Source organism: Vigna unguiculata, chromosome 4 (genome assembly GCF_004118075.2).
Source record: "Vigna unguiculata cultivar IT97K-499-35 chromosome 4, ASM411807v1, whole genome shotgun sequence".
Classification (NCBI taxonomy): Eukaryota; Viridiplantae; Streptophyta; class Magnoliopsida; order Fabales; family Fabaceae; genus Vigna; species Vigna unguiculata.
The window spans coordinates 26,425,046-26,484,740 of NC_040282.1; the positions used below are offsets into that span (position 1 = coordinate 26,425,046).

Sequence of the window (59,695 nt, forward strand, 5' to 3'; positions counted from 1 at the left end):
GTTTCTGTTTGTACGTGGACCTTTGATTTTGGGTAGTTTTATGCATGATGGATGAACTTTTGCTAAACTCTGCATGTTTGAGTGCCTTTAGATTGACCAATGTAGGTGTAATTACGCTGTTTCTTATATTTTACGCATAACAGGTACCGTCGGGCGGTGGTTTCCTATCGAATGGCGCCAAGTCTCTGGTTTTGTTTCACTGGGCGACAAAATCTAGTCGTTAGGCGACTATATTTTTCTAGTCTGCACAATTTTTGTAAAACTGCATTTCCCGATTCATAACATGTTGTTCTTTAGTTTGAACGGTGTGATCTTAGTTTGCATGCCTATAGTTGGAGATATATGATACACATGATTGGTTGTGTGGAAGTCTCTAAAGTGCATGATCATGTAGTGATGATAAATTGTGGGCTTGGCATAATGCATTTGGAATGAGTAGAATGTTTCAGAAACTGTTTTGGAGTCAAGTACAATGTGCATGAATTGTATGCAGAATAAGGGTTTTGGATTAAGGAGTTATCTTTCGTAATGTGTAAGACTTAATATTAAGTAGACTTAATGAAAATATTGTGAAGCCAATGTGTGAAAATATGATTAAGTGTGGGTGTTAAAGTTGGGTTATATGAGTGATGGGTTGAAAGAAGCTTTCATAGCTATTGCTTGAGAGGAATTTTGAATTTGGTGTGAATAAACGCATGAAACCATGTTTATATGTAAATGTTAAGTGAGTTGGCATGATGGATTGGTTTAAAGTGATTGATTGCAAGTGTTGTTGTGAGATAAATTGCATGTCTTGGCATGAGATAGATGCACTGGTTGGTTGTCGGTTTAACTTCCATAGAATATGATCAAGACTTGTTAAATTCAAGTATTAACATAGTTTAAATTGGTGAATACATGTGCATGAACTTGATATTGTGGCATGTTGATGTGTGGTAGTGCAATTGAGTCTTACTGAATTATATGAACATGCATTTTGTATTCCAAAATTATTGGCATTGAGTACTAGGTTCCTTAAAACCTGTTTTGGGGTGTGAAAATCCGTAAATGTGCAGGCACTGGTGTGGCGCCTGGCGGTTAAAGGTGCTAGGAAAATTCTCGAGAGCTGGCGCTTGGCAGTGTAGGGTGTTCTGCCAGGCGATAGGGGAAAAATTGGCTCATGACCCAATTCTAAAGAGTTAGTGCCTGACGACAACAATTCACCCACCAAGCGATGGCGTGATGCCAGGGTTTTTGGGAAAACCCAAGAGTTGGTGCCTGGCAGTAGGATGAGCTCCGCCAGGAATTGTGCAATATAATTGATATTTACTAATAATACAATTTATTAATTAATATTAATCCACAATAATAATAAAATAGAAAATAATAATTTTATATAATAAAATTATATAAAATACAACGATAAATTGTTATCGGACTATTCATTTATATAATCTTGTACTTGATAGGTCTACATTAATTTTATCTGGTGATGCTGGAGTTGTGCTTGGTGATACTCTGTGTAGTGATGGATTGCGTGGGAAGATTTTTACACAACTTTAGATGGATGCCTTGAGGAGATGACTTGTTGGGGGCCCATTTACGAGTTGTAGCTTGTTATGGGGAGTTAAGCACGTGGCCATTCCAAGTTATAGCCTAATGGTGATTGGAATTCCGATGTAAGTGTGCGAGTTGTGGCTCGAACAAATTGGTTTCACTTGATTGCTCTTCACGGGGAATGGTTGGTGAGGTTGGTAGTCATGTGATAAATATGGATTGTGGTTCGTATTGGGGAGCTTCACTTGATCTTGCAGATTGTACTTCGTAATAAGATAATTCTTGCCTGTGATCTATAAGTGGTGGCCGATAGATGGTGGAACCACGAGTTGGAGCTTGTGGCAACAATAATCATCTTAAGGATATCATCAAAGTGTGTAGAATCGGGATGCGCACGGTGGTGGCTATGATTGCTAGTGTCTAAGGATGGTAGTCCTCAGAAGGGTCGTTGGTTTAACTTAATAACAAGGGTTTGGGTTACATGTATTGTTTATTATTTCTCTTATTTTGAGCTCACCCTTTCTGTGTGTTTGGCGATGATTGTGTAACTTGTTACACTAGAGCAGATGATATTTTAGGTGGTGTTGTTGATGTTTAGAGCCAGAGTGGGGGTTAGCGATTGGGGTTCCTTAAGGAACTATTTTTACTATTTTGGAGTTTATTATTTAAACAATATTGGTACATGTTTTGCAATAAATTACTTTCGGATGTTGAAATTATGGTGCGATTAATAAAGGTTTTAAATTTGCCCGCAATTTGGGAAAGACTTTTAAAGCTTGAGTTATTATTTATATTATTTCTTTTATTTAAATTAGTAAAAATTCGGTTAGTATGTTATAATGTCACATGGCATATTTCGGTTGGCCAAATTGGTGGACACATGAAAGCTTGTAATTGGGGCTTAAGAGCGAAGTGTATAAGTTGATTAGAGAATATAGGATAGATGTTTTCGAAATATGCTGATTTTTTCGTAATGTTTTAGGTGTTTTATAGCTTTAATTAATTTATTTTCACATCTTGAATGAGTTTAAACTTAAAAATAATATTTTATGCAACTAAAAAAGTTATTTTTTAAACGCTTTTATTTTACAAGCTCAATAAGCCTAATTTTCAAAATTCCTAATTAAATCATTTTTAAAGCACAAAAAAATTATTAAGAATCCAAGATTAAATATTAAATAAAAGCATAAATATGCACTCGTCATACTAGATCAAAGGATCCAAGATTGATAATATGCACTTGGGAAAAATTGAGTAATTTCAAAACTTTGTTCTAGGTTATTTTTATTCCTTACATTGGATCAAAGGAATGATCATCACTAGAAATAAATCAATCTTCTAGAAATCAAGTTACTGTTCACATAGAAATGAAAAAAAAAATATTTTTTACCCATGAGTAATTTTTTTAATTACAAGAAAGTCAAATATCAAAGAGATCACGCAAGTAAAAATGTATATTTTTTAGAGTTGTCAAAACGGGTAACATGGTCTGTCCCGGCTCGACCCACCACGGGTTGATCATTTAGTGAGTCAACCCAACCCGACTCACTTATTAGGAGCCAAAAAAATTCAAACCCGGCCTGCCCCACCACGGTTTGGTGGGTTAAACGGGTTGGCTCACATATTCAATTAATTAAAAAAAATACAATTTTTTATTTTTTTCAGTCAAAACTAAATTATAATTCTAATTAAAATTTAAATAAACTTTAATACAATCCAAATACAATCCAAAATCACAAAAATACAAATTATTTATGTATTGGCTAAAAAAAATAACCTAACATGACCCAAATGCAAAGCCTAACTTAATAAAAACCACTTCTGTGACCCTTCATTTGTGGGTTGGTGAGCCAATCCGGCTCACCACGAGTAACTCATGGGGAGCCAGATTCTAGGTGAGTCGGGTTAAAAATCAACTCGTATTGAAATTTGTAAAAAAAAATTAATCCAACCCGGTCCGAACCTGTGGAGAACCAGGTTGGCTCGCGAGTTCCAACTCATTTTGACAGCTCTAATATTTTCTCACCAAAATTCGTTCAGTGTTTCAACTTTTTATTTCATTCAAAATACTTATGTAAGTAGAAAACACTCATGGTATTTAAAAAGACTATAATATTCACAAACTTTTGAAAAACATGCATTCAAATATCTTGAGGACTGTCCAAAAGTTGTAATGGGGCGAAGGCAAAGGTAGAAAAAGTTTTTAGGATTTTTGGCATTTTAAAAAATATAGAAATAATAAAGGAGCTTAATTTCAACAACTATTTGTCATTTCTCTCTTTTTTTCTTTTCTTTTTTCCTTTTTTTTTTCCGAGAAAGCAATATTTTTCACTTTTCTATTTTTCTTTTTCTGTTTTGTTTATCAAAACTCTTTCATCATTTTTTCTCTTTCCTTTTTCCATTTTTTTTATTTTTTATGTTCATCCCTACAGTTTATTCATTACCCATTCCTAACACAATCCATTAGCTCCTTCTTTCTTCCTAAAGTAATTGAGAATGATTTGTTTTCTTTTAAGGGTTTTCATTGGGTTTAGAAACAAAAGTAAGTTACAAGCTTAAAAGGGCTATCAACGACTGAATATCAAGGTGGGTTTATTTGCCTAAGTAACGAGAAATAAGAATGTCTCAATCATATCAAATCATTGATAAATGACATTATCATGTATTTATTTTATTTATTTTTATATCTTATTGTTATTTTATTGCTTAATTTTATTTGATATTTTAGCTTTTATTCAATAAAAGTGGAAAAGATAAATGTGTGGAATATATTTTGCAAATAAGTGGAAATCTCAAAGATTTAGGAAGATTATCAACAAAATGAGCGGAATATTGAATACTCAAAGATTATCAACAATATCAGGTATCCACAATGTTGGTTACTCAAATTATAATTTAGAATAAATGAAGAATAATTCAAAGATATAGAAAATCCAAAGATTAAAAGATATATATCAAGGATTATCTCTTACAATTTATTCAAGTACAAAATCAAGTTCAAATCTTAGGTTCAGTCCAATTATGAAAGTCTATAAATTGAGGGCCTAGCATAGGCCAAAAACACACTTGGAGAGAAACAAACTTGATATCTCTACACTTGAAGGTAAAAGGGCATTCTGAAGGATGGTAGCATTCAATTTAAACAACAGTCTAGTATTCAATATGCCTAGGAGTAGCTAACTCTCTCATTCACGGGGTTGGGTGTAATATATTCTTCATTCTCTAAGAATTCTTCATTCAATATAATTCTTTTCCATAATCTTTTATGATTTATTCTTGTTTTAACTGAATAGTTTATGAATTTTGCACATCGGGTGTCCATACTAATTCGGTAGATAGTTTCGAAACCCATTTTGTGATCTTTAATTGCATGTTCTAGATATGGTGCATATGTGGGAGTATTGGCTAATCCAAAAGATAGCTTGGGAAATCTAAGTAGGATAAAACAACTTTTGATATCACATGCTAGATATAGATGTGGTCATTTGTAATTCTTAAGCATCAACGTATTGGTCATTAGTCATTAATGCAAACGTAATAATAAAAATTACTAGAAATAGAGTTTTTTTATTATTTTAGTTTAGGCTTGTCTGCTACGAAATCGAGGCATGTTAAAAACAATGTGAGTATGAGAGACAAAAATTGAATTATATTGTTTGTTAAGTTTTCCTTTGAATGGAATCGTGAAACTCAATCCTAGTGAAGCTTTTATCTAATATTTTTCTAAATCAAGCTCTTTGTTTCCATTGTGTCAATTCCCATTATATTTTATATTTTATATTTATTTTTCCTTTAACCCACAAATGTTTTGTTATTCTCACCCTTTATTAGTAACTAACCAATAAATTTAGACCACATTAGTCCCTGTGGGATGCAATATTTGGACTTGTCCACTATATTACTTGTTCGATTTGGTACACTTGCCAACATGTAACAATCATGCATATTTACCTAAGTTGCAAAATAAAAAGAATCAAACTAAATATTTGAATACAAACAAAACATGAGCATGTGACTCGAGAAAAATAGGAATGGCACATGACGATCCATCCTTTACATTAAGGCTCAAAACTCACAAGGTTAAAACTCTTTCACAAAAGATTTAATCAAGAAATTCTTAAATCAACTCAATTAGAAAATAAAAAAAAATTCACTCATATCAACATGACTTCTATTTTTTATATAATTATAATCGTCCCAGTTATTGATCAAAATCCTAAAATCCAATACAAATATGTTTTATTGAAAATAGGAAGATATTTTTTGGTGGATTTCTTCTGAAACTTACTATTTAAAAGTTTGTGTTCTTACGAAACTGAAGTAAATCCTTGCAAAGACATCAAATCATTCAATATGTTCTTCTTTGAGGAGTACTGATTCTCTTTCAAGTTCTAGTCCTTCCTAGAGCGAATGAGGAATGTACCTACAAAAGGCACTCTAACACCTAAGTCAACAAGATGCTCTAGTTAATAGTCAAATCTGAGATTTTATGATTAATGAGAAAAACATACTTAATTGCCTTGAGCCACGTGTATTTATAATAATCTTAAGGGTCATTAGCTGGTACATTACCTGGAATAAGGGGCCTACTTACCTATAAGGACATGGTCTCGGAAGCCCACTCATCTATAGATGATTGGCAATTTTGGCTAAGGTACCTTCGCTCTTGTGTATACAATGTGGGGTCGAGTACTTACCGTTTTGGCAACAAGTGTCCGACGGTGTTTGGCTGAGTCCATGGGTTATATTTTTGGGACTAGGCGTGAACCTATTCTGAAAGGGGCTGGTAATCAGCCCCCTAGTCTTTGGCATGATTTGTGTTGAAGACTATAGAGTTATATTGTAGCATGAATCATGATATTTTCTTAATGTTGTTGTTTATGAATTTTGCAAGTTTGGGTAGTTGGTGGCCCTCGATTGTCTGCCTTTTTGCAAAGAAATTTTCGTTATTCTTTAGTCTATTTTTCTATAAGCATAATAGAACCCAACCTCGAAAAATGTAACAACGGAGAGGTTGTATAAGAAATGGTTGATTTGACAGGATGGTAAGGGAAGGTGAAGAGGTGCAAAGGTGAAGATAGGTTGCTATTTATGGTATAAGAAACAAGGGGGTTGAGAAGATGCAGAGTTGCAACCTTCCATTAACCATTTGATCTTTGCAAAGATCAGATGGTTGGATTGTGAGGGTGGGAAGACGAAAGGTTACCAAATTTTTGCTATACAATGGGGATCATCTACACTAGTTTCTTGTCAAGTGTCTGTGTTTTGTTTTAGTTAGCCAGATATTTGTGAGAAGAGTATTTTGGAAGGGCCTCCATCTAAAAGGTATGTTTCGTAGTGGTTCGAATATGGGGACAAGGAAGGGGCCGATAGTAGGGGTAACCGGTCGTCATCGTCTAAGGATTCGATGTCTAAAGCAATGTGATTAGTGATGGAGATGGTGGCTGACACTAGAGAGGATCCATATGAAGAGCATGTTGAGATTAGGGATGGCAACGGGGCGGGGCGGGGACGGGTTTCGCTATCCCATACCCATCCCCGCATAAAAAATTCATCCCCATCCCCATACCCAAACCCAACGGGTATCAAACTTTTTTCCCATCCCCATCCTCACCGGGTAACGGGTATAATCTCGTACCCATACCCGTACCCGTGTTCTAACTACTTCAATATTAATTTTTATAAAAGAAAAAAAATTACGGTAAAGAAAACATAATATTATGAAATATTCAATATTAGGAGGATTTTCTTCGATGTCAAATACCTTAAAATAAATTATAATTGTTTACATTTTATATTAGAATACCAAATAAAATTTCATGTGAACCAAAACATTTATTAAATTTGCAAACTACAACATTGATGAACTTAGTTGATAAAATTAAAAAATATTTCAAAAAAATATAAAAGGAAAACAAATATTCAAATTAAAATATATTTTAAATGTTTGTTTACTTCAATTTTTTAAATTCTAATGAATCTCTTTTTTATACACTAATAAAAGTTATAATATATCACTTGATCAAAATGACACAAAGAACAAATAATAAACATAATAATAAAAGGAAAAAAAATATTCAAATTAAAATATATTTTAAATGTTTGTTTACTTCAATTTTTTAAATTATAATAAATCTCTTTTTATACACTAATAAAAGTTATAATACATCACTTGATCAAAATGACACAAAGAACAAATAATAAACATAATAATAAAATTTTGACATAGATTTTGTATCTTTTGAACTTCAATATATGTTGGATAGTGACAAAAAAATATTCATAGCAATTACATTAAATTTTTATATTGTAGTAAATAAAAGTTATTTATACAATTAAAGTGAAAAAAATTACAGTATGATTAATAGTGAGTTATAAAATAACAAATAATTAGATAGAATATATTGAAATATTATTCTACATGATGAAAATAAACAATAAATAAAAATATTAAAAAACTAACAAATGTGTGTTTTAGAAATAATTTGAGAGACTATCGAAAGAAATCGCACAAAGGAAATCAAATGTATAATTAAGGTATGATAAAATGAAAAATACATTAGAGAACTAATTATTAAATTACGTTTGAAGTGGTTAAAATTAAATAGAAATATCATTAGTGACAAAAAAATTTGTCATTAAATTACAAATAAATTAGTAATTAAATTGGTCACTAAATCAAGTATCGATTCGATCATTGAATCAGTCACTAATTTAGTCATTGATTCAGACAATAAATCAACTACTACCACCAATGACGAAAAATAGTGACTGATATGGGTTACTAACTAAATCAGTCACCATTTCATGTTTTTCTTGTAGTGAATTATCATATACTATTCCTAAATATCATTATATATATATATATATATATATATATAAAATTTTAACCACTTCAAACAGAATTGAAAGTGAAAAAATTACATTATGATTAACAATGAGTTATAAAATAAAAAATAATTAGATAGAATATATCGAAATATTATTCTACATGATAAAAATAAAAACAATAAATAAAAATATTAAAAAACTAACAAATGTGTGTTTTAGAAATAATTTGAGAGACTATCGAAAAAAATCACACAAAGGAAATCAAATGTATAACTAAGGTATGATAAGATGAAAAATATCTTAGAGAACTAAGAAAACTTTTCAAATATCAACATATATACTTAATGGTTGAAAAATAACGAAAATTATTTCAATGAAACAAAAGAGTTCTTCAAATTAAACAAAAATTAATAATAATAATAATAATAATAATAAGTAAAGAATTTTTTTTATATTATCTTAAATTGAGAATATAAACATTCTCATGTGAAAGGAAAATTTATAATAAATAAAAATATTAAAAAATAATATAAATATTCAAATGTGAGGCATAATATTTTTTTTTTATTAACATACATCATTTTAACATAATTACATAAAGGTTATGATAAGATAAAAAATATATTGGAGATGAGAATGAGTTTCATGACAAATGAAATAATTAAAAGAAAAAAAAATAGAAAAAAAAATATATATATATATATATATAGGAGTTACTTAATTAATTGTGAATATTTTAATAATTTAAACGAGAATGAAGATATGGCGGGGACGGGTATTATGGCGGGTATATGTACATCCCCATACCCATCCCCATACCCAACTGAAAAAGTCGGGGATTCCCCATACCCATACCCATACCCAGTCAATGCGGGGATTCCCCGTCAAAACGGGGACGGGTTCGGGCAATACCCACGGGGACGGGTTTATTTGCCATCTCTAGTTGAGATTAATTACCTTGTAAGGGTGGGTATTAGTGGGTAGACCCTCTAGTCCGAGGTCAGTTCTTTTTGTATAGGTGGTCTAGGATATTGAAATCTTGGTTATAAAGTATTTATATTTTTGAGAGGGGTGTTTCACCAAATATTGTGTCGTCAAAGAGGGTTTGTGTCATGGACAATGTTTGTCATGGCCAAGAAGGGTATGAAGAGGAGTTATTTTACATATATATGTCACTTTGTGTAGCTACACGTCTGATTACCATTTTTACAAATTCACCATGGGTGTTCTTTGTCTTTAAACTTTGGCGCCAATATAGTTGCATTCGAATAGTTAGGTTTCGTACAAGCGTTTAGATTGCTTTGTCGCGCTTTTTATTTTTGTCTCTCACCTGAGTGTTTTATGTATTTCTATGCAAACCGTCCCTGGGTGTCAATGTACTTAATGCCTACTCATAATCTTTTAAAAAATTCAAAGATGGATTATGTAGGGTAGTTGTGAAGCTTGCTGGCCAAAAAAACTTTTATAGGGACGACGACAAGCCAAAATTTTCATTTTATTGGACAAATAACCATTGGAGATATAAGGATATGACTAAGGATATATTGTCAGAGGAATATAAGAGGATTGTAGGGATTTTGAAGAAATTACCTCCCATGTTGCCTACAAAAAATATAGGGTGTATTTGTCCATCTAACTAGTTATTGAAATACAAGGTAATTTAAAAGTTGCATTTTTTTATGTTATTTAGCTAATATGAACACTTCTTTATACATGCAGGAAACATGACTCAACATGCTAAGAGAGTTGGTGCCGAGGAGAATTTATTTTGAAGCTTAAGGAACAAATTAACCAAGGAGGCAAAAAAGTCTTGAGAGGTTGATGTGATCCCACCAAGCATACATGATCCTTCAAGCCCAACATCTAGTGGAAGCCCATTGAGAGGCCGAACAATAAGGTCTAGGATGAAAAAGATTCAAATAGGTATTCCTCTAAATGACCATCAAAACCAAAGCTTCCACACATTATTCACATGGGCTAAGGAAATCACCAAGATATGAAGGATTACATGTAATTGCAATAGAATAGAATTTATTTTTGGCTAATGTTTAGGCCTTGCTTTCCAATAATACATAAGACGTGAAAGGAACATAGGATGGGGTTCAAATTGGGCTCAATCCATTTCTCTTCATGCTTGGCCGAGACTACCAATGCAAGGCAAGGAGGTTCCTTTGCTTCATGGTTTGACTAAGGTTGGTCATCACATCCAAAGGCCAAGAACACTTCTTGTTCTTCAAGCCAAGATCCAAGGGGCGTGACATTGCCTCCTTCTCCAAGCTTCCACCAACGGCGAAGATCAAGGCCCACACCATCCAATGACTCTCCTTTCTCATGTGTAAATGGCTTCAAATAAAAGACAAAAATTCACTCATTTGTATCACTCTTGAATTTTTGTGCAATAGACACATTGAGTTGAAAATACTCCTCACTATTGCCACTTGAGAGTCGTCGTTTAGAGAGCTTACTCTCTTTACCTCTAGCCCCTTTCCTAAGCTAGAGCTACTTCTAAATCACTCACCCTTTCACCTATCCATTGCAAGCAAGAGCCTACAAACTTGTCTTCCACTCTTCCATGCTTCCTCCATCATTTTCGCTGCACTTGGAGCTCCATGTCTCGACCAAGCTCCATCAGAGGTAGACATTACGAATTTGAAGGAAGCTATTGTAGACACTCATCGTCCTTAAAGTAGTAAAAAGAAAATTGTGTCAACAACTCAAAGGGGTATCAACAATGAAAGAAAGAGGCTGAGAGCTTAACTTCTTTGTCTAGGTAGTAGTTTGGTATCTTGGAGCAAAGTGTAGGATTTGAGATAGAGAGACTGGATATGGCCATGCGCAATGGGATTGAGGTCACCCTTAATAAGTTCGTATTGAAGGTGTTGGAAGAAATTGACCCTACTACTATGATTCACGCTATGCTGGAGTTTAATAGTAAGTCTCTTGTTTTAAGTCGAAGGGCTGCTAACTTGCTACAAAAAGAGCCGAAAGGATAGGGATAAGGCCAAGCTTGTAGAGGACTTATCCTTGTTGCAGGCGAAATATTATGAGGACAAGGCGACATGATGACTAACAGTTAAAGAAGAAAGTTCAAGCATAATAAAAGGCCCAATAACTAGAAGTATGGTGAGAAAGATTCAAGAGGGCTTACATCAAGATGGCAATAATCTTCAAGGGATTCAAATGCTTTTCTCATGGGCTAAAGAGGACATCAAAATATGATGGGTTTCATGTAAAAACATAAACACATTCTTTTAATTTGGGCCACTTGTTAGGCTTTACTTTCTTGAAATAATTGTCCAAATTACATTGATGATTAGCTTAGAAATTAGGCCAATTCAAGCCCAATTGGAAGCTTGGCCGAGAATGGTCTCAATGCACATGTTACCTATGGTGCCAAGGCATGACACTTGTGAAGGACACTTGGCACATGATCCTTGCATCAATGCATCCGAGAGGGTGATGAATGGAAAACCGCTTTTAAGACCAAATTTAGCCTTTATGAATGGTTAGTCATGCCCTTTGGCCTAACCAATGCTCTGAGAACTTTCATGTGCTTAATGAAACATGTCTTGAGGGATTGTATTTGTAAGTTTGTTGTAGTGTATTTTGATGATATCTTAGTGTTTAGTAAGAGTATTAGTGGTCATGTAGGTCACCTTAGGGATGTTCTTTCAATTCTTAGGGTAAATCAACTTTTTGCAAAGATAGAAAAATGCAATTTTTGTGTAGATAGTGTAGTCTTCCTATGTTTTGTAGTCAACAAAAATGGGGTCCATGTTGTAAGTTTTGAAACGGTTGAAATGCCAAGAGGGGAGGGGGGGGTGAATTGACTAGTTAAAAAATAGGATGACTTTTAAAAGCCTAAAATTCTTTTTAATTGAATCAATTCAATAACCAAGTATGGATGCAAACACTCCTGGACTGGACACTTTCAATCGATCAAAAATAGAGTTAGCCGATTGATTTAACTAAATAGATGCAGTATTGATATAATTAATCGATTCAATCACAAAAATAATCGACTAAAATACTGAGAAAATGCAGAAATGCGAATTTGTGATTTAAAGCAAGATCAATGTGAAAGATTAATCAAGATAGCTTCCAATGAGTTATACAAACATGATCAATGTTGTAGAGACACCAAATCTCACAAGAATGTAAAAAAAGATGGTTTAGATAACAATTCTTTAAACTTTAAATTGTAATGCAAGAGAGAAAGGTTAGAGAAAAGAGCAATGCACAAGATTTTTATATTGGTTCACTCAAACCTGAGCTACATCTAGTTAGTTAAGGCAACCCAAGACTGACTTTGAACTATTTCAAAAGATTTAAAAAGTTTACACCCTTACACTTTCAAAATATGCAAAAACACACACAAAAGACTCTTGAATGACAAAAGAATCAAACCATCACAAAAGACACCTCCTGTAGACCTGGAAAACCACCAGGCACAACCAAAAAGCTAGAGAAAGATCAAACCTCAGTGGTAGCACAACCCTGCCTACAATAACCATCTTCTCCAAGCTTTAAACACCAAGTAAAATACGCCAAGAATGATTTAAGATCAATATTCAGCAACTGTAATCTGTATGATCACGAAAAAGAGAGAATTCATAGTTTTCAGAATGATTTCGCGCTAAAAAAAGGTCTTGCTACCTCTCTATCAAAAAATACAACTCTTATAGTCAAATTATTACGAAATTCAACAGGTTGATTTTCAAATCAATCGATTGATTTAACTTAACTTAAGTGAACTCAGTCGATTACAAAATAAATTGACTAACAGAATAAGTCCTAGTTAAGACTACTGCATCTAAGATTTTAATATGTTAAAAATCCAATGAACAATTTTAAAGACATCATTTAACCCGTTGAAAAATATTTCAACAGATTAAAATACATAACAAAGACCCTATACATCTAATTAATGCTAAATGGTCTATAAAAAAATAACAATCTCCAAGCTTGTTTTTCCCATGATTGATCCAGATAGAGGGCATGCATACAAGCCTTGATCAACACAAGTAGCATCAAATCTCCATAACTTCATTAATATAAGCATGGTTCCAAGGCAATATCTTCAAGTATCTTCATCAAAGCTTCATCAAATCTTCAAGTATCAAATCATCTAGGCTATGTATGTCAACATTCTTCCCCTGATTTGATGAAGCAAACCTGTAGCCACCTCTAAGGAAGCTCCATGGGGGATCACATCAACCTCTATTGCCAATTTCTTTCATTTGGTTAGATGCCATTCAATTAATGAAGTGCCATCTAAGCTTGAGCTTGTGAAAATTATTTGCAAGAGCAGTACACAGAAGATAAGCACACACAAATGCAAATGTTATCCTTATCAATAATATGGGTTCAATTCCAAATTTGTTTATCAATTCCACTTGTAATTCTTCTAATTTTGTCCAGTTTTAGTTTGTTCAAATTTTCTCTCCCTTTTAAGGTTTATCAAATAGAAGTAGTAAATTAAGAACACAAGTAGAGGATAACCTTTCATTGATAATAGAACACGATACAACCAACAGGAAACTGAAACATAAAACTGATACCTTCAACCGATTGAAATTAAAATCATTGACTAAAATTGACAAAACTCAAACTGAAATATCACAAACACATGAATGCAATGAATGATCCTAAAGGATAACACACTCAGTCATCCTAAGGATTATTTCTGGTCTAGAATGAAGTCAGCAGATCATAAATGCCATGGATTTAGCCATCCAAATCATTGAACCTCTCATTGTAAAAGTTGTGATGTGCATGTTGAGACACATTGAGTTCATGAAGTTTGTCAACACCCAATTTCGTCCGGGCAAATAATGTTGTTTTAAAAATAAAAAATATATATAAAATATAAAAATAAAAAAAATAAAATAAAAAATATATAAATTAAAATAACAATAATAATAATAAAATAAAAATAAAATAATATATATATATATATATATATATATTTATATATATATATATATATTCAAAAATAAGTGTTACATAAAAAAAAGAAGATAAAAAATAAAAAATTGTTAAAAAAATAATAATAAATAAAAGTTAAATAATAAAAGTTTTTAATTTATGTTTTTAAGTGTTAAGTAAAATAATCTTATATATATATATATAATTAAAAAATATTTTTTCGTTTTTTATTAATTAATAAATTCAAAAATTAAAAATTAAAAATAAAAATTGTGGATTGGAGGGAACAGTTTTTTTCTTCTATCCCAACTTCTTCCAACTGTTGCCCACTCCATCTGCTAATGAAGTTAACACAAGAACCAAGGGGTTACCACACACACACGTTAATTTCACCATAAAAATATTCTCTACATTTTTTTGGCACCATGGCTATGCAACTTTTTTATTGAAATCATTGAATTCGGAATTGCAACAAAAGAGAACCAATTGGTAAACCAACAATTTTTTGGAATCAAAAGCAGAATTGCAAAAGAGGTACGCACTTTCTATCTTCAAACCTTTTGAATGTTGTATGATGTTCTGAGTTGAGGCTTTTGATTGATTGATTATATGCTGGTAAAAATAATTGAAATAGTTTTCATATCACAAAAATACTTCTCATTTTTTTTTTACAATGCAAATCAATTAAATAATGAAATAGAAAGAAGTAGAAAGGAGTGGATTTGTCACTGGAAAACAAAATTCAGCGGTGAACATTTGTCATTCTGGGAAGTGTAATGTTGGTGTCGGCTTTAGTAAGTGTTGGTTCACGGTGGTCACCGGCGTTGCTGTGGTGGTCACGGCAAGAGAGATAGCGAGCCACGGTTGAACCAGTGTTGGATTCTGGGGTGATGCGATGTGAGAAGGTGTTGGAGTTGGTAACGTCGTTTTGATGGCATTAGGGGTTGCCGCCGTTGTTGGCCGTTCGCCGCCGTTGTTGACCGTTCGCCGCCGGTGGTGGTCCGCTTGTGGGTCTAAAAAACGGACGGTCATGGTGTTTGGGTGGTGGCCGCGGGAGGTAGGAGACGAAGTAACAGTTGCGTTTTTAATATATGGCTTTAGGGTTTGTTTAAGTTTTTACTTCTTGCATCACCATAGTTCATTCACGCACCCCCTCTTCTTTTATTAAAGTTAGCAGGTTTAAGTTTTTACTTCAGGCACCACTATAGTTCATTCACGCACCCCCTCTTCTTTTATTAAAGTTAGTAGATTTAAGTTTTTACTTCATGCACCACTATAATTCATTCACGCACCACCTCTGTTTTAATTAAGGTTAGCATATTTAAGTTGTTTCTTCACGCACTTCCAGATTTCAGTTTATGCACGCTTGCTTTTATTTGCTTCATGCACTCCCCAATGTAATAACGCCACACCCCTTTCATTAAGTTTTAGTTTACTTTACGTACATGCGTTTTCACTAAGCACACACCCATTTCCTTTATTTTTCTTCTTAAATATAATGTGTTTACTTTACTTTATGCACCCTGCGCTTTACTTTATGCACCCCGTGTTTTACTTTAATGCACCCTGCGTTTACTTTATGCACCCCACGTTTTTCTTTATGTATCACATTTCCGCGTTTTTTAAGTAAATTTCACATTTCAATCACGTCATTTTCAAAATAAAAATAAAAATATTTTAAATTGAAATAAAAATTAAAATAATTTTCAAAAATAAGAATAAATAAAAATTTAAAATTATTTTCTTTATTCTTTGTTTTGGTGTTTAATCGGCCGCTCGCGTCGTACGACACTTTCTTTTCAAATGTAAAAATATAAAAATTATTTTAGTGTCTAACTGACCGTTCACGTCACATGACACTTCTTTTAAAAATATAAAAATATAAAAATTATTTTGGTGTCTAATCGGCCGCTAGCGTCGTACGACCCTTTCTTTAAAAATGCAAAAATATTAAAAATGTTTTTGGTGTCTAATTGACCGTTCGCGTCACATGACACTCTCTTTCTTATCAATAAATAAGTTATAAAGAGGTGTTTGATGTTTAATCAACCGCTCGCGTCGCACGACATTTCTTTTCAAATATGTCAAAAGACAACTTTCAAAAATTAAATCATTTAATCAAAAAATTTTATAAAGAACTACATAGCCCTGATTTCTCATTTTTAATGAGAATACGTAGGACCAAGGTTAATCCTTGTCGGGTCCTTTTCACTCAAAAATAATTATGTTCTTACTTTTGGGAAAAATAAATATTTAAAATAAACACATCTCTTTTGCAAATTTAATTAAAGGTACCGCCTTTGGGGCGGGCACGATGTATTAAATTTAGATGTTTTTGTTTTTCCCTTTCTCAATTTATGTATATATTCCTGTTGGTGTATGACATATTTGTGGATATTGAACCTTAGGGTAGAAAATATGTTTTTGTATGGATCTCTTTTGCAGGTAGGGGTTTAGGTTTGCATGTTTTCTCTCCCTTCACACACTCACCTTATATTTTGTACATGACATGAGTGTGACCCTATACCCGGGTTTGAGTAGCTTAGAATTAGAAGGAGATTGTGTAGCAGTGCCATAGTGGATGTACTTCCCAAGTGGTCATTGTGAGAACCCCAGCTAGAGTCTGTTTGTTTCATTTGATACTCTCACATCGTGTTGTTTACCAGCTATTGTTAGAAATGTCGTGAAGTGGGCCATAATTCTAGTGACTTTTTATCCTTAGGACATAGGCGACTATCCTAGTGAGCACATATACATACCTTAATCCTATGATGCGCTTGAACCCTATAAGGCACGAAAGGGAGATGTGTATTCCTATAATTCCTTCTCTGTTTATTTATTTTTTATTTTTTATTTTTTATTTTTTTATTTGTATTTCTTGGTTTGTGTTCTTTTCTTTGGGTTGTAATAAGTTATGTAAATTATTCATAGCATCATGTAGTCTGTAATTTTTTTTTCTTTTTTCTTTTACATTTTCATTGTATCCATTCTAGGTAGAAAATTATAAAGCTGTGTCATTTTCTTGGAGAAGAAATGGAAATTAATAGGGAATCTGGAGTTGGAGAGCATTCTGGTTCAGAGTTACTAAAAAAGAAGCAGTCAATTAGAGCAAAGGAAGGAAACTTGACTTATCTTCAAGAGTTGGTGGGGAAGATGAAGACTATCCAGAGGAACAGTTTTCGAAGGAAGTATGGGAATTTACTGAATCTTCTAGAGATTGATACTCAGGTTCCAGCTGTTACTGCTTTGGTCCAATACTATGATCCGCCGCTCCGGTGCTTCACCTTCAAGGATTTTCAATTAGTGCCGACAGTGGAGGAATTTGGGGATATTCTAGATCTACCATTAGAAGGCAAGATTCCTTACAAGCATGCAACACAAAATACATCTGTTTCAACACTAGCAGGAATCTTGAAGATACACTCTGCAGAGTTAGAAAGCAAAATGATTACGAAGGGAACCATCAAAGGCATTCCTCAAGGGTTTCTAGAGGGACATCTACGTCAAGTGGCTGATAACTTTGTTGATCTCTCAGCCATCAATGTTTTCATAGCATATAAGATCAATGCAGAAAACCCAGTCACAACAATTTTAGCTGATGTTTATGGAAATTTGAATATGTGTTATGAATCTAAGAAGAAGAAGTTGTCATGTTGCTTGCCAGTATTATATAAATGGTTTACTTCTCATATTAGTCCAAATTACAAGCCAACAGCTAAAGGAGCGCAAGAATGGGTGTGTTTTTTTGCTAAGTTACATAATGGAATGATCAAACGAGAGGTATCCTGGCAGCAGAGATCACATATCATACACTGTGGGGAGTACCCAAATGTACCTCTTATAGGAACCAAATATTGTGTTAATTATAATCCGATATTAGCACAAAGACAATTTGGATATCCTATACGGGGTGCACCAAATCCAGAATCTTTAGTTGTAGTGTGGAATTGCTATGAAGAAGGGACTTCTAATGATTTACTCCGGCGAATTAGAAGTGCTTGGGGCAGTGTGGTGCGTGCAGAGAAAGACTCTAGGCCATGGGTAGTAAATGAGAAGACGTCTTATCAGCAATGGGTAATGAATAGGGTTAAAGTGGTGAAGCTACCGTTCAAACCAGTTGCCTTCATGCCAGAACAACAAGATATGGAGAGTGAGGAAGTCAAAACCCTTAAGGAAGAAATAGAAAAGATGAAGCATAAAAATGTTAAGCTTGTTAATGATCTTCAGAAAGCTCACCATGAATATATAGATCTCAAACATGACAATGAAGCCAGGATCAGAACTTGTGATGTATTAATAAAGAAGCAGAGAGAGGAAAGAAACCATCACTTTAGAGTACAACAAGATCTCGAGGCAGCTAACAAAGAGTTAGCTTTGAGATGCAAAGAGAAGAAAGCAGTGGCATTGTCTGAACGTGAGAAAATTGCATTATGTGAAGAATTGGCGAGAGATAAAAGGGAGGCAATAAACAAGCTGCGAAATGCACAGGTTAGGATTAAGAAGATGGAGCAACAGACAGAAAAAAATGACAGCAGCTTATGAGGCAAAGCTAGAAGAAGAACGGTGGTATAAAGCAGAGTTAGAAAATGACATACAGTACAGGAACAGAGAGTTTGAGAGACAGATGAAGGATACAGTATCGGCTTATGAAGCAAAAATGGCTGAGGAGAGTTGGTACCGGGTAGAGTCGAAGGAGGAAAATCAGAGATTGATAACTGAATGTGCTGAGTTAAAAGGAACTGTAGAGTATTGGAGAGGATGTTTCTCAAAGTTAGCAGCTATAGCTAACAGAGCAATTAAAGATGTACCTAGCATGTTAACTGATGCTGAGATTGCAATGCCTATATTCAATCCACCAAAAGCAATCGAAGATTTCCTCGGTTACTGCAGAGAGCTAGTAGGGGAAATGAAGAATATAGTGGCTAGAGCTCGCAGTTGATGTTTATGCTTTCTTTCTTTTTCATTGTTATGAACTTCTGAACATTGTGGATTTTTGTTTGAATCGACTACTTTATTCCGCGTTAATTTCCATTATTACTCGCAGTATTATTCGCACAACTTTATAATTTCTAGCCAGAATGTTTGCATTTGCATTTTGTCTTTTCTTTTCCTTTTTCGCACTTCTCATTTCATTTGAAATTAAATAGAAGAGTGACAGTAAGTGAATACGGCAAAGTTTCCGAGACACCCTTATAGAACTCGGGCAAATTCCAAAACAATGGGGGATTGGGAAAATGCACACGAGGAAGTGAAAGAAGAAATTAGCCAAGTGAAGGGTGAAATCAGCCAAATAAAGGATCAAATGGGTTAGATCTTGGAGGCATTGAGGACTATGAAGAGTTCAGGAGAAAGTTCAGCAGTTGACGGTGGTACTTCCTACCCTCCAGGCTTTCATCCTCATGTATCAAGTGGACCTCCAGTTTACGCATCACATCATCTAGTGAGTCAAGGGACATCATCTCAAGCTTTTCCACCTTATGGCTTACCCCCGGGTGTCACACCTCCAATGGCAGAGTATGTAGAGCAAGTTAAGATTCCGTTCTCTGGTGGTAATACAAGCATACCTGTTTCATTACCTAATGAGCAGTTCCAAGTGTCAACTGGGATGGTTGATTTTAGGAACTAGATACGCCCAGGAGAAAGTGTGGTTGGAATCACAACCTACACAGATCCTAATGTATCGATTCCACCACATGTTTCGACTGTAGGTGTGGGTTTACAAGAAAAGACATTAGCTCAAGTGATTTCATCGACTGAGAATAACAAGGGAAAGTTAGAGATATTGGAGGAAAGACTACGGGCTATTGAAGGGAATAAAAGTTATGGATTCGGTGATGCTGTAGGCTTATCTTTGGTCCCTGACGTGGTGATACCCCCTAAGTTCAAAGTGCCTGAGTTCGAGAAATATAGGGGGACTACGTGTCCAAAAAGCCATATAACAATGTACTGTCGAAAGATAGCCTAGTTGGGGCAGCGTTGAATTGGTACATGCATCTTGAGCCGACTCATATTCATTCTTGGGTGGATCTAGCTGATGCTTTCATAAAGCAATATAAATTTAATATGGATACAACACCAGACAGAATACAATTACAAAATATGACAATGAAGAAAAATGAAACTTTCAAAGAGTGTGCCCAGCGTTGGAGAGAGATAGCTGCCCAGGTTGAGCCACCACTATATGATAAGGAGATGGTTACAATGTTTGTGAATACATTACAACCGCCATTTTATGAGCATATGATTGGGAATTGGAATATATCTTCTAATTTTGCGGACATCATCATCATTGGTGAAAGGATTGAGACTGGGATAAAAAATGGTAAAATTGCATATGGCCCGCCCGCGGCTGCAAATACCAAAAAACCAGGTTTCAATCAAAGTAAGAAAAAAGAAGTTGAAGTTCATGCCGCATCCGCATGGGATAACCGTGCACCTGTTAATTACCAAATACAGCCTGTTTCAAACAATCAGTTGCAACCTCAGAAAGCGACTGCTAGTGATAGTGAGAACCCAAGTCAAAGTACTAATACAAGAAGGGAGAGGAAGTTTATTCATTTTACTCCTATTCCTATGACATACACAGAGTTGTTACCGATGCTTCTTCGTAAATCTTTTGTTGCAATTTGCCCAATGAAGCCACAACAACCTCCTTTTTCCAAGAGTTATGATCCAAATGCTTCATGTGACTACCATGGAGGGGTAAAGGGGCATTCGACAGAAAGGTGTTTTCCTCTCAAATATAAGGTACAATCTTGTTGAGTTCAAGCTAGAGTTGCAAAATCTAGTTGATAAGCATTTCCTGCAAGTTTTTTATGGAAAGAAGGATGAGGAGCTATTGGCCCAAACTGATGAACAATCCAATTTAACCACGCCAGAACCTTTAGTGATTCATTTCACTAGACCTGCCCCTTCTTTCATGGAACAAGGAAGGTAATCCATAGTGATTAAAATGCCCTCCTCTTTTCCTTATGAAAGTGATAGAGCTGTTCCATGGAAGTATGGAGTACATGAATTAGGTGAGGGACAACAAGTTGAAAACACTTTTGTGCATGAAGGTCCAAATGTTGAAAATATATCAGGTCTTGGTGGGATAACAAGGAGTGGTCATTTCTTTACACCACCAGATTTAAGGAAGGAAGCATGCCATAGAAGTAAAGTAAATGATGGAATTGAAAAACCAAAAGAGATATTAAGAGAAAAGACGATACAAGATGAGGAAGAATGTAGAAAAGATAAACAAAAAGAAATATCAGATGAAGAGGTCAGTAAACTTTTGAAATTCATACAACAAAGCGAATACAAGGTGGTGGAGCAGTTGAATCGTATACCAGCTCGTATTTCGCTTTTGGAATTGCTCATGCATTCGACAGCTCACCGAAAGTTGCTAATGAAAATACTGAGTGGGGCTCATGTTGAACAAAATATTTCGTTGGATAAATTTGAGGGGATTGTTAATAATATTACCATTAATGATTTCCTTACTTTTTCGGATGATGAGATACCAGTTGAAGGAAGAGGACACAATAAAGCTCTTCATGTATTTGTTAAATGTCTCGACCATGTCATAGCTCGTGTGTTGATTGATAATGGTTCTTCCCTAAATGTGATACCTAAGGTGACGCTGGAGAAGTTATCACGTGATAAATTCCCTATGAAGCCAAGTACTATGATTGTGAGAGCTTTTGATGGTAGCAAAAGAGAGGTGATGGGAGAAGTAGAGTTTCCAGTTCAAGTTGGTCCGTGTGTATTTCAAATAACTTTTCAAGTAATGGATATCTTACCGGCATACAGTTGTTTACTTGGTAGACCTTGGATTCATTCTGCAAGGGTGGTGCCTTCCACTTTGCATCAAAAGTTGAAATATGTAATGGGGGATAAGATGGTAACAGTTTCAGGAGAGGAAGATTTTCTGGTGAGTGGTCCTTCATCTGCTCGATATATTGAAACAACAGGGAGGCTCTTGAGACGGCTTTTCAAGCTTTGGAAATTGTGGGGAATACATATGTTGAACCATTTCAGATAAAGCCATATTTGTCATGTGCCTCTCTGATGATGGCAAGGGTTATGTTGAGAGAAGGTTATGAATATGGGAAAGGCCTAGGCAAAGTTGGACAGGGACCAATATTTCCACTAAAAATTGTTGAGAACAAGAACAGATACAGCCTGGGGTACAGGCCTACTAAGGAGGACAAAAGAAGATTAATGGAGGAAAAGAAAGAACGAAGCTTAGCTCGCTTGCAGGGTCGTGAGCCGAGGGTAGGAAAGATCTCCATTTGTGACTTAAAGAAGAGCTTTCGTAGTGCTGGATGGATCAATGCTAGTCAAGTTGCAGTTATTGAAGATAAATCTGGGGAAGGAAGTTCCAGTTTGGTGCAACCTTGTCCTCCCAACATGCAGATCGATAATTGGAAGACCGTGAATTTACCCGTGGTGTTTAAGTTCAATCAAATGTAATGCTTGTTATTTTTATTTTGTTTTTCCCCAAAACATTCTAGGATGTCTTTATGGACTGGTTCTATTTTTTGTTTTCAGTTAATGTGATGTTCAGTTATGTTTTCTTTCACTATATACTTTGTTTTTCTATTTATTTTCTTTTATAAATCCAAATAATGCAGATATGACAATGAATGTTTTGAAAATAATGATGTCAATATTCCTAATTTTGAGCACCTTATCGATAATATGGATGATGATCATGAAGACAATTGGGAACCTTCTTCTGAGTTGTTAAGGTTAGTGAAACAAGAAGACTGAGAAATAAAACCCTATCAAGAGATCATTGAAATACTTAATCTAGGGGATGAAAATGAGAGAAAAGAGGTTAAAATTGGTAACAACATGAGTAAGGAGGTACGAGGAAAATTATGTGATTTGTTGAAAGAGTTCAGAGATGTGTTTGCTTGGTCATACCAGGATATGCCTGGGTTGGATACTGATATAGTGCAACATCAACTTCCACTTAAAGAAGAATGTCCCCCAGTTAAACAAAAGTTAAGACGAATGAAACCTGAAATGTCACTAAAGATTAAAGAAGAAGTGAAGAAGCAATTTGATGTAGGGTTTTTGGCTGTAGCAAAATATCCTCAATGGGTGGCTAACATTGTCCATGTGCCTAAAAAAGATGGTAAAGTCCGAATGTGTGTTGATTATAGGGATTTGAATCGAGCTAGCCCTAAGGATAATTTCCCATTGCCACATATTGACATCTTGGTGGATAACACTGCTAGATTTTCATTGTTCTCTTTCATGGATGGATTCTCCGGGTATAATCAGATTAAGATGGCACCAGAAGATATGGAGAAAACAACATTTATAACGCTTTGGGGAACATTTTGTTACAAAGTAATGCCATTTGGACTTAAAAATGCTGGGGCAACTTATCAAAGAGCGATGGTGACTCTTTTTCATGATATGATGCATAGAGAAATTGAGGTTTATGTGGATGATATGATTGCTAAATCTGAATCAGAAAATGATCACATCGTTAATTTGAGAAAATTGTTTGAGAGGTTAAGAAAGTTTAAACTCAGATTGAATCCGGCTAAATGTACCTTTAGTGTAAAGTCAGGAAAGTTATTGGGTTTTATTGTCAGTGAACAAGGTACGAGCAATAATGGAAATGTCAGCTCCTAATACTGAAAAAGAAGTGCGAGGGTTTTTAGGCAGACTGAACTACATTGCTAGATTCATCTCCCAATTAACCTCCACCTGTGAGCCAATATTTAGATTGTTGCGTAAGAATCAAGTTGTGGAATGGAATGAAGATTGCCAGACAGCCTTCGATAGAATCAAACAGTATTTGCAGGATCCTCCCGTACTGCGTACGCCGGTATCGAGGAGGCCCCTCATTTTATATTTAACTGTGTTGGATGAATCAATGGGTTGTGTTTTAGGGCAGCATGATGAGACAGGGAAGAAAGAGCATGCCATTTATTATTTGAGTAAAAGATTTTCAGGTTGTGAACAAAGATATTCTATGTTGGAACGAACTTGTTGTGCATTAACATGGGCAGCACATCGTTTACGTCAATATATGTTGAGTCACACTACTTGCCTGATATCTAAGATGGACCCAATTAAGTATATTTTTGAAAAGCCTGCTCTCACTGGTAGATTGGCTCGATGGCAAATGTTGTTATCAGAATATGATATAGTCTATGTGACTCAAAGAGCCGTAAAGGGAAGCGCTTTAGCAGAATATCTGGCTCAATAACCCATTGAAGATTATCAGTCTATGCAACCTAAATTCCTAAATGAGGACATTCTTGCCCTATTTGGTGAAAAGGAGGGTAGCCATCATGAGAAGGCTTGGATATTACTGTTTGATGGAGCATCCAATGCACTTGGACATGGAATAGGGGTAGTGCTCATCTCGCCAGAGAATCATTACATTCCGATGACAACAAGATTGTTCTTTAGTTGTACCAACAATGTCGCATAATATGAAGCATGCGCCATGGGTATTTTGGCAGTTATCGAGTCGAAGGTGAAGGTGTTGGAGGTGTATGGTGACTCGGCATTGGTGGTTCATCAGTTAAAAGGGGAATGGGAGACTAGAGACCAAAAGTTAATCCCTTATCAATCATACATTAGAGGATTGATGAAACATTTCGATTCCATTGAGTTCTATCACATTCCACGAGAGGATAACCAATTAGTTGATGCTTTGGCCACCTTATCATCAATGTTTGAAATTAGTCAAGATGAGGAAATGCCAATGATCAAGATGAGGAGTTATGAACAACCAACATACTGTTATTTAGTGGAAGAAGAATCAGATGGTAAGCCTTGGTAATTTGATATAAAGCGCTACCTCAAAAGCCGAGAATATCCTAAAACAGCTTCTGAGAATGATAAAAGAACCTTGAGAAGGTTAGCTTCAAGTTTTATTCTAAATGGGGATGTCTTGTATAAAAGAAATCATGACATGGTACTCCTCAGATGCGTCGATGCAAGAGAAGCAGGGTTGATATTAAAAGAAATTCATGAAGGAGCTTTTGGTACACATATGAATGGGCACTCTATGGCTAAAAAGATTTTGAGGGCAGGTTATTTTTGGTTGACTATGGAGAATGATTGTTACATACATGTGAAAAAATGTGAAAAATGTCAGACCTATGTAGATAATATTAATATAGCTCCTACAACCTTAAATGTTCTATCTGTACCATGGCCATTTGTGATGTGGGGAATAGATGTTATTGGAGCCATAGAGCCGAAGGCATCAAATGGACATCGTTTCATTCTGGTTGCAATTGACTATTTTACCAAATGGGTGGAAGCAGCTTCTTACGCCAATGTGACTAGAAAGGTGGTAGTAAAGTTTATAAAAAAGGAGTTGATATGTCGATATGGGTTGCCTAATAAAATTATCATTGATAATGCAACTAATCTGAATAATCAAATGATGAAAGAGCTATGTGAAGAATTCAAAATTCAACATCACAATTCATCTCCTTATCGCCCGAAAATGAATGGGGCCGTTGAAGCTGCTAATAAGAATATAAAGAAGGTTTTGCAGAAAATGGTGATTACATACAAAAATTGGCATGAAATGCTTCCCTTTGCCCTACACGGATATCGTACATCGGTACGGACCTCAACTGGTGCAACACCTTTCTCTTTGGTATATGGGATGGAAGCGGTCTTTCCTTTTGAAGTAGAAATCCCATCTCTGAGGGTGTTAATGCAAACTCAGTTAGAAGAAGCAGAATGGGTACAGGCTAGATTTGACCAACTTAACTTAATTGAAGAAAAAAGGTTAACAGCAGCTTGTCATGGACAATTGTATCAGAGAAGGATGAAAAGGGCATTTGATAAAAAGGTTCGTCCAAGAGAGTTTCATGAAGGTGATCTAGTCTTGAAAAAGATTTTGCCTATACAAAAAGACCACAGAGGGAAATGGACTCCAAATTATGAAGGGCCATACGTAGTGAAGAAGGCATTTTCAGGTGGTGCGCTAGTTCTCACAAAAATGGATGGGGAAGAGTTATCTCTACCTATCAACTCAGATGCAGTAAAGAAGTTCTATGCGTAATGATCTGATAATGATTGGGAAATATTGACATTGTTCTTATGGTTCATTGTATTATGCTTTATTGTAGTCAATACTGGATTGTCATTTCTTTGTAATTTTGTTTTACGTTCTTTTGTAAGTGTCTTTTGTCATCACATTGAGCTTTTTGAAATAAAATACCATGGGTTTAAATCACGAAGTAAAAGTCATTCAGTATAGCCCAAAATGGTTCTTGAAGGGTGTCATGGAAGTGAGCAAAATAAATAGAGAAGATCACAAGTCAGAATTGTTTGACTATGCAGTTGCAAATACAATGCATCGCTAGAAGAGGTGAAAGAAAGTGAATAGAGAGTTAATCAAAGTGAGGAGGTATGGTTCGTCTATGTTTTGTGGCTTTGAGGGTGGCGGATCAAATACTTCCTATTTTGAAGCATTTTTACACTCATGTTGTTTGAATTCCCCAATTCATGAAGATTTCCCTAAGATAAAGGATTTGCCAAAAGAAAAGAGAATATAAATAGTATGCTGGGGCACATTTTTGATAGCCCTGTTTGACTAAAAAGGTTGTTCTGAGTTAAAAAAAAGTGAAAAGAAAGAGAGAGAGAAGGAGAAGAAAAAGAGAGTTATACACGCAAACAAAAATAAACAGTGATATGTGTCTGATGTCATTTGTTTTTGTCACTGAGTTAACTCTTTGAAGAGGATAGGGCAGTCAAGATTTAAAATGATGTGTGGCCATCTTTTTCTTATCCAAAAAATGATTTAAAAATATGTTTCCATTGTACCCTCTTGGAGCCAAAAAATAATAATTTGTTTCCCAAAATACCCTTGAATAAGGATCATCAACATGTCAAGAATTGCAAGGCTATTAAAGGGACTCAATAAAGTGAAAAAAGTATTTCAATGGAAAAAGCCAAAAGTTGAAAATTCAAAGAAAGTCATAAAGTAATGGCGAAAAAAGAACTTGAGAAGGAAAAGTTAAGAATGATGAGAACTTTAAAAGTTCAAAGACCCTAGGTGATAGCCGAAGCGATAATCTTGCAAAACGATCTTTGTTACAAAATGTAAAAGCCACTAATATTTTATTTGGGCCTTTAATATCTATTTCTTTCAACACCCTTCAGCCCGGGCCACGTTACAAACTAGTTAAAGTCCACACTGATTGAAAAATGTCTGTCAGATTTTGTTCATGGGAATAACTTAGAAACAAAAATTTGGTTGATGACACATATTGAAAAAAGGAAAGAGAGAAAAGAAAAAGACCAAAAAACTCAGTCAGTTCTTAAATTTAGTCAAAAGTTTTAAAGTGAGGCAATCCTTTTTCGGTACAAGTTTTTGAAACACGTTGCTGACACAAGATTGCATCAGTTGTGTAACACCTATCCATGGGTTCAAACATACATGAGATGTATTGTGCATCAAGAAAGAGAATGTAAGGTATACGGTGCTCTCATTCCGCGCAAAGATTTTCCTAATTCCTCGTGATTCTGATATAGAGTGTGAGGTGATAATGTGAAAAACAAATTATGAGCATGCATTGAATTTGATGGCTGCAAAAGCAAATAATTATAAAGACATGTGTCTTCTTAAAAAAATGATAAAATGAGGGAAAAAAAAGAGAGAAAAATAAGGAATGAAATGAAAAAATGAAATGAAAAATGAAGGAAAAATGATGATGAAAAATGAATGATTGAGGATGAAAAGAAAAGAAAAATGAAGAGACAAAGGTTCTAGGTGATTCATGCATAACATGCATTCATATTTTGTAAATTAGGATATCATACTCTCAAATTACTTTTTATATATATATCGAGGCCCTCTACAAAGGTACTGGTCATCGATCTTTTATATTGAGGCCCTCTACAAATGCAATGGTCATCAATCTTTCATATCAAGACCCTCTTCGATGGAATGGTCATTGATTTTCATATGTTTTCATATCGAGGCCCTCTACAAAGGTACTAGTCATCGATCTTTCATATCGAGGCCCTCTACAAATGCAATGGTCATCGATCTTTCATATCAAGACCCTCTTCGATGGAATGGTCATTGATTTTCATATGTTTTCATATTGAGACCCTCTACAAAGGTACTGGTCATCGATCTTTCATATCGAGGCCCTCTGCAAATGCACTGGTCATCGATCTTTCATATCAAGACCCTCTTCGATGGAATGGTCATTGTTTTTCTTGAATATTTTGCATTGATGTGATTTCTTTCTAGAGCCCAGATGAAATTAGTGTTTCTGTCTTTTCTTATATTTTACTTTGATGATATGAAAATGACTAATTTTTCGTATCATCTAGTAAGATCTAAGAAAAGAGGGGCAGCTGTCAACACCCAATTTCGTCCGGGTAAATAATGTTGTTTTAAAAATAAAAAATATATATAAAATATAAAAATATAAAAAATAAAATAAAATATATATATAAAATAAAATAACAATAATAATAATAAAATAAAATAAAATAATATATATATATATATATATATATATATATATATTCAAAAATAAGTGTTACATAAAAAAAGAAGATAAAAAATAATAAATTGTTAAAAAATAATAATAAATAAAAGTTAAATAATAAAAGTTTTTAATTTATGTTTTTAAGTGTTAAGTAAAATAATCTTTTTGTGGATTGGAGGGAACAGTTTTTTTCTTCTATCCCAACTTCTTCCAACTGTTGCCCACCCCATCTGCTAATGAAGTTAACACAAGAACCAAGGGGTTTCCACACACACACGTTAATTTCATCATAAAAATATTCTCTGCATTTTTTTGGCACCATGGCTATGCAACTTTTTTATTGAAATCATTGAATTCAGAATTGCAACAAAAGAGAACCAATTGGTAAACCAACAATTTTTTGGAATCAAAAGTAGAATTGCAAAAGAGGTACGCATTTTCTATCTTCAAACCTTTTGAATGTTGTATGATGTTTTGAGTTGAGGCTTTTGATTGATTGATTATATGCCGGTAAAAATAATTGAAATAGTTTTCATATCACAGAAATACTTCTCTATTTTTTTACAATGCAAATCAATTAAATAATGAAATAGAAAGAAGTTGAAAGGAGTGGATTTGTCACTGGAAAATAAAATTCAGCGGTGAACATTTGTCATTCTAGGAAGTGTAATGTTGGTGTCGGCTTTAGTAAGTGTTGGTTCGCGGTGGTCACCGGCATTGCTGTGGTGGTCACGGCAAGAGAGATAGCGAGCCACGGTTGAACCAGTGTTGGATTCTGGGGTGATGCGATGTGAGAAGGTGTTGGAGTTGGTAACGTCGTTTTGATGGCATTAGAGGTTGCCGCCGTTGTTGGCCGTTCGCTGCTGTTGTTGGTCGTTCGCCGCCGGTGGTGGTCCGCTTGTGGGTCTCGAACAGGGACGGTCATGGTGTTTGGGTGGTGGCCGCGGGAGGTAGGAGACAAAGTAAGAGTTGCATTTTTTATATATGGCTTTAGGTTTTGTTTAAGTTTTTACTTCTTGCATCACCATAGTTCATTCACGCACCCCCTCTTCTTTTATTAAAGTTAGCAGGTTTAAGTTTTTACTTCAGGCACCACTATAGTTCATTCAGGCACCCCCTCTTCTTTTATTAAAGTTAGCAGATTTAAGTTTTTACTTCATGCACCACTATAATTCATTCACGCACCACCTTTGTTTTAATTAAGGTTAGCATATTTAAGTTGTTTCTTCATGCACCTCTAGATTTCAGTTTATGCACCCTTGCTTTTAATATTGGATTTTGTTTATTTATTTGCTTCATGCACTCCCCAATGTAATAACCCCACACCCCTTTCATTAAGTTTTAGTTTACTTTACGCACATGCATTTTCACTAAGCACACACCCATTTCCTTTATTTTTCTTCTTAGATATAATGTGTTTACTTTACTTTATGCACCTCGCGCTTTACTTTATGCACCCCGTGTTTTACTTTAATGCACCCCGCGTTTTTCTTTATGTATCACGTTTCCGCGTTTTTTAAGTAAATTTCACATTTCAATCACGTCATTTTCAAAAAAAATAATAAAAATATTCTAAATTGAAATAAAAAATAAAATAATTTTCAAAAATAAGAATAAATAAAAATTTAAAATTATTTTCTTTATTCTTTGTTTTGGTGTCTATTCGGCCGCTCGCGTTGTACAACACTTTCTTTTAAAATGTAAAAATATAAAAAATATTTTAGTGTCTAATTGACCGTTCGCGTCACATGACACTTCTTTTAAAAATATAAAAATATAAAAATTATTTTGGTGTCTAATCGGCCGCTCGCGTCATACGACACTTTCTTTAAAAATGCAAAAATATTAAAAATATTTTTGGTGTCTAATTGACCGTTCGCGTCACATGACACTCTCTTTCTTATCAATAAATAAGTTATAAAGAGGTGTTTGATGTCTAATCGACCACTCGCGTCGCACGACATTTCTTTTCAAATATGTCAAAAGACAATTTTCAAAAATTAAATCATTTAATCAAACAATTTTATAAAGAACTACGTAGCCCTGATTTCTCATTTTTAATAAGAATACGTAGTACCAAGGTTAATCCTTGTCGGGTCATTTTCACTCAAAAATAATTATGTTCTTACTTTTGGGAAAAATAAATATTTAAAATAAACACATCTCTTTTGCAAATTTAATTAAAGGTATCGCCTTTGGGGCGGGCGCGGTAGGGTGCTAATACCTTCCCTACGCGTAACCGACTCCCGGACCCTAAATTTGGTTTTCGCGGACTTTATGTTATTTTTATGGTTTTCCATAGTTTTCCCGAATAAACTGTGGTGGCGACTTCAAATCTCTATTTTCTAAATGAATTTGTTTTAGTTCGTCGTCCCGTCATGATTTAGGTTGTGACGAAGTTGATTCAACACCACCTCTTAAATCGTGAGTACATAGGGCCTCTGTCCTCTAGAAGGTTGTAGGGGATAATTTGCTCCACTTGGGCCAGCTTCACGGTCATGTTTCACCAACTTGGAGTTCAAACATGATGTATTGCTATCATGTATCAAAGGAATCAACATGGAGATCAACAAGAAGGCTTGGAAGGATGTTGCTGGACTTAAAGTAAGAGGTGTACAAGTGAGAAAAGGTGAAACTGGTGTTGTAAAAGAGTTCAACAAAGTTCAATACTATAGGCAATGCTTGAGGAACCCTACTGCTGAGATCAAACACTTTCATGTTAGAGGACTATAGGTGAATGAAAGGCTTCTTTCTATGATCATCATAAAATCATAGTTCCACGTGGAAGTAACCATTCTACATTGAATGAGGGAGATTTGATCCTCATGTATTGCATTCAACACAGTGTGCAAGTGGATTGGATCTTTGTGATTCATGATCACATGCTCAAGGCCAAGAGGCTCACGGATTATAGGTTGCTGCATGTGGTTTTGGTGTCCAAGTTCATAAAATACTTTGGTATTAATGTAGAAAAGTCAACTTGATGTGACCCCAACAAGCCCAAGCTCAAGTGCATCAACAAGCCCAAGCCCACATCAAGGCCCAATCACTATAAGCATGATGAGAAAGATTCACATGGGCCTCTCACAAGATGATCAAGTCAATCATGGGCTTTTTACATTATTCACATGGGCTAAAGAAATCTCTAAAATATGAGATGATGCATGAAGGAAGTAGTATAGATTTAAATTGGGCCATTGTTTAGGCCTTATTTTTCTAGAATAATAAGTCAAACAATGTGTAGTTAAATTGATAAAATTGGGCTTGACTAAGCCCAATAGGAGATTTGGCCATGAGCTACCAAAGGTCAAAGGTGGACTAAGTGGAAGTCAACATTCCTTCCTACACCTCATGGATCATGCATCCCATGGAGCCAAGTCCACACTCCACCCATGTGCCTCCTTCATCCAGGGGATAAGAGAGTGTCTTCTTTTCCAAGTCTTCATCCAAAGGCTAGGAAGACACCTCCTTCTCCAAGCCACCATCCAAGGGTGATAATTAAAGCTTCTCCTCCAAGCTTGATCTAAGGGCCAAGAATTAGTCTAGCTTTTAGGCTCACATATAAAAGCCAAAAGTAGACCATTTGTACATTTTAACTCTTGAAATTTCTAATAGAATGTTTGTGTTGAGATCACTCCGCTCTTCTATTATTTTGAGAGCACACATGGCTAACCTTCTCCTTCATCTCCTCTAGCCACCTTCCATACCATAGCTCCACTTCTACTCTTCATCTTCACCAAAAACCTTCATTGCCTAGAGCTCTTCTTGCTCTTATCTTCATTTCCATTGCATTTCATCTTCTTTTTGGTGTCTTCCATGGATCTCCTTCCTCTTCTACACCAAGGACGTCCATCAATTGGTATCTAGAGCCATCCAAGCCTTTGGTGCATCCATCCTCTTGGTTTGGGTAAGGTTCTTGGTCCATACTTGTCTCTTGTTTTCAATTTCTGTTTTGTCTCTCTTCTCCACTATTTTCTTCAATTTTGCTGCTATTTTTTTCATGTTATTGTGCTCTCTACCATTTGACATTGAGGCTACATGAATCTCCATTGATTCATCTTGTAGTACTCCTTGCTTCATTGGTGTAAATCTATTTTAGGTTCCATTTTCGTTTTCCAGCACTTGTTCTTTTCTTCCTTGTTGTTTTTCTTCATTTTAATCGGTGCATCTTTTAATTTTCAGTTCCTTATGTTGTGTTTTGTCTTAAGTCATGTTTTAGCACTTTCATACATCTTAATTTTCGTTCATATGGCTGAATTCTGCACTTGCTTGATGAGAACCAAGTCCTACATCACACAAAATGAGCTATGAACTTCAAGTGATGCTTGTGGATGTGTAAAAACACCTTCACCAAGTCAGGATATATCTTCCCTAAAAGTTCAAGGAAGGTCTTCAACCTTTGATGCTTAAGTTGTTGGAATAGGCTCTCAAATCCTTTAGCTCTCAGCCACGAATACCTCAACACCTTAGGCCCATAGCACTTCTACCAGTTCTTCGGGCCATCGGCCTTTGGCGCTGTCTAACCGTTTGCGTAGTTCCACTAGGATAACTTTGTTGGCCGCCTCTGCCTGTCCATTGGTTTGTGGGTGTTCTACAGAACTAGTTATGTGTTTGATGCCATACCAGTGTAGAACTTGGCTAGTTCCTTATCTATGAATTGTCGGCCATTATCGGTGATGATAGTATGTGGAACACCATATCGGCATATAATGTCTTTCTAGACAAATTGCTGGACTTGCTTGGCTGTGATAGTGTTCAATGGTTTGACTTCTATCCACTTGGTGAAATAATCAACGGCTACTATTAGGAATTTCACCTGGCCCTTGCTGGGGGAGAAGGGGCCGAGGATATCCGTTCCCCATTTAGTGAAGGGCCGTGGGGATAGTATGGAATGGAGATGTTCTTGTTTCTGGTGGATGAGGTTGCCATGTTTTTGACATGGTTTGCATTTTTTGACGTAGTCTTGACAATCCGCTTCTATAGTCGGCCAGAAGTAACTGGCTCGAAGGATTCTGGTGGCCATAGTACGTGCGTCAGAATGGTTGCCGCAAATGCCTTCATGAAACTCCTTAATGATATACTGCGCTTGTTCTGCAATGTCACATTTGAGAAGCGGTTGGCCATATCCACGTTTGTAGAGGTCATCGCCTACCATGGTATATCTGGCGGCTTTAGCCAGCCAAGTTTTGTCAGCATCTTGTGGGGGGTTGTCGGCTGGGGTGTGGGTTAGGTTGTGGCAAGTATTTGTGATGGAAGGTGTGGATAGTGTTTGTTGCAATAGGGATCGGTGGCGGCTTTTTAATTTGGTGCTGGCTAATTTGGATAGGATGTCGGCTCTGATGTTGTCGGTCCTAAGAATGTGTTCGATGCAGACTTGTTCAAAAGCGGATTGAATGACCGCGCAGACCAGATGGTAATATTGTAAAAGGATGGGGTCTTTGATCTAGAATTCGTCATTTAGGTGGCCCACAATAAGTTTGGAGTCGGTTTTGCACGTTAGAGTTTTGACGGCTTCGTACTCGGCTTGATTGTTGGATGTTTTGAAGGCGAAGTGGAGGGATTTCTCAATGAGGATATCGTTGGGCCCTTTTAACATGATACCAGCTCCAACACCTTTCAGATTTGAAGAACCATCTACATGAAGCGTCCACTGGTCCTCTGTGGGTGTCTGTTGGAGGTTATTAATGAAGTCTAGGAGGCATTAGGCTTTAATGGGGCCATGAGGTTCATAACGAATGTTAAATTCCGACAACTCGACGGCCCAAGATGACATCCGTCCTACAAGGTCTGGTTTTTGTAATATCTTTTGGATTGGGTAGTCGGTTTTGACAATGATGTTGTGGTTTTGGAAGTATGGACGCAGGCGACGAGCTGCATGGACCAAGGACAGGGCCAACTTTTCTACCATTTGATATCTGGTTTCAGGATCTTGCAGCGTTCTGCTAACGAAGTAAATAGGATGTTGCGTGCTGCCTACATCCTGGATAAGCGCGGCGCTGACAATGTGGTCGTGGCTGTGATGTAAACTAGCAAGGGTTGATGAGTATTCGGCTTGTGGAGGATAGGTGGTGAGGTAAGGGTGGTTTTCAATTTTTGGAAAATTTGTTCATAGTCGTCAGTCCACGTGAACATAGCGGATTTTTTGAGGAGTTGTATTATGGGTTGGGTTTGTTCAGCTAGTTTGGGCAGGAAGCGGGAAATGGTTGTAAGGCGGCCTATGAGGCATTGGACTTCTTTGATGTTGGTGGGACTACGTATTTCGATAATCGCTTTGCAGTTTTCAAGATTGGCCTCTATGCCGCGTTGGGTTAGCATGAAGTCGAGGAACTTACTACGGTCGACGCCGTATACACACTTGTCGGGGTTGAGGCAAAGGTTGTATTGGCGTAATACGGAGAAGACTGTTGAGAGGTCCTGGGCGTGTTGGTGATGGCTTGGAGATTTGACAACCATGTCATCGACGTATACTTCGACACATTATCCCATCAGATGGCTGAAAACTTTGTCCATCAACCGCTGGTAGGTTGCTCCAGCGTTTTTGAGACCAAAAGGCATAACTCTGTAAAAATAATTAGCGTCGTCTGTGATCAAGGCGGTTTTGTTCATGTAGGATGCGGCCATGGGGATTTGATTGTAACCGAAATATGCATCCAAGAAACTAAGGACTTTATTCCCCGCCACGCCGGCAACAAGTCGGTCGATGTTAGGTAAGGGGTAAGCATCTCGAGGTCAGACTTTGTTTAGATCTGTGTAATCTACACACATCCGCCATTTGTCGTTGGCTTTCTTCACCAAGACGACATTAGAAAGCCAAGTGGTGTATTGAGCTTCTTCAATGCATCCTACACTCAGTAACTTATTGGCCTCGGCCTTAGCCGCTAGGCGTCGTTCTTCACCGAGTTTGTGTTTTTTCTGGAAGATGTAGCGGACTTCTTTGTAGATGGATAACTTATTGGATGCTACTAGAGGGTCTACTCCAGGTAAGTCAGCGGCTGACCAAGCGAAAAGGTCCGTGTTGCTGACTAGGATAGGTGTGATGATGGCACGCTCGTCAGAGTTTAATCCGGTGCCTAGGTTGATGGAGTGGCCATTCGGAAGTTCCAAAGGGGAGGTTTCTTCGACAGGTTCGAGACGAACATCCCGACCCACTCTGGGGTCTAGATCTTCGCTCAATAGAGCGATCCCGAAGCTAGGTGGTCGCTCGATGTGCTTGGTTTGTTGGATTGGGAGTTGTGGGCGTAGGCTGGCCATGTAGCATTCGCGTGCCAGGCGTTGGTCGCAATGAACGGTGAGGATGTCGCCGGAAGGGGAAGGGAATTTCATGGCCAGGTGAGGGGTGGAGACGATGGCGCCAAGGGTGTTGAGCGCGGGGCGGCCAAGGAGGACATTGTAGGATGTAGGCACGTCAACGATAAGGAAGCAGATGGGAATGGTTTTAGTATGGGCTCCATCGCGAAACACAGTGTGAAGGTCAATGTAGTCGTGAGTGGAAACTTGTTCGCCAGAGAAGCCATAGATTGGTTCGTCATACGGGACCATGGCAGCGTCTAGGAGTTAGAGTTTTTGATATGTGGCCCAGTAGAGGATGTCAACAGATCTGCCCTGATCAACAAGGACTTTCTTGACTGCATAGTTTTCGATCTCAACAGTGATGACCATGGGGTCGTCTTGTCGGTGGTCGAGGCCGTCAAAGTCGTCATCCGTGAAGGTGATGGGAGACATGCGATGTCTGTGATGGGAATGGGTAATATGGTTGATGGATTGGATATGGCGGAGGTGTTTTTTTTGGCAGAAGAGGTGGATCCTTCACTAGCGAAACCACCAGAGATGGTGTTGATAGTGCCACGTAGGGGAGGAACGGTAGGGGTAATATCAGTGCGAGCCGGTTGAAGGTCTTGGTTGGCGGGATGGGTAGGGTGTTTGTCGTAGTGAGAGTCATGTGGAGTCGTGTGGGTGACAGGCTCGAGAGGGATGACCATCTCTGCGGTGAAGCGGCGAAAGTGACTAGCACGAACCAATTCTTCAATTTTATCCTGGAGTGCTTTGCAGTCTTTTGTAGTGTGACCATGGTTACGGTGGTAGCGGCAATATTTGGTCATATCAGCATTGGGGGCAGTGGTAGTCTTGCGTGGTTGTGGGATAAGGTCAGCTTGCAAGGCCTCATCAAGGAGGCGGGATCTGGGGACATTAAGGGGAGCATATCTAGTAAAGCGGGGTTGGCGGGGCTCTCGTGGTCAGGTATCAGGGCGGGGGGTGGTGGGGTGGGGTTGGCGGTGGTGGCTGCATAGTCATTGCAGAATTTTGTATGGAAGGTCTGCATTTCCTGCATGCGAACATAGTCGGCCGCACGCAACTTGAGCTCGTGCATAGAGGCGGGTGGGTGGAGGTAGACATGCCTTTGAGGGTGGTGAGGAAGGCTTTGCAAAAGACTGCGTCTTGGGATGTGTACAGGGCGACATGGGTGATGTAGACTTTAAGATGTTCGTCAGGGTCTGTTTCACCGGTGTAGCGGTCCAGTGTGAAGGGTTCCCACTGGGCGGGAAGGGGGGTGTTGGCGATGAAGTCGGTGAAGGGGTGACGACGTCTGGGTTGGTGTGGTGGTAGCGGATGGGGGGAATGTAATGGGTATATTGTAGGGGACCTGGGTGGTGGGGAGGGTAGCAGCATGGGTAGGGGTTGCGGTGTGCCCTAGTTGGGTGGAGGGGAAGTGAGTGGGATGAGTGGAGGGAATGGGTGTTTGTTGGGTGGTGGTGAAAGTGTGAGGGGTGGTGTTGTATTCGCTTTCTTCTTCTGTGGGCTGGAAGGCCGGGGACCTTGCAGCCTCAGATGTCTCCTTGGTTTTCCCCTTCTGAGTGGGGTCGGCCTCCATCTTTCGCCTGAGGCAAGAATTTTCTTGTCGCAGTGCCTCCATCTCATCAACGCTACGTTTCTTCAGATCTGCCAGCTCCTATTGCATTTTGGCCTGACCGTCTAGGATGGCGGCTAGATCTGGGGTGATGTTAGCAGGTCCTGAGGGACCAGCATCAGCTTGCTTGTTAACTCCAGCTTTATTACGGGTTGAAACCATCTTTGGAGAAAAACGGGTAGTAAGGTGTTGTCTCGTGCCCCACGGTGGGCGCCAATTGTTCCTGCAGAGGACAAATAAGATCTGTTAGGCACAAGTGTCACCTTACCTATACGTTCGCTATCCCCTCGGTTGGTCTCTTCCCATCTAGCAGATATCGGCCTGGACCCGGGAGGGGTTACCTGCAGAAGGGACTCCAAAGCTTAAGTCAGCCAAAGCTCTCAAAAAGTCAAATCAGGTGATTAATGGAGTAATGAATGCGTACCTTTAATTACTGGGGTCCATGCGTATTTATAGAGTATTAATTATGTCTGGCCGTGTCATGGCCTGGGCCCTTGTTTGGGCTGTAGTGGGCTTGGGCCCTAGCCCAGGCCCTTAGTTCGATTATTGTGGGCTCATTCGATATTAGGGGGCTTTGATTTCACTAAGTGTCTTAAGGTTGTCGGCATGAACCGACTACTCCCTTTGGCGGTTTGTATTACTCATATGCTGTCTTAGGCAGGTTATTCCTCTTAACTTCTTATGTTACCGGTTTAGGCCGACTAGGCTTAGGTCAGCCCAGGCCGATTAATTTGAAATGATTTTGCGTGTAGGTATGGTGATCGTTTATTATTATTTTGTTAAGTTGGCTCGGTGTGGTACAATTCTCTTAGCAAAGCTTAGATCCCAAATTCTTGGATTTGACAACATATGTGAATTGAATATTCATGATCCCTTCTTTGCTACCATGTATCATGATTGTCTCACTAAGTCCCAAGGCGGTTTTTATCTCTCAAATGGGTATCTTTTCAAAGAAGGTCGTCTATGTATTCCTCTAGGTTCGCATAGAAAACTATTGATCAAAGAAATGCATGAGGGGGGACTTATGGGTCACTTTGGCATGAGGGGGGACTTATGGGTCCCTTTGTCATAGAAAACGTTGGCCATGCTTAAAGAGAAATTATTTTGGCCCCATATGAAAAGGGAAATACAAAACCATTGCGCTAGTTGTTTGAATTGTTTGCATGCTATGTCTAGCACAATGCTTGCAGGGATGTATACTCCCTTGCATGTTGCTTCCACCCCTTGGGAGGATATAAGCATGGACTTTGTCCTAGGGCTTCCAAGGACTTCTAGGGGTGTTGACTCTATATTTATGGTAGTGGATCGTTTTTCTAAAATGGCACATTTTATACCATGCCACAAAGTAGATGATGCTAGCATGATGAAGGATTGACCCAAACCAAGGATGGAGGCACATGCTTAAGAAGACTAAACATGTTTAGAAAGGAAGTTCACTAATCCTTGATCCCTTTCATTTGTGTTTGTTATTTTTGATTCCCTAAGTTGACTTAGTTGAATCAACTTTAGTTGACTTGTTGACCTTTGACTAGGTTTGACGTGTTGACTATAGTTGACTTGACTTAAGCCAACATGTTAATCTATGTTTATTTGCTTTGTAGGTTAATTAGGAGTAAGAAAGCAATGCTAGGTGGCGCATGGTGATTGGGAAGCATAAATGATGTGGAGGAGAGAGTAAAACAAAGACATAAATCATCACTATGCCAAAATTGTCAATAGACAGCGTTTTTTTTGCTAATAGATAGCGTTTTTTAAGCGCTATCTATTGGAGCGGTATCTATTAATAGATAGCGTTTGTAAAAAAACGCTATCTAATGACATCTTATAGACAACGTTTGGCTCAACAAGCGCTATCTATGTATTATTGAAAAGATAGCACTTCCTAAAGACAGTGTTGTCTATCGATGTACTTATAGATAGCACTTGAAAAAATAAGCGCAGTCTATATCTTTTATTTATTTTTCATCATTTTTTTTCAAACAAGCAATGAGTATTGGTTTGATTTTTTTTCTAATTTATTTAATTTTTTGTTCATTCTGTTTATTTTAGTATTATCATTTACGGAAAACATTTATGATAACTATAACAATCAATAAAAACTTACCCAATGTGATTTAAAAAAAAAATGCATGCATTATTTTCTAGGCAACTATTTTCTTTTATAGATAGTAAACACTTATAAAATAAAAATTAAAAGTAGTAAACAAACTACTTTAAATGAACACTTATAAAAAAAAGAGCTTGGCAGCCTATATATATCAAGCTTCTAACCCAAAATGGCCCAAGTAGTCAACAAATATAAAGACACAGTCTGCTGGTACTATGAAAACTGATAATGATTCATGTATATACATACACTTGTAAGGGCTAAGTATAGCCTTTGGGATTCTAATCTTCCTAATTAGTGGTTTCCAAGGTTTGTCCATGAAATCTGCTATGCTAACTCCTTCAAAAGTGTTCTGATCTCCCTGCCAAAAAGCATTCACTCTGCCATAAGTCCCTTTGGTCTCAAACAACCATTGGTTGTGATCAAAATCTTGAGTTTGGCTCCTCAACAACATGGACTTGTTGTTCACTGAACTCAACCCATGGGACATCCTAGGACCCCACCACCCTTGTCACATGGGACTCTTTGAGGACTTCTCTTGGGAGGAAGAGATGATTGCTTGAGTCTCCACAACATTGTCTCCAACATAGGCAACAAGGCTTTTGGATGTATTACTGAAAAAGACATGAAAAAGAAAAAAAAATTAATGAGAGGGTTGGTTGAGTTGATTTATTGACTTAAGTTGATGACTAATTGGCATGAAAAAGAAAATGCATGATTACTTGAGAGACATGACTAATGCAGCCAAAGAGATACCATTGAAGTAGGAAATGTGAAAGAGAACAAAATGAAGAGAATCAAAGATGATGATGAAGTAAGTGGTCCTCATGTTATGGCAATTATTTTTGCACACAAGGTCATGACTTTTCTGTAGTGATTTTCCTCCAGTGACTATGTACACAATGTCCACAATAATCTCATATCAGTTGTTGAGGCACCACAATCCACAATCCCAACTTTTTCCCAAAACATGCTTTCCTAGCTCATGGTACCTATCAACATTTTCCCAGCCACCATCTCATGCATATCAACCATTTGCAACAGTGTACAGATTAATTATCCATGACAACACGAGAATAACTACTCCACGACCCTTGTTCCACCATATTCAAATTAATCCAACCAAGTTCTTTCAATAGTTAAAAGTTCTTTCATGTTTTTCATGTTTTATTTTTCATTTATTTTTTTCATATTTTTCATGAAAATTAGCGTAGTACTTTTTATCAGATTTTTATGGCTTATGCTAGTGGGTATACCTACTAATTGACGCACACACTATCATTACGCTAATATCCCAAGCTTTTTAAATTTCTATTAAATTAGGTTTCTTATTACACGTATTTCCTATCCAAATTGGATAAAAGATTTTAAGCCACCAATAAAAGAGTTACTATCTATCAAATGGAAATACACCTTGAAATATATTATATTAGAACCAAAAGTCAATATACTACAATAAGATATCACAAAAGTAACTTCCTTACAAAGAAATATATTATAACAGAATCAAAAATCAATATCCAACATACGTTAAGAAGAATAGTCTAATTCTAAAAGTTACACGTGTCTAAACAAAAACGAGAATTTTGAATATTGAAACTTAAAAAAATCAAGATTTTATAATTACAGAAAGCAAACATGTAATTAAACCACATCAACAATTTTATAATTTATGAATATCATGATTGAATGAAAATATAAACAAATTTAACCTTATCTGCTCCAATGACATAGCTATCCTTATATCGACTTGTCAACATGGCAATGACAATTTCTACAATAGTAAGATGTCTGCAAACACCCATTCTACATGAATAATAATGCATAAAAAGTAAAACACAACCATCAAAATTCCATCTTCAAGGTAAAATAACACTAACCTTCCAGTATGGGAAAATTGACAATTTGTTGCACATCTAATTGAACTTGAAACACATACAGTAGTCCTACCTTTGTCTCAAGGTATGAAAATTGTTTCTATGACCAACGTATCGTCCAATATGAATAAAATATGCATTATCTTGTGAGTTTAAAGTTAATAAGAATACTCTCCAGAAACAATTAAATATAAGCAAGTCGTGCAACTAATTATGAAGCTACAACCATAAAAAATAATAGCTTTCAGGTTTCATAAAATTTTCTATCTAGATTAATTGAATGGTGAAATATATGAAAATAAAAAAGAGAAAGATCAATTTAACCTTTTTTGTTCCATCAATTGCCGTACGAATTTCTTTCAGAACAAGCACCTTGAACTCTGTCATTTTCATTCAGCATTTTCTTGAAATCTTATTCAATGCTAGGACTAAAGACCAAATGACAATTTAAAACGAACCTAAGAGCTTTAGGAACAAAAATAAAACAAATGTGCGATGTAAAAAGAGAGGTAATGACATACTAAATTACATTTCAAGATCTTAATACCATTAATGGTGATAGTAAATTGCAGCTTTAATACTACTGCTAGTGTTTATGCACCAATCTTATCATGTTCAACCAATCTAAATATTATAAACATGTACAAACTTTTTATATAGACAGTAAAAACATACTTCAAGATTAGGGTAAGTCACGCATTTGAGAAGCGTCTTCGAACTCGGCATGAAATTCCAATGCCATCACAATCTCCTGTATCAAATGCACATCATTAAGTAGTAAAGAGAAAGAATAGAAAGGGTACACAAACAAGAGAAGGATTTATGCATTTCTTAAAATTGGGGAAAGAGTAGTGATCAAAGTCAGAGAGGTTGTGATGAGAAGAAATTGAAAGGAAACGGCGTAGGCGAGGAGAGAGAAGAGAAGAGAACGGTGGAATTTCTATCTATTTTTTTGTTGAAAAAAATAATGGGTTGAAGGAAGATGAGAAAATGTGCGCAACAAAAAGTTGGATGAACAGAACAAAGAGTGAAAGTGAAATAAAAGGGAAGAGGAAGGGCAACTAATCTAACCTAACGGAGTGAGAATTACTTTTGTGGAAACACAATAGAACAACCTCAACAACCAAGTGACACCGACAACACAACACAACCTGTTAGTGTTTGCACATTTGCGCTATCAACACTAAAAAATAGATCCCTGAGACTCTTTTGGCCATGCTTGTCTGCATCTTCTTCGTCGTTGGTGTGTTGGAATATAGTGATGGAAGGTTTAGGTTAAGGTGGAAGGTTCGAAATAAGGGATGCTGGTAATGACGCGAACGATGCTAATAACAGGATGTGAGTAGGAGTGAGGTTGAGAATGAATTTTGTGACAGTTGAGAATGATTTTTTCATAGGAGAAGGCAATGTGTGCGTTTTAGAATTTTTTTAATTAACCATGGACAATGCTTATTTTCTAAAACGCTGTCTATGATGATGCAGTACATGGCGCTTAAATATAAAAACGCTATTTACTTATCTATTCTATTTTTTTAAAATATAAATCAATCATAGATAGCATCTTTTTTATGAAGCGTTATCTATGTGTATATATTTTATAGCGCTTATTTTACAAAGTGTTGTCTTTTGATTTTATTTTTAATTTATAGCGCTTAATTAAATAAGCGCTATGTAAATACCGTTGTCTATTGCTTATTTTGGCATAGTGCATAAAGTAAAAGGCATAAAAGTGTACCTATGTACCTTTGGTCTCCTTTGTTTTTAGCACACTTTGGCCACTTTTTGGAGACATATGAGACACATTCTTTGTCTCCTTTTATGCTAGAACGAAATTAGCCTTGCACACATTATAGTTAGCTCTTTTGTCTCTCATTTTATAACCTTATTTGACCTAGTTTCTAGAAGCTAGGGTTAGGTTTTTGTAGAGACATCCTTAGGTATCTTTTATTTGCTTAAAGGCCCCCAAACTCTTCTATATAAGGGGTGCTCCAAGACATGTAAAAGGGTTGAACATTTTGAAGTAAAATCACTCTTGTGTCTCAACCATTTGTGAGATTTCCTCCCTAAGGAGTGAATAGTTTTAAGCCTTATCTTGCATAGCAAGTGGCGGCACACATCCACTCATCTTCAAGGTTGCCATGGCTTATAGCCTAGCCTTGTAGTGGTGTGCTTCTCACATTTTTACCATTCCTTTCCTTTCCATTTTATGTTTTCTTCTTCCTTTAATTGTTCTTGGTTTTCTATGGTTTATGTGCTTTCCATTTCTTTTTTGTTTGAATCAATCGATTATCTTTTTCTCTTGAGCTTTGTGAAAGGAACCTTCACATCTAGATAGCATGCTATCTTAATGTCCAATGGAGATTTCACTTAGCTTTCTTAATCAACTCACATCATATTCAATAATCTTAAAAAGAAAGAACATAATCGTTCATCATAGCAACAGAGCAAGGTTGTTCTTTAGAGAAGTGGTTCGCCTCCATGGCTTACCTAAAACAATTGTGTCTGATAGGGATTCTAAATTCCAAAGCCATTTTTGGAGGACCTTGTGGTCTAGGCTAGGAACAAAACTTTCTTTCTCTACCTCTTGTCACTCACAAACTGATGGGCAAACAAAGGTAGTCAATAAATCCATTTCCACATTGCTTAGGGTTTTGCTTAAGGGGAATCATAAATCTTGGGATGAGTATCTTCCCCACATTGAATTTGCTTACAATAGAGTGGTCCATAGCACCACCAAACTCTCACCCTTTTGAGGTAGTTTATGTTTTTAACCCTCTCACACCATTGGACTTATTACCTCTTCCAACTTCTTTTGATTTTGTTCATAAAGAATGGGTTTCTAAGTCCAGGTTCATAAAAGATTTTCATGAGAAGGTTAAAAACCAAATTCAAGCCCAAGTTGAAAAGATTGCTCATTCTAAAAATAAGGGCAAGAGAGTTCGGTCTTTTACTGAAGGAGACTTAGTTTGGTTGCACTTAAGGAAGGAAAGATTTCCTAACCTAAGAAAATCCAAACTTAGTCCCCGAGGTGATGGTCCATTCCAAATCATAAAGAAGATCAATAATAATGCTTATCAATTGGATCATCCTGCAGAATATGGTGTGCATCCTACCTTCAATATTATTGACTTGGTTTCTTTTGTAGGTACTTTGGATGAAGAGGATGACCACCAAGATTTGAGGGCAAATCCTCTTCAAGGGGGAGGGGATGATGTGACCCCAACAAGCCCAAGCTCAAGTGCATCAACAAGCCCAAGCCCACATCAAGGCCCAATCACTAGAAGCATGATGAGAAAGATTCACCTGGGCCTTTCACAAGATGATCAAGTCAATCATGGGCTTTTTACATTATTCACATGGGCTAAAGAAATCTCTAAAATATGAGATTATGCATGAAGGAAGTAGTCTAGATTTAAATTGGGTCATTGTTTAGGCTTTCCTTTCAAAAAAAATCTAGAACACTTTTGGATTAATTGGGTCGAGCCCAATTTGCTATCTTGGCCGAGAATCATTAGCTTCTCTACATCTGGATGCAAGCAAAGGATGAGCAAAGCAAGGAGCATGTGATGGTAGCATGGAGCGTGTGACTTTGGCAAGGAGAGTGTGACATACCACTTGGCATCATCAAGACTCATCTACTACATCACATGGTCTCTAATCAAGCTTCTCCTCCAAGCTATGTTTGCATTTCATCTTTGTTGCATTTTCTTCTCATTTGGTCGGTCATGTGCCTATAAATAGATCCATTCAACTATTGTAATGGTTACTCTTGAATTACTAATAGATGCTAGTGTTGAGATATCTCCACACTTCTATTAATTTGAGAGCATAAATGACTTCCTTTTCGAAGAATGATCCATCATCTCACTTGTGAATCATAGATGTGGTCATGTTGATGGTTCATATGTTCTCAGTTGAAGATGGGATGGAAATGGAAGACTATCTCTGACACTAAAAATAAGAAACGTTGTTGGTTCTCATCTTTTTGTGTGTAGAATAGATACAAGATAATACAAAATGTTGGATAAGATAAGTTGAAGGTAATGTGAAGTTAGTTATTCAAAACAATAATAACAAGAAACTAAACTAACAAGGTATACATTATGTTCTTTGATGAGCATGGTTGGGATGTTCACATGCCAAAATTTTAAATACACTTATTATAGAATCATATTTTCGCTCTCACTATAAGGGAAGCATTATTCTCCAACTTATTATTATAAGTCAGTAGCATCTAATTATTTGTCTTCTTTTCCTAAACCATTTCTTTCTTTCTAGTGTTTGTGCTTTTTTGGTTCTTCCACTTGCTTGATTCTTGATTCATCTACTTTTTTATTCTATTATGCAGAGTAAAACCATAGAAATTTTTGTATATGATGAAACTGTCATTCGCATGGCCTATGAAGCTTCCATCATTGACAATGGTTGCTACATTTTATTGGTTGCTTGGACGTGGTGGTGGGGGAATATCGCCACTTTCTCCACTATGAGAATGCCAAAACATTTTGTGATGCTCTCTCCGAATGTTACCACAATAAGGACCCATGTTTGGCTTTCAAATCCCAATTCTATTCACTTGATCGAACATGCATAATAATGCAGAAACGGGATGTTGTTTAGGACCCTCCACTATTATACCATATGTTCCATCACACACTCCAACCTTTGCCACAACAGAAAAACCAATATTTGTTGTTTCACTTGATCTGTTTACAACCACTCTTCTATTACCATTAACAAAATAGTGTGTCGTAGTCACTACTTTAGCATGTTCATGATAATCGGTTTTCTTGCACTTCCAAACAAAAACAAACTTGTTTGCACTGCCATACAAGTAAAAATTGGTTTTAGACCTTAATCACAAGTTTTACATAGTTATAGAAAACAAGCACACAATTAGATATTTAAAAAAGTCATAGGGTTTCAAAAGTTTAAGAAGTTAAGGAAAGAAGAAAACTACATAAAAATAGAAAACTACATAATAATTAGTTATTAATTAGTTATAATAATACTTTGCTCTACCAAAAGCCATAAACACCCGACAAATGAATTCACTATCAGAAAGTTTGCATTGAAAAGCATCCAAAACAGCAAAAATGTTACAACTCTAGGAAATAAGGAAACTTATTTGACTACTTTCCTACAGTGACGCTGGTGAGTGATGTTACTATGCTGCTAATGCTACACTGGGGTATCTTTGGAGGCTAGTGTTACAGTTACAATAGTTTATGTAATGCTAAACTATATTGGCCAATCTACCAGAACTTGATCCTTTCCTTAATCTATACCTCTTTTGGCGAATGTGCCAAAAACTCAATAGAAAAATAGCTACCAGAAGTAAAATACATGAAGCATAAACAACATAAATATAGTAGTCCAAAAATGGATGGTAAAAAAAACAAGTATTTTACTAACCCGTTACTGAAACAACAAAAGGAACCAACCAATGACCAACAATCAGCACAGGTGCATTAGGTTACAAGAAATTATCAAAGAATCCACAACATTAGCAATATGAAGTTTCTGATCACAAACATAAAGATCAACACTAAATGACCAATACAATAGTTGTTCCTTTTCATACCCCATCTCCATAGAACAGGCTTAAGTACTTGTTCCCCATAGAATCAACCTTTCTTCTTATAGTCAACCTAGGCCGCTTAATGTTAGAAGTGGGAGAGGTCTAACTTTGACGGTACTATACTAATATGCACTTATTTTTGTAAGTTGTTGTATATATATTAAACACTCCAAATACTCTGTATTGTTTACTTAATTTTTTTTGTTGATAAAAAAAAGTTGTGATTATTAGTAAAGTTGGAAATATATTCAAATATATTAATGTTAGATATATGAATTAGTATATAACTTTATAGATATCATCCACCAATATTTCAATGTTTCACATTAATATATTTTGAATGAATAAGCAAAATCTAATTAATGATTAATTTTATATTAAGATAAAAGTTAGAAACTATCCAAACGTTTTGATCTTAAATTCAACCTACTAATCACTCATAACACCATGATTATTAATTATGCCAATTTAAAATTTACAAGTCTCTTTTGTAATATGATTTTCTTGTTCTTTCTTTACTTAAATTGTTGTTGATGTGTTACTGTTCTAATCACAATCGTATACTATATATATATATATATATATATATATATATATATATATATATATATATATATATATATATTCAATTCTCCTTATCATTTCCTCCATCATAAAATATATTATGACATGGATCATCTGCCTCAATTCTATTTTAAATTTACCTTATTCAAACAAATCTAAAGAAAATATTCTCAATATCGAAATGAAAGAAACAAGGGAAAGAGTTAAATAAGTGAATAAATAAATAATAATAATAATAATAAAGATGATCTTGATCTTGACCTTGTGGAAGTAGAAGAATAAAGATGATCTTGATCTTCACCTTGTGGAAGTGGAAGAATAAAGAAGATCTTGATCTTCTTGGTAATGTGATGCTTTATTTTCTTTACAGTAGTAGAGTAATAAGAATTGCTAAATCATCTCCAAAAACAAATGATGTTGGTTTTGTGTATAATACTTAAACTTTATACTACAAGATATTTCTATATCTTTTTCTCTCAGAATTTTAACAAAATCAAAGCACCACATGATAGCTATTTCTTAGAATATGCAATTGTTTATGTTGTATCTTGTGTATTACCTATATTATATTTTAGGTAATTTTTTCAATATCCTTTTCTAATAAGTTTTATTTTTCTTTCTCTTCTTTCTTCCGTTCTCTTTGGTATGTTTCTTCATTATGTTATGTTTTGATTTATCAACTTTTGTTAAATTTTAGTTATATATTAAAAAAATAAATATATACTTTACCATAAAATTTCAATTAGTCACATTCCATTGTTTTAAATATAAAGTTTCCAGATTTATAGCATAAGATTCTTATATTTACAGCAGAATGGGTGTAACAAGTCAACAAATCTAAATAAATAAAAAAAGAGTATTTATGCCTGCACAAACTGTTGAGGATATTTCTAAATCTGCTCCAAGATGAATTGTTGTAGGAAATTTATTAAAATCTTTGAAAGTTAGGTCAAGACTAATATAGTGTCTATAAACTATCTGTTGGGTATTGGGCTCCCTTCCTATGTGGAGAAAAGGCCAAAACTTGAGAAGTCCACGTCTCACTTAACCTAGTGGAGAGGAGGCTATAAAATAAGTAGAGAGGCAGAACAATAGAGTCAGAACACACTAAAAGCCCTAACACATAGAGGGAGGGGTAGAGGGAAAATTTTGTTCACGTTTTTCACAAAGCTATCACCGTAAATTCGGCACTGCGGATTCATTCACCGTTGGATCAGGATGAAATTTTTACAGCAGGTTCGGAACTCATTGCTCTTCATTCTGACTGGTTGGATCTTTGATACGAGGTCTGAGTTGGGAGATATTAATTTCGCACTGCAGCAGTGATATTGTAGGTTTTCCTCTTGTTCTTCTCTATTTTGAAAGCTTTGTTGCTTTGTTATTTGGTTGGGTGTTGGCACTAATTTGTGCTATTGATTGAGACTCTTTTGTACTCTTGTTGATCATAGTGGAGCTATTTCTTTGGTCTGGACGACTCGTGGTTTTTACCGTTGATTTGAGGGGTTTTCCATGTTAAAAATCTTGGTGCCTTTATTTGTGCCTTTGGTGATTTATTATTGTTGCTCTTTGATTGTTGCTCCTCATATATTCTTGCAAGTTAGGGGAAATTATATCCGCTGCATTCTCTGGTATATTGTTTGTGTTGTTGTTTTTCCCATCAGAGTGGCATTAGAGCTCTTGGTTGGGCTATATTTACTTGCTTGAATGATGGAGGCAAATGCAAAGATGGTTGCTTTGAATGGTACAAATTATCATTTATGGAAGGGAAAGATGAAAGATTTATTATTTGTCATGAAATTGCATCTTCCGGTCTTTACTACACAGAAGCATGATTCTATGTCTGAAGAAGAATGGGACTTTGAGCACCAAAAGGTATGTGGTTTTATTCGGCAATATGTTGAAGATAATGTTTATAATCATATTGCTAATGAGACACATGCCAGAGATTTGTGGGAGAAGATTGAGTCTTTGTATGCTTCTAAGTCGGGCAATAATAAATTGTATTTGTTAAATTGCTTGATGAATTTGAAGTACAGGGAGAATTCTTCTATTTCTGATCACTTAAATGAGTTTCAAGGGCTCCTAGATCAATTTTCAGGAATGGGCATAAAGTTTGATGATGAAGTTATGGGATTATGGTTGCTTAATACTCTACCAGAGTCTTGGGAGGTATTTCGGGTTTCAATTACGAACTCTGCCTCGAATGGTGTTGTTTCTTTTCAGATGGCAAAGAGCGGTGCTCTTAATGAAGAGATGAGAAGGAAGGCACATGGTTCTTCATCTCAGTCTGAGATGCTTGTTATAGAAGCTAGAGGGAGAAGTCAGAAAAAGGAACATAAAGGTGGTAGAGAGAAGAGTAGGAGCAAGTCCAAGTCAAGATACAAGAATTTAGAGTCTCATTTTTGTCATAAAATTGGGCACATTCAAAAATATTGTTTTAAGTAGAAAAAGGAAAACAAAGACAAGAAGGGCAAACAGAGAGAAAATGATCATGATGATGATGATCGTGTCACTACTGCTACAGATGGTGATCTTGTTCTTCTTCGTGACTTTGAGTCTGTTAATCTTGTATTTGATGAGAGCATGTGGATTATTGATAGTGGTGCTACACTGCATGTTACACCTAGGAAGGATTTCTTCACATCTTACACTTCTGGTGATTTTGGAGTGTTGAAGATGGGTAATGATGGTGAGTCTAAAGTGATTGGTGTTGGTGATGTTTGCCTGCAAACCAACATGGGAGTGCAGTTGTTGCTTAAAGGAGTCAAACATGCTTTGGATGTTCGTTTTAATTTAATCTCTGTGCAGTTGCTTGATGATTGTGGTTATGACAATCACTTTGGTTCTAGTAAATGAAAGCTCACTAAAGGTAACTTGGTTATGGCCAGAGGGGAGAAACAATCTAAATTGTACTGGACTAAAGCTTTAGTTGCTAAAGACAGTGTGAATGTTATGTATATGGAGGCATCTTTGTGGCATTGGAGGCTTGGTCATATAAGTGAGAAAGGGCTTAATTGCTTAGCTAAAAAGGATGTGCTTATGGGATTGAGGAATGCAGAATTGGAGAAATGTTCTCATTCCATGGCTGGTAAACAAACTAGAGTATCTTTTAAGAAGCATCCTCCCTCAAGGAAGTCAGAATTGCTTGAATTGGTGCATTTTGACGTTTGTGGCCCATTAAAGGTAAAGTCATTTAGTGGTGCACTTTACTTTGTTACTTTTATTGATGATTGTTCCAGGAAGCTATGGGTCTATGCTTTTCAGCGGAAAGATCAAGTACTTGAAAAGTTCAAGGAATTTTATGCTATGATTGAGAGGCAATCAAGCAAGAAGCTGAAATACATCCGTAGTGATAATGGTGGTGAGTATCGTGGACCTTTTGATGTTTATTACAAGCAGCATGGTATTAGACACGAGAAGACTCCTCCTAAAACTCCTCAGTTGAATGGTCTAGCGGAGAGGATGAACAGGACCTTGGTTGAAAGGGTTACATGTATGCTTTCGGAAGCAAAGTTGCCTAAGCACTTTTGGGGAGAGGCATTGCTTGCAGCTGTGCATGTTATTAATCTTAGTCCCGCGGTTGCTTTGAATACTGAGGTGCCAGACAAAATTTGGTTTGGTAAGAATGTTAGCTATGATCATTTGCGTGTCTTTGGTTGCAGGGCATTTGTTCATGTTCCTAAGGATGAAAGATCCAAGTTAGATAAAAAGACAAGGCAATGTATCTTTATTAGCTATGGTGAGGATGAATTTGGCTACAGGTTTTATGATCCTGTTGAGAAGAAGCTTGTTAGAAGCCGTGATGTACAATTCATGGAAGACCAGACCATTGAAGACATTTATATAAGGTGGAGAAGACCACACCCGAGAAAGATAGTAATCTTACCGATGGTAATCCGATGAGGTTGCCCGCTCACAATCTGGAGAATGTTGAAACAAAAGCTCAAGACAATGAGCAACATGGTGATGTTAATGATCAACAGGTTGAAAGTGGAGTAGAGGTTCCAATTGATGATGCTCAAGAGGAACATGACGATGATGATCTTGGTGATATACTTGAATCACCTCAAGTCCAACTCAGGAGGTCTAATAGACAGAAACAACCTTCTACAAGGTATTCTTGTGATGAGTACATAACCTTGACTGACGATGGAGAACATGAGTGTTTTGAAGAGGCTTTGGATAGTGAAGAGAAGAAATAGTAGCTGGATGCAATGCAAGATGAGATGAAATCTTTGCATGATAATCACATTTACGACTTGGTGAAATTGCCTAAGGGAAAAAGGGCATTGGAAACTAGGTGGATTTTCAAGGTGAAACAAGATTCAAATTCTACACTTCCAAGGTACAAGGCCAAATTAGTGGTGAAAGGTTTCAAACAGAAAAAGGGTGTTGATTTCAATGAGATTTTCTCACCTGTGGTGAAAATGTCATCCATCAGAACTGTGCTAAAGCTGTGAGTACTCCTCTTGCTACTCATTTTAAACTGAGTGTTAAACAGAGTCCTTCAAATGAAGTTGAGAAGACCAATATAAGTAAAGTTCCTTATGCATCTGCGGTGGGCAGTTTGATGTATGCGATGGTGTGTACAAGACCAGATATTGCACATGTTGTTGGTACAGTTAGTCGATTTTTGTCAAACCCAAGTAGAAAGCATTGGAATGCTGTGAAATGGATTTTGAGGTATCTTTATGGTACAATTGATATGAAGCTTTATTTTGGAGGTGATAAACCTACTTTGATGGGTTACTCAGACTCAGATATGGTTGGGGACATTGATTCCAGAAAGTCCACTTCGGACTATTTGATAAAGTTTGTAGGGGGAGTTGTGACTTGGCAATCAAGACTACAGAGGTGTGTAGCGTTGTCTACTACAGAGGCAGAGTTCATTGCTATTACTGAAGCATGAAAGGAGTTGCTATGGTTGAAGAAATTCTTGCAGGAGCTTGGTTTTGTGCAGAACAACTATCTATTATTTGTGGATAGTCAGAGTGCTATCCATCTTGGTAAGAATCCAACTTTTCATTATAGATCCAAACATATTGATGTGAGGTATCATTGGATACGTGATGCTTTGGATGCTAAGTTGTTGGAGTTGGCAAAAGTTCATACAGATGATAATGGTGTTGATATGATGACTAAAGCATTGCTAAGAAGGAAGTTTGAAGTTTGTTGTGAGATAGCCGGTTTGGCGGTCATCTCCACATAGTTGTGAGGGGGAGATTTGTTGGGTATTGGACTCCCTTCCTATGTGGAGAAAAGGCCCAAAACTTGAGAATCCCATGTCTCACTTAACCAAGTGGAGAGGAGGCTATAAAATAAATAGAGAGGCAGAACAATAGAGTCAGAACACACTGAAAGCCCTAACACATAGAGGGATAGGTAGAGGGAAAATTCTGTTCACGTTTTTCACCGAGCTGTCACCGAAAATTCGGCACTGCGGATTCGTTCACCGTTGAATCGGGATGAAATTTTTACAGCGGATTCGGAACTCAATGCTCTTCATTCTGACCGGTCGGATTGTTGATACGAGGTCTGAGTTGGGAGATATTAATTTCGCATTGCAGCAGTGATATTATAGGTTTTCCTCTTGTTCTTCTCTATTTTGAAAGCTTTGTTGCTTTGTTATTTGGTTGGGTTTTGGCACTAATTTGTGCTATTGATTGAGACTCTTTTGTACTCTTGTTGATCATAGTGGAGCTATTTCTTTGGTCTGGACGACTCGTGGTTTTTACCCTTACTTTGAGGGGTTTTCCACGTTAAAAATCTTGGTGCCTTTATTTGTACCTTTGGTTATTTATTATTGTTGCTCCTCATAGATTCTTGCAAGTTAGGAGAAATTATATTCGCTGCATTCTCTAATATATTGTTTGTGTTGTTGTTTTCCCTATCACTATCCTTATATTTTTATCCATTATAAACTAAGTAATATTATGGCATATGGATCACTGGTCTGCATCAATTTAAGGTTATAAACTAAGTCTCTCATGAAGCGTAACAATCTTAAGCTGCTTATAAGTTTTTTAAATGGCTTAAAAAGTTTACACAAACTTATCCTTATAATCTTATAAAGTTCTTGTCATACGGGCGAACTTTTTTTCATTCAACATATCTTTTAGGTTATTAGTTTCACTTATCTTATAGTTTAATAACTTTATTTTTACCATTTTAATATAAAAAAATATTACATTAACAATTTCTTTATATAATAAGAAACATTAACATCGACTTTTATATATATATATATATATATATATATATATATATATATATATATATATATATACCAAGAAAGAGTCTTTCCTCAATTATATATATTGAAATTTCCGCCTAAGTAGGCACCACAACCACGACCTATGAACTTTCCACTATTATCAATGGCTATTGCATTTGGTGGTTTTCTGCTATACACCCTCTGAATGTTATCACAATGAGGGCACATGCTTGGCTTTCAAATCCCACTTCTATTTACTTGAACGAACATGTATAATAATGCAGAAACAGAGTGTTGTTCAAGGCCCTCTACTGTTATATCAAACTTTTCATCACAAATTCCAACCTTTACCACAACAGAAAACCCAATTTCTGTTGTTCCACTTATTCTATTAACAACCATGATAATCGATTTTCTCGCACTCTAAAACAAGAATAACACACCTATTTGCGGTGCCATACAAGTATACTTTGGTGTTCGTAGCACCGCCCGTTGCATCAACGTTCTTCCTTGTCTTCGTCCACGCGATGGGACTGTCGGCCTTAAGGTCCAACGTGTGAAGCAAAGCGGTTTTGGTTTTGGTTATATGTAGGGATAGGCTTTTGAACTGTGGGCATATTATGTTATCATTGATTATGAATTATACTGTGTTGAAATAGGCGTCACTGTGAACAAGTCTTGTTAACAAAAGGTTGCACTTTCACCCTTCAACGGTGTATGAAACTTCTGCCCATTCGACATATGATCCATCATCCAACCTGCAAGACACACATGTGGTCATGTTGATGGTAGCATATGTTCCCAGTTTAAGATGGGATGGAAATGTAAGACTCTCTTTATGATGGTGAAAACCAACAACGTTGTTGTTTTCCATGTTTTTGTGTGTTGGATAGATGCAACACAACACAAAATGTTGGAATGGATCGGTTGAAGAAGGTAATGTGCAGTTACTAAAATAAATAATGAGAAACTCATCTAGACAAGGTATATATTTTGTTCTCTTGGGATGTTCACATACCAAAACTATAAATACACTTATTATAGAATCATATTTTTACTCTCAATGAGGAAGAGTTGTTCTTCAGCTTATTAATTCGGTAGCATCTAATTCTCTGTCATTTTTCCAAACCACTTTTCTCTTGGTTTTTATGCTATTTTTTTTTCTTCCACTTGCTTGATTGTTGACTCATCTACTTCTCGATTATTTATTGTATGAGATTTCGCATTCACACTATTACTCTGAGAAAAAAAAAAGACATTAGATATAAAAGTCAAGGTTACATGTGGTTATGATCATAGGCTAGGTTCTTGTACTTAAATGGGTGCACTGAGTGGAAGATTAAAGAATCAAACTGGTACTAGAAAAAGAAAAGTGGCTTAGAAAATATGAAAGAGAATTAGATATGAACGCTTCCCTTACAGTGATCGAGAGTGCAATGATGATTCTATAATAATTTTTTTGGAGTTGAAGAGTAACACTGAGGCACTAGTATTTTGCGATGAATATTGAAACAAGTTTTAACAGATAAACTGAAACAACAGATATTGGTGTTGTGCATTATTATAGACTTGGCATGCCACCGCGTTGCCACAGAAGGCAAAATAGTGGAAGAAAGGTTGATAATTAATGGAGGAATTTAAACTTTGTGGGGAATGGTAAGCATTATTACAATGTGTTTTCCCATTGATAGTGGTGAACAAAGTCGATATCGACACCGAAATAGATCACTGTCTTTGACGCTTCTAGGCTTTCGCATGCCACCACCTCCTACAACCCTACAAAATGTAAGAACAAATTCGTTTGAAAGTTTTTTCGTAGATATTAGAAACAATTATGACTTAAATATAGAGAAAAAGTAATATCAATAAGAATAAAAAACAATTTTTGTAAATATGGGTAATAAAAATTATGAAATCGTTAGAACGAATAAATTTAATTATTATAAAAATATTTAAAAAGATATAAATTTAGTTTTCAAATATTAAAGTTAACTAACCGGTAAATTTCTTTTTAAATAAAATTACAAAACAATATAATTAATTTTACTTTTTTTATTAAATAACTAAAATAAATATTAAAATTAATAAATTATAGTTAGTAGACACTAACTAAAATAAATAAAATTAGTGTCAACTTAGTGTATATTATTTATAATTTAAAGATGATTAATCTCTTAAGTTACAATTTTTTCTATAATTTTTTATGTATTTTTCATCATATTCATTTTCTTTATTCATATTTCTAAATTATCTTTCCTATGGTTAAACAACATTTACATTGATGATTTTTAGCAAAAACAAATATATTGAACACCGACAATAAGATTTTTCGAACATCCATATGCAAGGGTTATGAACCGAGACATATGCAAGGGTTACTGCCTCGGTTCTAGAGGGAACCAAGGCCTAATGTGCATCGCAGATTTAAAAAAAAAATAGTATTTTCTGACCCAATAACAACATCACACATAACCATGATCCTTGTACACACACCTACACCAATCACAGTGTGCCACATCATCATCTTCAACCTTCTCCCAAATCAGAAACCCTAGCCACCATTCAAACCCTAAATGCCGCCAATGTGTCATGACCACCATCTTCGACCACCGCATCACGCCGGAACAACTTCACGACGCCTTCATTCATCTCGGCAGCGATGCAAAACACCCTTTCTTCACTATCATAACTGAACGAAAACATCCCACGACTAACCATCATGAGCTAAATCGCGACTTCGACACACACATCGACGTTCGAAACCCATAGAAGAGTCTTACGATTTGAAAAAGGAGAAGCACATACCTACAAGCGAGATTGAATGACGACAATGGAGGCGATTTTGCAACCTCTGCGATGACAACAATGGAGGAGCCTCGCGTGACGGAGGAGGCTCGTTCAACGGCGGACCGGTGGTGGAGAGACGAAACTGCTACTACGTGGAAGAAGGAACCTTTGCGATCTGGAACAATGGCATTCGGAAAGAGAGAAAAATGGCCGCTACTCCACGCGAAGAAGATGAACAGTGGCACGATTTATTTTAAACCCTAAGAAGGCTTATTGCCTCGGTTGATTTTAAACCGAGGCATAAACATCTATATGCCTCGGTTAGATGTGACCCGAGGCGTATTCCACTTGAAAAGCAATCAAATATGTCTCGGTTAAAATAGACCCGAGGCATAAACATCTATCTGCCTCGGTTAGAATTGACCCGAGGCATAAAAGTCTGTCACCAATTTAAAAATATCAATGTAGCGGAAAAAATAAAAATTTTAGGGAGTTTATGTCTCGGTTCTAAATACAATCGAAACATAAAAGTTTGAAAAAATTACAAAAGTGCCACCGCGTCTTCATATGCCTCGTTTGGAAGTGAACTGAGGCATATAGGCGGCGTAAAAAGCCCATTATGCACTAGTGTGTTATTCATATGTCTCCAAGTGCTCAATATAATAACCACACATATGCATTGGCATATATTATTATGTGAATTACTCAACATCTGGTTAGAAAACTAGTGAAAGAGAATCCTTGTACATATGATGTGGTTGTCATCTCTTTTATCCACATTCACCTCTTTAACCCATATTCATTTCCTTCATCCTTGTTAATCTTTCCATCTACACATATCTCCTTCATTTACAAATTTTTCTATCTTCCTTTGCTACGTTTTTTTCCTCATCTCTTATATTCATATTTATTTTCTTTTTTCACATTCATATTTTTCATCAACACTTATTTTTTTCATCCATTATAATTTGTTTCTACTTTTTTTAGTTTATATTATTTGAATATGAAAGTACTATTCGATTTTTCTTTTAATTTATTGTCATTATGTCAATAATCCATGAAAAGTAAACTAATATTAAAAGTAGATTTTACTTATCAGGTTGATTTGATATTAAATAAAATAAATTTTAAATAAAAATAAATTATCATCCATCAAATTGATATTAAAATGCTTTAACTAGAACTAATGATAAATAAGTGTTAACTAAACTAACTCTATTTAGAGTTAACTCTTCAAAAACTAAACTAACACATTAATGTCCACAATTTTAGAGCTGCGTACATGTTCGATGCAAATCCAACACTACTTATAAATATTTAGCAGTGGTTTTTATTAAAAGCCACACTAAATACATGGTTTCTTATAGCAAAAGAATCGATTAAGATTTGCCGATTTTTTTTGTTAACATCCAAAATGGTCTTAGATGTTGCTGACAAAAAGTTCCAATTAAAAGTTGACAAAACTTATAACTATCCTTAAGGTTTGATCATAAAATTTGTATTTATATTTACCTAAAAATAATATTATTGGCATAGATAAATAATTATGTTTGATAATGATCGGAATAAACTTACTAATGTAGGTTGAAAAAATCGATTAATATTAATTAAAAAATAATTTATGTTAGTTGAAAGAAACCTAAAATTATATTAATTGAAAATAATTAACATTAACTAAGAAAACTCTAATTAACTTAAGATAAAAATAATCCCAATCTGTATTGGAAAAGAAAAATAATTGGCAATAACCAAAATAATCATTAATGATTTTTGTAAAAAAATCCTGTGAACCTCAATTAAAAAAATATTATCAAGTCTAATGTTAACAAAAAAAATAACATCAAAATCATCTTTGAATCAATGATGTTACGATAAAAACTGTATTCAAGATAATAATATATAGAAAAGTAATAACTAAATTTAAAATATGAAAGTATAAAAAACTTCCACTTCTTGTCATGAATGAATTTCTTGCAGAACTCATCATACCTGCTTCAGAACCCCACCAGGCCTACTTCCTTCTTCCAAAACCATTTTCCTTCTCGGCCGCGTCATCTTCTCTTCTGCCTCAGAGTATTTTCTATTTGTAAGTTGATTTTCTCCTAAGTTCATTGTTAAATTTGTTTTTCATCACAAGTTTCAAATTCTGATAAACCATAATTTCAACTTCTAATATGTGTTTCTTCTTCTATTTTCTGATATGTGTTTTATGTATTAGTTTAAATTGATTTTCTGCATTCCATTCTTCAATCTCAAGTTCCTCACATAGTTAATGTATAATACATGTTTTTTAATGATCAATTGTTATTGCGATAACTTGATTCATTGTATAAGATTGTTACCAATACCATACGAGATGACTAACTAACTAAAATCACATTCTCATGCAGTCTCATGTTAGTTAGACTTAGATTACTGTGAGTTGCAATTCAATGTCATAGATCAACAATCAAAAGCATACCAAAACCAAAGATTGATACCCAATTGTCCTGTATCTTGCTACCTGCATTATTAAAACAAACTAGTACAACATCATACACACTTTCAATTGTCATATCAACTAAACTCATACATTTTTCATGTTTCTGTGGTTGGCTTCATGTTGCTGCAACTTCAAATAGTTCCCAATGTTGACACATGCATTTGTTCTACTTGATTTGTAACTATTGCTATTGTGTGTTGTAGGCTCCATCATCAGAAGATTTACACCAACCAACTTTGGTGCCTCCAAGAAGCAGTTTGGGTAGACCAATTTCAGAGACTCATGTCACAAGGGTACACATGCTCCTGTAATAATAAATTCTCATTTCCAAACGTTCCATATGCATAATCACACTGATGCTCAGAGTTATTTCAGTGCTTTTTTTTTCTTAGAAATT

General features: G+C 35.9%; 1 protein-coding gene and 1 pseudogene across 1 annotated transcript; both read left to right on the forward strand.

The window, feature by feature from the left end:
• Window positions 1-17,328: 17,328 nt before the first annotated feature.
• Window positions 17,329-18,837, forward strand: LOC114180650. The gene has a single exon (XM_028066954.1). The coding sequence runs from the start codon at window positions 17,329-17,331 to the stop codon at window positions 18,835-18,837; it is 1,509 nt and encodes a 502-aa protein (XP_027922755.1).
• A 2,410-nt stretch (window positions 18,838-21,247) lies between these two features.
• Window positions 21,248-26,371, forward strand: LOC114180651 (annotated as a pseudogene).
• The last annotated feature ends 33,324 nt before the right edge of the window (window positions 26,372-59,695 follow it).

Coding starts and splice junctions, on each gene's coding strand:
- LOC114180650 (XM_028066954.1), top strand. CDS start 17,329: ATGGAAATTAATAGGGAATCTGGAGTTGGAGAGCATTCTGGTTCAGAG.